Source organism: Dromaius novaehollandiae, chromosome 7 (genome assembly GCF_036370855.1).
Source record: "Dromaius novaehollandiae isolate bDroNov1 chromosome 7, bDroNov1.hap1, whole genome shotgun sequence".
In the NCBI taxonomy this organism is placed as follows: domain Eukaryota; kingdom Metazoa; phylum Chordata; class Aves; order Casuariiformes; family Dromaiidae; genus Dromaius; species Dromaius novaehollandiae.
Window position 1 is genome coordinate 27,683,160 of NC_088104.1, and position 72,089 is coordinate 27,755,248.

Genomic DNA, 72,089 nt, shown 5'->3' on the forward strand with positions numbered 1-72,089 from the left:
AAAAAAAGAAAAAAAAAAAAGGCTGCTGCCAGTCACCTAACTGCAAACACTCCAGAACTGGGGGAATTTTCTCCCTTCACTACCACTGGCCTCAATCACCTTTCCAGAGAAAATTTCAGCTTCTTTAATTATTTTCAGATACTTCTCCTCCGCGTGTCTCTAGCTTACCAAATGGGCCATTGGGACCCTTTCCACAACACACAAGACACATACCCCTGTGGGTGAGAACCTGCGGGTAGGGAGGGGAAGGAAGGAGAAAGGTAATTGCAAAAGCTGACCTTGGTGTAATGAAGCTCTTCCCTCAAGGGTCTCTTTGTAATCGAGAGGCTCTTTCAGGTGATGACACACAGTAGAGGTTTTCTTTGCCCACTACCCGCACCACAGCCAAGGTGGGTTAGGCTCACGGGGTCAACCTAGCCACTGCGAAACCCCTCTGCACTTACAAACGATGGACCAGAACTACCATTTAACCCACTTGAAAACATGGCTGCAGCAATGACCGCCAAAAAGGACAGCAGCAGCAGGTGCCCAGCTCTGAACCTGGGTGGTGAGGGATGACCAAAGAGGGGACAGGCCGATACGTCTCCCTCCTCACAGACTGATTTCATAGTCTGCCAGTGAGATATCCCAACTCCTGTGGTTCCCTACAGGCACAAGGCACACAGAGACCCAACTCTACGCTACGTATTTGCCCCTTTACTTTTTCTGCAGTTGCCAGTGCCAACACAGCTCCTGTGAGAGAGTGAGTGGGCATTCACAAGACCCCTCAACCCCCTCTTTACCTTGCTTCAGAAACCTATGAAGCTCCAGCAATGCTTCTTCCTAGCAAAGGAGGCAATTCCTTGCAAAATGAAGGCAACCAGAAAGAAATGTTTACAAACATAATACCGATCAACCTCAACAAACTTCCAGCTGCCCCATAACTCATTATTCCAACATAAGGAGGAGAACGTAAGAAACTCGCTACGTAGTTGTTCTTTATTGTGTGCCCACACACACACTCTTCAGCCAAATAAGCCATAAAAAAATGTTGTTGATGTATTATGCATGTGACACAGTCAATTTTTGGTGTATAATTTTGACTTCATACTTTTCTAAATGGCTAGCACACTGCACGTGATAGAGAGAGGGAGAACAAAACCCAGAAGCTCTAGAAATAGGCCACACAGATTACAGGAAGAACTACAACCAGAGTAGGAGAAAATGCCTAATAAGAGTAAGAACACTGACAAACACAAATACAGTCAATGTAGGAGAAGCAGCGACTGCAACCAACCAGATGAAGGGCCTTATTTCTCTCCCTTTTAAATTAATGGGAGTATTTCCAATTAGCTTAAGTATGACTCCAAGGCAAAAAGGGGCCTAGGAATTTTAGAAGGAGACCATTTCAATTAAGTAATTAAGCAGCAAATATAGGAGCCAACAAGCTAAAAACCAATTAGCATTTCACCTACAGATCTCTGCTAGTGGCTCCTCCAGTGAGAAAGGCTTTGGCCTCACTTGCCACTAGCCACTCCAAATTAAAGGCAAATTTTCTTGTTCCTTGGAGCTTTGCCTCCTCTTCCAATCTCTTGCTCTTTCCTCTACCCCCTTCTTTTCAGAAATGTTGTGGCTTATTTTTCCCTCATGGGAAGTTTTGGTCCTCACTTTATTTTACAAAATAAAGGAAAAAGTTAACATAAAATGGACACATTTTAAAAATACAGTCAAAATCTGGCATTTTCTTGATGGACTCATCTGTTTTACCAGTTAACAAACCGGTTTACCAACACACTATGGTTTTAATTTGCCTTTTTTAGCAGTTAAAAGAAAATGCCTGATGATAGTCATAAGGAGTAGACAAGAAAAGAAAATCCTTGATTCTAGTCATAGCCAAATTATAGACTTGCTTGAGGAAAATATGCAAGAGAAAACTAAATATAAAAAGCAGAACATCTCTGAAGTGACCTCAAGTCTTTCCAAAGTGATATTTTGCTTATGCCACTTTTAACCTAGTAATGAATGTTTTATGCATGATTTTAATTTAAAATACCCCTTTATTCTACATTTTGACTTCACCATTTCTTAAAAAAGTGTTTTGACTAATAAAAGTTTTGTTTAAATGTACTAACTTCACTAATTAAAAATATATAGAGGTACAAGTTTTCCTGTTCTCTGAAAGTTATCAGAGTAATTAGAGTCAATTATTTCTGCTGACATAATAATAGATTCTTGCTTTTTTAGATCCTCTAAAAAAATTAGCCTTATAGTTGGGCACATTTCCTCAACATTAAATTATCTTTCAAAGTAGCTTAAGAATGGTCAATGAAGTTGACTCAACCAAGAAGTCCTGGAAAAAGGCATGCAGCCTCTCTCATTGCATCTTAGGACTCGGATGTTACAATTGCATTTGAAAAGTAAATTTTAAGCATACAAGATCAGAAATGGGTGTCACAAGTTCCTTCCCAAACATCTTTTTGGTTCACACCAGTTCAGACCTAGCTGAGTCTTGAAGTTTTCTCCAGCAGTTCTCTACCTTGACATGTAAAGGTTGTTAGTATATGCAGCCCTGCAGAAAAGTAACTAGTGCCTGAACTTTGAACATCATGAGGGATTGTGGAAGCTAATATTTATCACAACTGGAAGTTCAATGACAGTTCTGTATTCAGTGAATTATTTGCATAAAATACATAGCAAAGAGCCAGGCTTGGGTGCTTAATATGACATTGCTATATACACCTCCATTCATAGCATGCCTTTAAGGCCAATGATGTAAGTTGTTGATTACAGGGCCAATGAAATAATATATTTTCTCAATAGCGTAATATTTTCACTCTTCTCCGTTTTAAGACCAAGTTCAGTAAGACTAAAGCAGCCTATTTTACGTAAGAGGCAGTCAAGCAGTTACCTGGACATGGCCCAGCTGTACCTACATTAGACGATTTCTGATAGTAGAGGTCTCTCTAAGCAAAGTCATAACCAGATCCAATTGCAGGAAGATAAGGACAGGCTAATTCAATCATACTTTCAAGTAACCAGAAATAACAATTAAGCCAAATAACTGAAGATAACTAAATAACTAAGATAACTTCTTGAAGTCTTTCAGTCAAAACTTGATAGCTTGCCAAAACGCATCCTAGAGCTTAAGTATAGAGTACAGACTAGACGCATGAACCACTTTATTACTGTGCATAGTGGTCTGCATTACATTATTTGGGCTGGATGACCAAAATGCTCCCTTAGGTACTTAACAGCTCATTTTGCCTTGTTAGCTACAATATGATGGATCAGTGAACTTCTGGAAGCCTGCTCATTCTTCAAATTACATATAAACAAATTAAAAGTTTATCTTATTAACCCAAATGACTGAAGCAAACAAACATCTAGAAACAGGCTCAGGTATTTTGGAATTGTGACTTTCACTTGTGAACATGACAGAACAGAGGATGCCTGCTTTTGAAAACAGCCCATTTTATTTCTGCTGCCTGGCTCTCCTGTGAGGGATTTTGTGGAAAGTACCAATAAGCGGCCACTTTTACTGGACAGGACTTTAAGTTTAGGTTTAGTTTTCTGTATTCATTTTAATTGGGACATGAAAGAACAGCCTGAAGTGTGCACAGTAACAGGTTCTCAGTTAGCCATTACCACTAGGGAAAGAAATCCCAGAATCTCTGTAGATCACTCAGCTCCATGGCAATTGAGAAGACAGGCTGGAGAGCCAAAGAGAAAAACCAACCAACCAACCAACCCACCCACAAGAACTCCACTGTATCACTATATAACTCCTGGAATACCCTTATTTTCAATACCACATGGTATTTTTTTTTCCCTTTTCTTTTCCTTTATAGAGGATATAATAGAACTAAAGTAAAAAGGGCAGGAGGAATAGCCAGGGCTATGGACCAATCCCACACAAGGAGAGATTAAACAGATTATTTTAAATTCTGGAAAAGATACAGCAGAAAATAGAGATTTAGGTCTATAAAATCACAAGTGAGATGGAGATGGCAAACAGGAAATAAATATATACTGCTCTTCACAAAACAAATGGGAAGGTATCAAATGAAAGTGGTCAAGCTATAAAAGAAACACTTTTACATATACTGTACAGTTAAAATAGTGGAACTGGTCACAAGATGCTGCAGAACCCCTCCTTCCCCCCCATCCCCCCCAAAGGGGGTTAAAGAATCAGACCATTTTATGGGTAACGTCTTCTTCAACAGAGGTGCAGATAGAGCCTCTGGCTCAGGAAGTTCCTAAAGCAACAGACTGCTACATACTGGGAACGTATACCGTATACTGCCCACTGCCAGAGAAAGGAAACTGCCTTGGACACACTTTCGGCCTGGCCTCGCACAGCCACTCTTCTGAGCATGCATCTGCTACAATTCACAGGTTGGAACATTAAACTCTGATAGCAGTAATGGTAAAAATAACAGCTATCTTTACAAGACGGTCACTCTATTAAATACCTATTAATATTTCTGGGGGGGGGAAAAAACCCCAAACAAATAGAAATTGCATATGCAGCTAAGGCCCCAGCTGAAGTCCTAATCTTTTTTCCTCAAACAGCCCAGCATTTTTGTAAACTAGTATGAAATCACACAAGTTCAGAGATGCCATGCTTTAAACTGGCTTTTTCTGATCAACACATCAGGGATCAGATGAGTTTTTTGTTTTTTTGTTTTAAATAAAAGATGTTTATGTTTTCACATTTATTGTTTTAATGCATTTCCATTTATTAAAGATGCAATAACAGGCTTTTTAAATTCATACAGAATATCTGAAGCTATGGGTTTATAAAATTAATGCTATTAAACCCATAGTAAGGGAAGTATCACTAGATAAATTAAGTATGTACACTTAAACCATCATGAAAGTAAAGATCATTTTGAAAAATATTAGTAGACAGCTATCAAAGAAAAATTACAATCAGAATTCTTCTTAGAAAGCATTCTTTCAAAATTAACTCTTCCTGGAATCATTCTTTCAAAATTAACTCTTCCTGGAATTAAAACAGATCTCAAAAATGCACAAATCATTTTAAAAATGAGAAGTGCATTGGACAATTAAAAAAAAGCATTCTTCAGCAGTTTAAATAAGATATACCTTGTGATGCAAATAAAGCATTTTTAGCTGCCCAGTACAGCATGATAGAAAACCTTGGCTTTTTTTTCTTGCAGCATGAATTTATTTTCCATGCAAATGCTTTTGTCTGAAAACGTTTTATTACATGAAAAATTGCAGAAATATGTTCTGTTAAATACAGAAAAAAATGGTAAAATTGTCATTTTTCTCAGAAAAAGGTTCTGTGACAAGAATTACTCAAAACTAGTTGTTTCCTTAGGAATTGTCCTACTTTCTGTTATAAAACAGCTCAAAAATATTTTCTATAATGATTCACACATGACAGAATATGATTTACACATTAAAAGTGTAAGTTTTCATATGCCCACCAATTGTGTTCATTTAGCAAAGTAAAAAAATGCAGTCTTACTGGATCAATGATAGCATAATATACAACTATCACCTCTTTATCCTTCCTACTGACCACATTCACACCATTTCCTACTTTCTGTCAAAAGACTTTCAGAATTTTTCTTACCTACTAATGCGATTTAGAATCTTGACCATAGATTTTGATGTGTTACTCAAATAATAATTACTCAGCTAATCACTTCAAATGAATCCAGATACAACAGTTTTATATTAAGTGCTGCAAATGAAAATTTTTTTTGGTAAACTTTGCTTCCAATAAACTCGAGCACTTCAAGCAATATAGTTCAAAGTGAACAGAAAATTTTTGAGCATCTTTTGTTTCTATTGCTTATTTTTTGTATACTGAAAAAGATGTTCCTTACACATTATCTTTATAGTGCTAAAATTTAAACCTATGTGACTTTAATTCATACTTCAAATTTTTTTCCTACATTTACAAGATCACAAAGATAACTAGTTCAGAATGCTGAGATATTTTTAAACAAATTGTAAAAGTAACACAGAACAAGTTGACACAGTTTCTAATGACGTTAAAAACTGCAATATTGCGGTTTTAATTTTTAACTCTTGAAGAGAAAAATCAATTGAAGTATTATTTTCTGAAAACTTTGGTCAGACTTGCTTCCATATTTATGAATATAAAGTAATATATAACTAGCTGTAGAACGCCTGAAGTGCTTGTGCTGATGTCTGTAAATGAAAGAAAAAAACTTCTCATGTAATGTTCATACTGTAAAGTGAAATTTTACACACTAGCCTCAGTATCTTTGATCTTCAACTGTTACGCAAAGTTTATACCAAACATTTTTTCAGACTGTAAAGTACCAATTACAAATAATTGCAACTAGGTAACACAAACACTCATTTCACTGAGATCTTAACTGCTTTATTCACAAATATAAGCAACTTTGTCTTCTCTCTCAATGAAAATTCTTTCCAAAGGAAGAATTTAACAGAAAGACTCAATGCAGCTGTTATAAAAAAGTAGTACTGAAAACTTGAAAAAATCTGATAAAATTTACAAATGCAAACTATCACTTTTGTACAAAATCTTTTTTAAAGAAAGTTCAGCAATAGATTTTAAAATATACAGTTTTAACACCTCAGAAATGCACATTTACTTCAAATTCTGGTTAAGCATTATTTTCGCCTGGGTGGGGAATTCTCCCTTCGTCTGTCCTCATTTTTTCTTGATTCTCTGTAGTGGTCAGAATAACGGCTGTATTTCTCTCGGAGTTTCTCTGAACCATTTCTGTACCGGTCTTCTTGTTCCTCCTCTCTGGGACTTGAATTATTATGGTGTCTTTCTCCAGATTTTGACCTTTCTCTTCTTCTGCTGCGATGTCCATTATCTTTACTCCAGTGTCTATAATTTTCATCATCAGACAAAGAAGCTCTTCTGTCTGCTTTCTTTGTTTTTGAATTACTGTGTTTATTTTCTAGATCCTTGCTTCTTTCATGGTTCCTTTCCTTTCCACTATGATAACTGTCTCTGCCATTGGTCTCATCCCTGTGATGATATTTAGATACATCATCCCTCCTTTGCATTTCTCTCAAATTTCGGTGATTCCTTTCCGACTTTCTCTCAGTATCACTTCTATCTTCCCGCCGTCTCCTTCCCATTTTCTTTTCAAGCGATTTCTTTTTACTTCCTTGCTTTTTCCTGGAAACTTTATCTAATTCTCTATTTTTCTTTTGCATCCTCCTCCTTTTGGCTTTAGCAGCATCTGAAATCACAGCAAATTGTGGGAATAAAGTTGCATTTTAATTTATTATGCTTAATATGTTAAAATACATAGAAGTTTCTAGAGAAATAATTTTGGCCAAACAATTATGTTTAGGTATATATCTGGTCACAGGTTTAAAAATAATGGGCTCTGATTTTATGCTTTTCCCACCTCAGCTGAGTGTCTCCCACATGCAATGGTGAGAAACTTCCCCATTCTTTTAACCAAACAGGTACTGATTGTTTTTCAGTGTCAATCAGACTAAGAGAAAATTCTCCACAAAAGGAAGACAAGTGTGAACTGACTACCAGTCCCAAGGTTTCTCCACATTTTTCCTCTAAACTTCAATATTGTGTTAATGATAGTTATTGACCAAGTCCACTGTTATTAATATAAGAACCTCATGTTAGTAACAAGTAAGGTTACATCACATTACATCCAAAGCATTAAGAGTACAGAAGAAAGAAATTAGGGAATAAAACCTTCCATATTTCTTCCCACTTTACAATGCCTGCAAAGGTATCAGCAACATGATACAGCAGTTCCCATCAACTGCAAAAGATACCAAGAGAAACTTCTTCCTCAACTTAAACAAACAAACAAAACAAAAAGCCTCCCACACTAAACAAACACCCACTTGACTGCAAAACATTACTACGCAAACATATGAATGTTAACATAGAGTAACTCCCTAAATGGGAATCTGACAGTCAGATCTGCCAACCTGTTGATCCAAGAATTTTTAGGTCATGTAAGACATCCTTTCAGATGTGAAAATATTTGATGGATAGAAATGCTACGTACTAGTGAAACTGTAACAATTTACCCCCTGCTCCCATCTAGTTAATTGGTTAAGAGGGGGAAAAAGACAGATTTGTACAGACGTGGCTGCCACTCGTGTAAGTATCTGCCAGCAGGGCTTTTATCCTTTAGCTCTCCGGAACTGATGCCTGACTTTTCAGAACCTCTGCCCACCTTCTCCCTCCTGTTGGCTTCAAACAGAAGGACCAAACACAGGAGCTGTAAAGTCATACATCAAAGTACTCTCACAAATAATTTTAGAAAGATCATCTTTCCCAGACCATCCATCTCTAAAAATTGTTTCCTCTCCCAGTTACTTTCTGGAAAAGCTTATCAGTCAAAGAGATTAAACACAGCAGATGGGGAAAAATCTCCAACATTATCCTCAGAGGAAACAAAGGCATGCTGAAATTGCACAAGCGCGCGCTATTGCAGCAGCACAGCAGCGGCTCTCTGGCTCATTTTCAGGAGGGACAGTGCCAGCTTGTCAGCAATTTACAATCAGCTCTAAGGCCCTAGGAAAGAAGGCTACAAGCTACTGCCACTAGGAACCACAGGATATTATTTTACATTAATACCCAGAGAGCTCGAAAAAGTCTCTCCTGTAAACTGGTAATATATATTAGTTGCAAGTGAAAGATGAAAATACCATGAATGCTGAAGAGTGTTGCAGAAATTGTAAAGTTCACAATAATTTAAAGTGTTAACAGGACACATTTTGGTAAAAACCTTAATATTCCTAAAAAATACTTAAGTTGCGAAACAATCACTGAATGAAAGCAATGGCAGTAGAGTTGCTTTAAACTAGCAAAGACTGTCTTTAATTGACTTGCTTTCCATTAGCAAAGGTTACCTTTCCCTCACCTATGTTCTTTTCAAGAGCCAAGTCTTATATTTACCTCAGAAACAGTCTAGATTATAAACTAACTAGACAGACAGTAGTGTTCATCTCCTTAGTGGAAGAGGTTTTACTCTTCTTGATTACTCTTTACAAGGAACCTTTAAATTTTACTCAACAGATGTGACAAGCTTTAGCAGTAATGGTAAACACACTGAAGTTATAGCCATTAAGAACAATACAGTTGTTTCACCTTATTGTATGGACTACAGTATCACATCACGCAACTGTTTCTGTTCACTTTTGGAAAATATCACGGCCATAAACTGATTTAATAGCACATTAAATACCTGAATTTTACAGCAGCTGGCTAATCTCCTGTCTCAAATAAGGCTTACTGGCACTCTAAGATGTGATGATGAATCACTTTAGCTAGATTTTAAAACACATTTTTTTTTTTTAAACTGTGTTCTCCACATTATTTTCTGGGGACTCTTTCCTCATTCTGTTGGATGTAAAATAAATACAAAGAAACAAGCTGCTTTGATTACAGACAGATCTGATCCTCTGGTGGCCCTTTCTTGTCTGGACTGACCTGTCCAGCTGAATTGGCTGAAGTTCCACACAGTAGCTGTCAGTAAAAATCTCTAATTTAGTTGTTTGCTCAGTCTCTCAATTTCTAATAAGCTATTTTTCTATTTTCTCTTATATATTGTATTGTTAAAACACTGAAATACTGTAGCCCACTCCTCTGAAAAATGCTTTTTGAGATTCTATTGAGTTATTTTAAGATTTAAAAAGCTGCAAACACAAGAAGACTTGGAGTTATAATCAGTAACGGACCTTCATTTTGTAGCAAGCCTGAATGACATTTACCATTAGGAAACACAGTTATCTCAAATTAGTGTCCTGACACTGTATTTAAGCACACGAGAGACATGAAAAATGAGTAAACGAAATCAGGCTAAGATACCAAAATGTAAGTTTTAATGGAACTGTTCCTGAAGAAAGGACAAACGGTGGAAGACAAGGTCCTAAAATTACAAAAAGGAAGTAGTTCATGCTAGCAGACTGCAGACTCAGTTGGTTTGTCACTAAGGACTTACCTCTCTGGTTCCTATCAAGCAGCTCAGCAGAGCTGCAGCTGTCTATGCAGAAGCCATCTGGCTCTTCGCTGAACTAACACCTCTCTGACCCTGTTTAACTGCGCCCTCCTCTAGTGCTTCGTTGTCATTAGCGCAATAGCTTCATAACGACACGCAAATCACTTTGCACAGTGCGATTGCAGCAGAGAACAGAAATGCATTTCCAAAGCATGAGTAATTCATACTGCTTTTCATCTATTAATCAACACTTTCGTTTCTAAGGCACATAATCAATCAAATTAACTTTGAATCAGCAAGCTTCTGAACTACAGAAAGTCATGCTGTGTTATCATCTGCTCACATATATATATATATATATATGTATGTATGTATGTATAGCGGACACTGCACACCAACTCCTACTAGCATGTACTTTATAGATGAAGCAATGTTTATGATACTTCATATCAAATAGCAGGTTCTATATCAGCAGGATGATGTAAGATGCTGAACACTAATTATAATGCATAAAACTATTATATAACAAGCTGTCAGTAAAAGCTAATTCTTCCTTGGAGATTTCTCAAGAGACAAGAAATTTCATTGTATCAACACACAAACTCTTTCTGAGGAACAAGATCAAAAATGGAAACTCAGAGAACAAACCTAAACACACTGCTGAAACTGAGCAATGTCTTGTCTGACCCATGAAGAGGCACATATTTACAAGCAAGGACGCAAGAAGCATCAAAGCCAGGGAAAAAAAAGTCATACATATCAGTCTTTACAGTTCATCAGTATGCTTGCCACAGTGATACTCCTAGGGAGTCATTCTCACCCCTTCATCCCCCAATGAACTGAAATGATGGCACTATGCAACAGGTATCAGCTGTGTAAGAAAACCATCAAGAAAATATGCTCCTCAAATATTTCAGTCTCTAAAAATGGAAATCAGTTTCTCTGATTCTGACTTCTCTGAACTTCTAAGAGTTTCCACAAGCAAAACAGAGTGCTTTAAAACTAAAAATGTGTTTAAAAATAGGAGTTTTTACAACACAAGATAAATATAGTCTACACTTATTTTTTCCTCAGAACAAGTATATATACATACAGAATGAAGAGAAGTCAATATTCATAGCTGGTGTTTAATACCTGAGTCACTGCTGTTGTCACTGCTAGATGAGGAGTCACTGCTACTGGATGTCTCTGAGCTACTACTGCTACTGTCAGAATCCGAATCTGAAGAAGAGTCTGTCTCAGAAGATGAAGAGGAATCCGATGACTCAACATCTTGTTTTTGCGTCATTATCATCTTTGGTGCATTTTTCAGATGCTCCCGTAATTCATCCCTAATTAACAAAAAAAATTTTCTACCTTTAAACTGGGGGGAAGGGGAAGGAAGGAGAGCAAATAAATATCAAATCAGAAGACCAAAAAATGTTCCTCACGTTAGTCCTCCAAGGCCAATAGAAGTGAAGAAATTGATGGCAAAGCGAGTGTTCCTTGGGTTATCCCGAGGCAATAAACCCTCAAAGAAAGGCTGCAATGTTCTGTTGAAAACAAACATCTAAGTTAAATATCATGCTGGCTTAGCACTAATTCTCATTTACATTAACAGACTGAAAAATAAACTATATAAATTTGCATCGGATAGCAAAAGTTTTTGTTCATGCATTTTTAAATACTTTCACCACTTTTACCTATGACTTATCCAAACAAAAGGCTTTCTGAGCATAGAAGAGCAAGTCTTAGTAATTTAAGCTTATTCACATGCAGAAAAATTACATACTTTGCTGTCAGATGATGACAACATAAACAGTTTGATTCCGTGCAGCCCTGAAGAGACTTGTCTGAACAGTAGCCTGTGATAGCGAAGCATTACACATGATGACTGTGAAGTTCCACCATGACCCACATACCTATACTGAAATTCCATCAAACTGGGCCGTATGTATGGTTTTATGTTCAAGTTTACATGGGCTAAAGTGCCTGCTAAAAACATCATGATACATAGAAGAAACTTGGACTCTCAAGTAACTGAGGGCGCTGCCTTAATGCAAGTCATCAAAATACACGCATGTTTAGAAGAATGCATTAGTAACACTATACTTAAGGATAAGAGACTAGTCCTAGAAAAATCTGAATTAAGTTTGGTGCTTTTTTCTAAACTCTATCAGGAAAAGCAGCCACAGTAATTTTTGTTACACAGCCACAGTAATTTTTGTTACACAGCCATACCACATTAAGGTGACAGAATATATAAAAATAAACAGACCTGCATTTGGAAAATTATTACACAAGTGGAACTACCATTGGAGAAAAACCTAACAAAATAGATCCTGCAAATACTCATGCACATACCTATACTCTACCCAAATCAATGGTAGTATTGAATTTAATGGGACTATCTGAAGCATGTAGAACTACAGATGAACTTATTCTTTAAGTATGGTGGCTACAGAATTGCAGTCTTAGTTAAATTTGAAAATACAGCTTTTGCATGTACTCTTTCAGATAAATAAATGTATTCAATGAACAATTTTGAAATGAAATTTCAACTTACTCATCTTTTAATCTTGCATTTAGATTAGGAAGTCCCATATATTCACTAAGCTCCTGAAAGAATATTTTGACAAAAATTCTACTGGAGGATGTGGTAGTTTCTTCACTCAGTATTATACATTCTAGAACCTGAGAAAAAAAATTTAAACGTACAGCCTTTTATTAATCCTTAAAAAATAAAAATAGGATATGTATCCCTTGACCTACAGGTACAAATGTGTTACCTAAAACCCCCATATTAATTGTAAATCTGATACTCTCATCAGCCAAAGAGCTGGTAGTTTCACACTTCAAAAGATAAAAATCATATTTTAAGATTTTAATCTTAGTATTTTATTTTGTCCTGCTGAAGTAACAATCAAGACGGATTTTGTGGGGGGGGCGGGAGGGAAAGGGTGCAAGGACATGAATGTTCTAATTCCTGGCCAAAACATTTCTTCCTCAAGATTATGTTCTGCCACCTGGCAGCAGACCACACTAATGCTAGCAATTCTTTAAGGATTTATTTTGTTCAAGAGAGAAACACCCGTGAGAGAAAATCAACTGTGTGAACTTTTGGGAAGTTAAAGATTTGAGAGTTAAGTTTTTAAAAGGTGAATATCTGGAACTGACTTGCATGTGCTTGGTAAGAAAAAAAACACGAGTTGAAGCTTGAAAAGCAGAAGTAACTTTTTCTATGTTAGTGCGTTTTATAGGAGTGGTTTGGATAAAGAATGCCAGTTAGCCTGGGCTGTGTAGCAAGAATAGAACAGTTTGAAAAGAGAAGTTATCTTGATATTCATTTCTTCCTTTTTAATAGAGTATGTCAATATGACAGAATCTGTCCTTATTCATTCAGCACTTAAATCACAAAATGGCAGTATGTTAAAATTTCCTGTGAATATAAAGGTTTCTTTTGATTTATTTTTCACAGACACTTCTGCTATTTACATTACTGATTAAAACTTCTGAATGCTAAAGTAGTACATTTTAATCAACCAATTCCAGCTGAGCTTTTTAAAATAACAGCTCAAATCAACTAATTAAAAACTGTGTGGGTAGGAGGCACACACGATTGTTCAACAGTGTGTATGAGGAGATATTTAAAATAATCCTGTTTGCTAAAAATACAAATAGTTCCAAAATGTAGAATAAATACTAAAACCATGATGTATTGCATATTATTTCTGAATACTGGAGATTAATTATTGAAAAAGAAATGAAACCTAGGACAATAGCCTTTTCTACTTACACTCCAGGGAATTGAATCTGTGTACAGTAGATGAGCAAACATCTTGGCAACATTTCTCAATTTGTTTGTTTCCAAACGATGAATGGTATCATATTGTTCTTTGAAAATAGCTTCAAAGGATTCCATGTATTCCTTTTTTAACATGCAGAAACGCTAAAACAACATTGTACAATTTAAACAACCAGATTAAACAAAACATTAAACATGCAAATAACTTACATGTAAATGACTTAAAAGGAAAATCTTGCAGTAAATATTTGCATCATTAACTGATACTTAGAGAAGAAAATACCTTTAAACGGATATATTTTACTGCTTTTAGCAGTTTTTTCAGAACAAGAAACTCATCTGCATTGCAAAGTAGTAATTATCAATTTTGACCTACAGCAAATTATACAGAAATTTTTTACTTTCACACAACTAGTATTCTCACCTGACATAACCTCACCAAATGCAACTTTTTCATGACACCATTGAAGGGCTATTTAAAATTAGGCAGGCAGCAGGGAACACAGAGGCAAGACATTTTGGTCATAAACATTCCAAGGAACACGGAAATTAACATTTGTATTCTAATGCTTTTGGATATATACATGTATATGGTCAGTGTTTCATCACACAATGTCAGTAGAAATATTTCCTCAAATACTGGATAAGAAAAAATTACAAATGAAAAAACACTCTCCCTTTTGGCATGCCTGCTTGTACCCTTGAGAAGACAAGTGTTTTTACTTAACTAGTCAGTTCTATCAATATTATAGACAGGGAAAACTTAGAACTAAGAATTAACTGCAACTAAAATAGCAATTAGTTACATAAAAATAAAACAAAGAGCCAGCTGTTTACAAGAAAAAAAAAGAATTAGTCAGCCAGCCTTGTCCTCTAGATAAAACTAACTGAACAGCTCTTAATGAAGTGGTGAAAGAGAGGAGTTTCTAAAGACAATCTCCAGCACGGTAAAAAAGATCTTTTCTAGTAACTCAGAACATTTTTATTTCCTTTTAGTACCATGCCTTGCCACTGATTTATTCTTCTACTGCAATGAGGAAAAAAGGGATGGGGCGGGAAGCAAGAATAAGCAGAAAGTGAGTTTACTCATTCTGCATTCACTATGCTTATTACAATTGAAACGTTAAATCAATCAACTAATATAACTATTTTCAGAATAAAACAATTAATCTTATTTGCCCATTAAAAGAAAAGTTTCTGACACACAAAAATTACAGTAAACCAATGAAGTTATTTGCTACAAAGTGAGTAAAATAGAACTTACCCCTGCCAGTAACCCAAAGAATTTCTCATACGTTCTTTGCTGAGCACAGCAGTCAAGTATCATATTGCAGAGTTCTTTCTGGTTTGAGGTAAAACAAAATTTTCTCTATGTAAGTTTGCTGTAGCAGTAAAAAAATCATTAGTATGCACCAAAATATTGACGAAACCTTCACATGGATGCCACCTTCGAAACAAGAATGTTTAAACAAAACTTAATCGGTGACATCAATAGTTTTCTAAATTCCTCATGTTTTGGAAGTTACTTGAGGCCTAAATATGGACTTTTGCCATTTAAATTTCCATCCTATAGAAGAAATAATGTCAAAACAAACTTAAAAACTGACTTTACTACAGTGCTAAAAAGGAGGTATAGCTTAAAAAGGGATGCTTCTTTAATAGCATCAGTCCCTGCATTTATAGAAAATGAGATAAGGAAATTCTTTGAAAAGTTTAATGCAGGAACCCCCAGAATAAATAGTACCTAAGGATGCTTAGCACATATTTGCATTTTGATTTCAGAACTTTAGGCTTTGATACTGTAAAGTATGTATATGCTTACATAAATGTGAGTAGGAACTGGTAGCTCATGCATGAAAAGTTAAACATGCACACATTTTTGCACAAGTCCTAAAGTAATTATTTCATTTTTAAACCAAATTTTATGCAAATGATGTGTATAATTGTTCATATTTTTCATCATAAAGTGGCTATGTAGTAGTTCAAGCACAAGAATTGGAGTTTTAAATCCTAACTATAATATTAAATAGCAAAAAGCAGAAAAAGAACCAAAAAGCAATCTTTTTTTTCAGCGGTTGGAGGAGATGGGTGGGAAGAGAAGACAAAGAAAATCTGTAAAACAGAGCCCAGTATCAAACAGAAGTTCCTTTATCATTCTGGAATTAAATACTCTTTTTTTTTTTTCTTTTTTTTTTTTTTAAATAAGCTTAAGGCTATTACAGAAAAACCAAAAGACATTATAGATGTTGCAAAATACAGGAAGTTCTTTAGAACTTCCAAATGTCAAAACAGCTTACAGACAAGTCATTTGGAAGCTAAAATACAATTTGTTTAGCCTACTTCCAAAAATCAGAAATATTTGTAGATTTTGCTACATACTATCATTAATGGCTCATTCACAATCTTTACCACAAGTACACAGACTGTATTGCTTCACTGCAATTGCTTCACCAGGGAGACCTGACTGAAGATGACATTCAAAATGACTAAATTTAGCCCTTTGAGGCTGATCTGCCTAGACTTCCGCTATAACCAAAGATTTGAGAGAAGCTTTTCTAAAGATGCTGCTTTAGGCTCCTGTTCTGAATCATACTCTCAAAGAGCATCTCTTCTTCTCAGCTGTTTACAAAGGAAGCCTAGGTAGATAGGTGTCACACAGCTTTTCTGACAATCTGCCTTGCATTTTCCCGCAGTCTCAGTGCATGTGGAGATAAGAATCAGGTATGGCAATCCCATGGAGGATGTCCTCCTCTGCCCACTGTTCATAGAAAGGTTGAGTTAAGAATGGAACTCTGGAGATCATCTAGTCCAACCCCCCCTGCTCATACATTCAAGTGCAACTTCCTATACTTAAGTTTGTGCCCACTGCCACTCATCCTGTCACAGGGCACCAGTGAGAAGAGTCTGGCTCCATCCTCTTTACATCCTTCCATTAAATATTTACAAACACTGATAAAATTCCTCCTGAGCTTTTTCTTCTCCAGGCTAAACAGTCCCAGCTCTCTCAGCCTCTCATATGAGAGGTGCTCCAGTCCCTTAATCATCTTCGTAGCCCTTTGCTGGACATGCTCCAGTAAGTCCATCTCTGTCTTGTACTGGAGAGCCCAGAACTGGACAGACCACTCCGGATTTGGCCTTGCATCAGTGCTGAGTAGAAGGGAAAGATCACCTCCCTCGACCTGCTGGCAATGCTCTTCCTAACACAACCCAGGATACTATTAGCCTTCTTGGTCGCAAGGGCACATTGCTGGCCCGTGGTCCACTTCTCATCCAACAGGACCCCCAACACCTTCTCTGCAAAACTGCCCTACAGCTGATCAGCCTCCAGTCTGTACTCATGCATGGGGTTATTCTTTCCCAAGTGCAGGACTTTGCATTTCCCTTTGTTGAACTCCATGAGGTTCCTCTCTGCCCATTTCTCCAGCCTGTCGGAGTCCTGAATGGCAGCACAACCAGCTGGTGTATTAGCTCTTCCTCTCAATGTCGTATTGTCTGTGAACTTGCTGAGGGTGCATTCAGTCATTAATGAGAATAGTAAACAGTACTGGCCTCAGTATTGATCCCTGGGGGACACCACCAGTGACCCACCTCCATCTAGACTTTGTGCTACTGACTGCAGCCCTCTGAGTGAAGCATTTTAGACAGTTCTCAATCTACCTCACTGACCGCTCACCTAGCCCATCCTACAGCAGCTTGTCTGTGAGGATGTTATGGGAGAGCGTCAAAAGCCTTACTATAGTTAAGGTATATAACATCCACTGCTCTCTCCTCATCCACCAAATCAGTCAGCTCATCATAGGAGGTTATCAGCTTGGTTAAGCATGATTTCCCCTTCGTAAATCCATGCTGACTACTCCCAATCACCTTCCTGTCCTTCACATTTCTGGAAGTAGTATCTAGGCAACTGCTGCTCTGTCACCTACCATCTAGAACAATTAGTCTTGAATCCTTTTGCGTGGCTACCTTTCTCCTCACATTCTCAATACCATCACCCCAAGATCATTGTCACTTCACCCTCTGGCTGCTACCTCCTATTCTTTCAAGTGCACCAGTATTGGCAGGGAATCCAGGCCAAAAACCATAGCGAAACGTGTTTGCATTCTGCTTGGTACCTCACTTCTAGAATCAGCGCACTTCATCAGCTGACAACCAGTGATCTACACAGTTAGCATACAGGAGTTAAAAAAAGAAAAGCTTATTCCCTTGACCAGCTATGTAAATTGAACAGATTGCAGTGCAGCTATGAATTGTTTTAGGGCACATTTTGAAATAATAAAGGCAACTGAAGCAAACGTTTTTATATAAACTAAGAGCTGTGAAATACATGGCATACAAGGCATTTAAACATGACCGCAGTTTTTCCTGTTAACTGTACTTTCTGTTTTCTCATAAGACTGACTTCATAGCATAAACCAACTTATGACATTAGTTCCCAAATGTGTTTTAAAACCCTGAATATTTTTGTAGGTGACTCTCTAAATACTACCATGAATAATCTACCTACCTGCTTTGATCACAAAGCAAAGGTATTTATTTAATACGCTGAGGTGTCAGGCATGTTAGAAAGCAGAACAGATTCCATGATAAAGGTTACAATTAGGCTGCCAGACATGTATCTTTTATGATTACATTAAATAAATTTCTTTAAAAAATTAGAACAGTCCTCATGAAAAATATCAGTAACTGAGAAATCATAAAATTAACTTCTGCTTGAGCTGTCATTGTAATCTTCAACAATTTATTCTCTTTATATCTTACACAAGTTTACTGTAACATTTACGAGATTTAATATTCTCCCACTTGTACCATTCTTTCAAACATTCATTCTGAAAAGAAAGTTTGCCCACCACACACTGAACTCAGAACAAATAAGACAGGCATGTTAAATACAAAGAAGGAAAAAACTCCCTCCAAATATTGAAGCAGTAATGTATCAGACCCAAACCTGCAGATGTGTTTAAAGGTATTCTTTTCAACACTGTCACATTGTGTTAGCTTGATGTATTAAAGTGTGTATTAGCTTTTTATATTCTCCTCCTGTTTTACAGTAACGCTGCAGTTAATCAGTTTTTAAACAATAAAACAGGGTAAAGTGCTGATGCCATTGCTAATAAAGTCAGCAAGACTTGAAAAACAAATTACTTTTTTCCCTTCATCTTAAATGCAATTACAGCATTGGTTTCCCCTGTGGTTTACAGTAATTAAATATTTTAACATTTTAATTAAATATTACAAAGATTTCTAGAAGAGTATCTTGAATAGTCATGCACATGAAAATAGATTTGCCCACAAAGACATTCTTGCTAGTATTATCAAAACAACCCGAGGTTAGGTCTAGAGTAAATGTCTTCCAGATTAAAAATTAACAAACTTTAAAATGATGTAATTATTTTTTGAGAGATGTGACAAGTTCACATAGCAATTCTAGCTTCATTTATAGCTTTAAAGGTTAGTTAACTCACTTCTTTGCTCCGAGTGATAACACATCTGATGTTGTTTATGGCACTAAGAGCCTGTGGTTTTACATCCATTATTTGCTTTAAAGAATGCAGTAAATTTGTTTCCTAATTTTACAGACAATTTATATACTGTATTGCTCAAAGGCTTTCATAGAATGCTGAACAAGTGACTATCCAGCTTACTTGCAAAAATAAATATAGCTATGCATGAAGCAAATAAATGCTTCAAAAGTATCTGAAGTCCCATACAGACAGGGTGAATAATCTTCTTTCATAAAAATATTCAATTCAATACTGTATCATGGAAAAATGGCATTTTCTGAAACTGCTGAGACAGCAGAGGATGGGAAGGAGCCCTCTAAACCTGTTTTATTGCTTGTGGTCCTTCCTAAACATTTATTATTGGCTTTTGTCAGAGCACGATAGTGGGCTGAACGGACCTTGGCTCAACCTAGTATGCCAAGTATCATAGCATATTTAAAGATGCTAAAGGGTAAACCAGGAAAAGACTCAAAGAAAACAGACTTGCTTTTTTTCCCCTCAGCTTTAGCTTTTGCAAAAAACAAGCACACCCTGCCAACTCTACATTCTCTCAGCTTCACATGAAGGCAATGCTAATTGCACATGGAAGACCTAAAGCTACTCAGCTGTCTCACCTCCTTCTGATCATGGGTTCCTTTTTACAGTTAGTACATTTTTTCCCCTTTTTACTAACATACTAACATTCAGCTAAGACTCATTTCCGAGCTGACCCCCAGGCTGCCTCCAAGAGGAGGTCTCACTCTCCTGTCCCTGTCTATAGGTGATATAATTTCCACCTCCTCTCCCTTGCTAGCCATGCCATTCTGCTCCTTCCCTTGTACATACAAGCTCCAGCAACCACGAGACCCACCCCCATATGCCAATTTAACTTTTTAAAAGAGTGGAAAACTATCCATGCCACCACTTGTGTTTCTACAATAATGCATGGAACTGAAGGAACTGACCTGATGAAAATAAACCATACATAAGTAAGACATAAGTTGCTTTAAATCAATGTCAAATTGAAATTACGTGAAACCAGTGCTTTGTATTTTACACATATTTGCACTGTTTTCATAAATCCTATGTTTTTTCTCTTCTTCACCCTTCTATTTCATCTGAAGAAAAGGTTTATTTTACTTGATCTTACCACCTTTAAACTTTCCCTACTGTTGCATATTTTGATTAATAACTGTCACAGGTGTCTAATTTTTTTTTTCCTCCAGCATCTCTCTTCTTTCTCTTCTTTGATTCTCAAAATTACTGTTTAGATTGAAAGCTTGCAAAGCCACGGAAAGTCTTTCAGTAGCAGATGGCTTATTGGAAAAAGTAGTATTGGCTACCACTGTACTGCCTCCAGGTCTATCTTGCGTTTGTTCACCTTTCTCAGCTTTTATTGTCCTTTTATTTACCCTTTTTTTTTTTTAACTCAGTTTAAGTTCCAGCACTGTATATGGTTATTGAAGTCTAATTTGAGCAAGATCTGTAACATATTATGCAGGAATCATTAACTGGATATAAGGATACATACACATTCAATAGTGCAGCTCAAAATACGCTGCTTGCTACAATTCTGCAACACACAGGGAGGAAGGTTGGTAAAATCATAAGCTAAAGCTACACAGTACCCACGTCCCTTCAACCTGAAAGGTAGGCACAAAGCTTAACTTTAATGCTATAGAGGTAATCTGAGCAATTCCATCTCTTTAGGTTAAATACACAGGTTTGGAATATAGAAGTCTAGTCAGGATTATAGCTATTGCTTGTTACCAGTAACCCACAAATATAGCATAATTCTGTAGATCTTCTACACCTTCATTCTTGTAGACATCAACATATACCACAACATACACAGAAAGTGTTAGGCAATGAGCTTCCCAATTATATCACAAAACTTTTGAGCACATTAGCATGTCTGTTAATGTCAAAGATATGCAATTATGGAAAGTTATTTTACATTTCTTGGAAGTATTTAAAACAGTATCACCTACCACATACAGAAAGAGTGTGCAACCTATTTTCCAGAAAATACAAATACAAGCTTAAACTTAAGCTTATGTGCTCAAGATAGTTGAAAAATAGTCTTAGCTTTTTTTAAAATGTGTTTTCAAGCAGAAAAGATCAGGAAGAGAGCTGAAAAACTTAAAAGTTATCAAAAATGACAGAGCATATTATGTTTAAAACAATCTGAGCCTCTAACAGATTTTATGTATTTTTAAAAAGTACTTTAAAACTTAAGTTAGGTTTCTGGGACTTCCTCCCATACAAATATGGTTTGAATGACCTTTCTTAATCCATTACTAATTATTTCAAGAGATACTTGGAATAATCTGTTCATGTGTTTAGATGATTTTTTCCTATCAAAGCTCAGGCTCTTATGCCTGATGAACAGCAACCAGACATTCCTCCTCCTAAGACTTTTTCTTAATTTGCACACGTTGCTCTGAATTCTAATTTTGTAAATTAATTTTGGACACTTTTAGTCTCTATCATCTTTGTGTCATCTGCAAGTATAACCACTATTCCATCATTCAGATTATTAAAGAAATCTTAGATCAGACAAACCAGCTAGTTCTTCCACACCTACCAAACCGTTTAGAAACTGTTTGTCCTCAATTTTAAGGATGTAAACTATGTGACTAACTGGAGTGAATGAAAGGGGGTAAATTAGTTTCCAGTAAAGGGTCTTAAGATTCAGATTCTGCACCTGTGTATTTTTGGTGCACTGTATCTTTAGGGATTATACTGATGTCAACACCACTGTAAGTTACATACATTAAAGCCACTGTAGAATCAAGATCTCGTCTATTAGCATTTTATATTATGACTGTTTAGAAGAGATTTTGCCATTGTAGTCTTCTGAGGCTCCTGCGTGTGTAAAAACAGGGTTAAAAATGCTACATAGTTCATAAGAATGTTGATTAGTGTAAAAGGGCCAGACAGTAAACTCATACAAACCAGCATACAAATCAACACTTTTTTTTTCCTGAAAAACTTGGCAAAGTCAACTTTCCAGTGGGAGTGTGGACCCACCCAAATCAAACTCAAGACTACTGATAACGCTTTCCTTTGGTACCTTTTGAAGACTCCTGAGGAACAGACCACAGACTGCTTTTCAACTTGTGATCTACAAATCTCTGGCATTGAAGATACTATTGCTATTTTAAATATGTAATTCACAAGGTATATGAACTAACATATGCACTTATGTACTGAATAAACATTATAATTTAATGACTATCAAACATTAATGGTATTTGTTAATGCCCCTCAGATGAGGAAATAATTGTAAGCACACCTAGTCCTTTTCAACACAAAAGAACATAGACTAGGGCCTCTGAGCCCTTAAAACTGTTGAATAACATTGCAAACATTCAGACTTTCAGGATTCAACTTCAAAGATGATGACTGAAACTATATAATTAAAATGAGTATTTATTGATTTTAGCTGTTCTTTATCATACTACAGCATCTGGAAACCAGGAGAACTAATTAATGCCTTGATTCGGGCTGATGTTCATATGATCAAACTGAGAATAAGATCATTCTTTTATCAAACTTGCAGATTTACGGCAACATATTTAAAAAGCAGTACAATTAAGTTTCATGAATAGGCTGAACTAGATGCTATGATAAGTGATGAAGTACTATCTGGTTCCCCAAAATCAGGCTTACTCATGTGATTAGACCTGTATTTCCAGACCTTAACAACAACAACAAAAAAGCAGTGAAATAAAGGAAACATTACATTGCCCTTGCGCATGAACGGAATCCCTATTAAACATACTTTTAACCTCAGTATCAGAGTCGCTGCTTAGGCAAGTACTACTTCTTAATAGAGAAATTCTGAAAATTTAGACTGAGTTAGCATCTAATGCCCACAAAAAATCCTGCTTCAAAATAGAAGAAATCTGCTTAAGAGAGATCACCTTTTACAGATGGCAGCAAGTCTTTGAGCTGGTCATGGTGCAGGTATAATTGCCAAACCTATCAGTTATAATACCCTCTAATAAAGAAGGAAATGGATAAATCTAAGAAGTTATCAGCTTGATGAGAACATAATTATCAGCTTGAGACTATCCCACTCCAAACCAGTTTTGTTTCCTGCACTACATTCTCACTGAATGTCAAGTCAAAATAAATACTGCCATCTTCAAAGTTACATGCAAAAATAGCACAAGAGAAATAGTCACAAGACCCTTCCCCCAAACGATGACTGTTATAAGTGCAACACCATCCTATAAAAATGAAGATGTGTCAAATGCATGCATAATTCCTTCAAGAAGGCTGTGTTGCGCCTACAACATCCCTTCTCTTTTCAAGTAAAAAAAATATTCCTGTGGCCCATTACTTTTGTACAGAATAACCACACTGGAGATCAAATATCATTCTTACAGAGGAGGCTGTAACTTCAATTAGCAAAGATCCAAGCATTGTTGTACGTAAATTTAGTTCCTATCACAATAAAACAAATAAAAAAGCCATTCTGTTTTAGGCAGATTTAAAAAAATTCTTTTTTTTCTTTGGGGGAGATTGGGAAACAAGGTAAAATATTTCCTGTTCTCCACTTGAATGATTGTAAAAGCTTTTTAAAATTAAATAGACATTAGCATCTTTCTGCAAATCTGTATTCCTCATACACATCTTCCTAAGGAAGGATCAATTCTTTAGCCAAGCAGTTGCAACTCCTATCTAGATTTTTACCCCGTGATGATCCTCAGTGGCATTTTTTTCAAGTAAGTATCAGAAACACAAATAACTCTTCCAAGAAGAGATACCAAAAATTTGTGACGTGAAAACATAAGATAAAAACACTGTTTCTGACATTTTAGTCAGGCTTGTTCATTTGCTTTCCTCATAGGTCAGAAATCAGAACAACTGGTAATACTGTATCCCTCTAATAGCTTTAATTTACTTAAATTTTTGTCTTTGCTAATGCATGGGATTAATGCAGTTTAAACACAGATGGTGATAATACTTAAATACTATTAAGCACTTAAGTAATACTAAAAAGGAAAAAAGGGGGAAAAAAAAGAAATAGGTACCCTCTACCAAGACTGAGCATATGCCCAAAGCTGCAACTGAATGGCTTGTATAGAACGGTTTGTCACAGACTACAGTGCAGACTACAACAGAACAAACAAACAAAAAAAACCCCACCCCACACTCCTTTCATTAAATTTACAGTAATGGGAAGAAGTTTTCAACTATTCGAATTTTTTTCCTACTTAGAAAGGTAGAAAACCAACAGAACTCTTGAACATCACTGCCTAATAAATAAAGTAGAACAAAGATATCAGAATGATTCAAATGACCAAGAAGCAAGAAAACCCTTTGTTAAAGTTTAAAGTCCAAACTGAAGGGTCTTAGGGCACAAGAGTGTGTCCTAATGCACAGAAGACACTATTTGTTGTCTTCATACGCGACTCAGTAACATCACTTGCAGGTTTGAGACTACAGAAGCAGAAGCACGCCAGGTTAGCAAGAGTCTATTTGGAACCAATTCTGTAATCGGGGATGGATGCCAGCAAGACTTGGAAGGTTTTTATACCTGGACAAGAATTCAGAAAAGAGGTCAAAAACAAGGGGCAAAAGATCTGAAGCAGGAAGACTACAATGACATTTTGCATGCTGAAAGGGTAAGGAACAGTAACAGGAAGAACAAAAATAACTTGGACAAGCTTTCGGTGATCGATGTAGGAAAAATTCTCATAATAGAGCTGCAAAAATTTGCAAGATTTTTTGAGAAAAAACGTGGTAGAAAAAGAGGATCTATAAAATATGATGCATAGGGAGATTCTGGAAATCTACAGCATCAAAAATAAAGCATGAAAAAGGATCAGGAAGAAAGTTTGTGATGAAGTTAACATAGATGCCCAGAAGCCATTTTTAAACAGGCCACAGAAAATCTGAGAACAGTTAAAGGAGTAAAACTCTTGCTTATTTAAAGGAAGTATGATATGCTAGAAAGCAGAGACAGACAGAAGAAACCTGAATGGCAACAAAAAAATAGGGTCAAACTACGAAAACATAGCGAAACAAGGCAGCATATTATTGACATCTTTTGAAGGTTAAAAAAAAGGGAGAAAATGATTAAATTTTAGAAGAATCAATATTTAATGAAGACTAAAGAAGGGACCTTTGACTCAGACAATATTATTGAACATGCTGAAGCCATAGGAAAAGGGGTAACAAGGGTGGAAAAACAGATTAAATGTAATCAAAAGGACAGTCTGAAGTCAAAGTCCAGGCACAAGCAGCAGATATTATAATTCCAGAATCCTGGAGCAAAAGTGAATGAGGGAAGAAAGAGCCAAAGGAAAGAGTGAGAATTGAATCTGTCAAAGAAAACTGAGGTTGTAAATCTACAATAGAAAACTGAGAGAAGAAAAGCTGATTTCTAGAGAGAGGATAATAGTACACCGTTACAAGCAATCTTTTCATTCCAAAAAAGGAGATCAGAACTATTTTGAGGAAGGAGAATGTACAGCTAGAGACTGAAAATCAACTGCATGGTAATTCAGATGGGAAATGGAGAACCGAGATTTCTGTTTAATAGTATCTTTTATTTCTGAAGAAGGAGCATTTCAGCTTATGGTCAAACAAAAAACGTATTCCATCTCAAGACAGAAAACAACAATACAGCATTAACTTTAGGCTACTAAATAATAAAAAAAGACTGTTGACATTCCCCTCAGCAACTAAAAAGCAAACCATAATGCGAAAAAGCAGAACTATGTTGTTCTAGTCCATAGATGATCCATTTGAACCTTAATCTTCTTTCCAGAGGTCAGATCTGTTGTGACAGATCCATTACCAGTATTAAGTATACCAATATTTTTGTTTCACAGCAGTTAACATGACGTGATAATCTGATAATTTAATCAAACTGCTAAATATATTTCTGAATTCAATCCTGTTAAATCATGCCAAAGTCTCTGTATGTAAAGAAAGATTTGAGACAACTGGTCTGCAAGAAAGTCGAGTAAGACTATATCACCCTCATAGCCGCCATTCGTGCCTGTCTTTAGGTTCTGAATAATCTACCAGTTCTTAGGTTGTATGCAGCAATTCACTACTCAAAACTGTGGAAACTGGTGTGTTCTTGACAGAATTAAAGAAAGTTGATTTTATTTTATTACGTAAAGCTGTCCAGAAGGCAGAAATGAAGTTACTGCACAGTTAGACTTAATTTGAAAATAAACGTTGCAATGAGAATTTCAAATTTGCCCTGTTAAGAAATAAAAACCTCATCAAATGACACTTTAGTCAAATGCTCTAGTACCTGCTTCTCATGATAACTGATATTCATTAGTAGAGCTAGCACGGAGAATGAACTTTTACTGAAAGGATTTTCTCTAGGTTAGAACTGTGGTCAATAGAAAGGATTTATGGAAAAAAAAAAAAAAAAAAAGCAATGATGATGAACAAACCATGATGCCTTAACTTTTCCTACAGTTGATCTCAATAGCAATTTTCTTACAAGAACAAATAATCTCTGAAGATCCTTGCAAGAATTTAGCAAATGTTTCAGAGGAATTTCTCAAGATTGGTTGAAGCTCAGAAGTACAAAATGAAAAGAAATTTTAGGTAAGATGCATCATCTTGAAATACAGGTTGCTGAAGCTTTCAGTAAGAGGAAAACAAAGACCGAAGTGCTTTATGGTTAAAATTTAAATCCTATATTTTGCTGCAATATTGATGGCAGTGGAATTTTTTTACTAAAGACTACTCAGAAGATGTTAACTTGAAAGAATAAAAAAGTGATTTTCTTCATTTAGAAACTGGCTGCTAATTCAAACAGAAATTTCCTGTCAAGAGCATTCAGATTTGCATCTCCGTGGACAGATCTGACACCAACAAACCCTTGTGTAACTTTAATGTCTGTATCTGGTCATCGGTTTTGCTCTCACACTGATGAGGAAACCTCAGTTTTTCTTTTTTACCATTATAAAACACTCTCAAGCAGCTGTAAGTCTATATAGTGAGTCAATGTTGTCACACCTTTGATGAAGGCAGGGTGAAAAGTAATAATTAATATCAGAAAAAAATTCAGTACAGAAAGGATGCCTCATCCAATAAAGAGATGAAGTTTTACACCAATTCTTTTGAACTCTGGGTTATAACGATTTCTACAACTAGCACTGAATCATCAATTGATACTAATTTATTTTTATCTCTTTAGATAGATACACAGCCACTCGGAATGCCAAAAATAGCACTTCTGCATTTATTTTAAAAGCATCTCATTCACAGTAATTATAGCATAATTAATGGACCAACATTAGATTTTCTTTTTTTGAACGTGGTGGTGTGCTAACCAAAAGTTATCTAAGCACCACAAATTTTAATATTCAAATATAGAAATTCTTATTCAAGTTTAATAGTTTTGCAAAGAATATTACAAATTTGAATATTCAAGCCTGATACTTAGAGATTTTTACACATGTTGGAATGAGATGTTACAATATCAAAACAATCATACCATCTAGAGACCTAACCAGACAGCTGGTAGGATATCTTATTTTGCCTTCTCCAGTCACATCTGTTCTCTAAAGAGAAACCAAAATAAGCCAAAACACTTCAGAGATTAATTTTGAGTAGAGCAGCCTTGTTAATAGTAATGCTATAATCAGCACTGTATTTTGATTGATTCCTAACAGTTCAACATACACTTAAAAATTTCTAGAAAATTCAATTTACCCATCCTTTCTTAAAGCTCAAAATACAACCCAGAAATTGCTTTGAGATCTTTCCTACAAAATTAGGAATGAACAACAATTTTTGGTTTTGCACTTTAACAGAAAGAAAAAAAACCCACGCGTTTGCATGTTTATTTTTGCATGCAGTTACATTCATGTATTTTTAATTTGTGATTGACAGCACAAAGTACAGTTTCTTAAGGCTGAGAAAAATAGAATATGTCATAGAATTATGTTATATAAACAAAATTATTCAGTAAATTAGTACCTCATAAAATGTACAAGTAGTAACATCTTAAATTGATTTGCATGTCTGATTATTTTTATTTTTAGCAATTGAAGCATTCACAAACAAGGAAAGAAAATATCCTGGCAGCAAATATTATGTCTAATCTCAACAAATACCTAGTTTTTCCAAATAAAACAGTGAAAAAAGGCTACCTTTTTAGGCACCTCAGATTTTGACTTTTTTTTTTTTTTTAAATATATCCAAGAGAATAGCTGGTATTTGAGAGAGACTGTGCTGGTATTAAACATCAACACTTGAGAAGTGGTTAGCCGAGTGATTCCCTAACAAGCACTGTTACACAAATTATACCTGTGTAGTATGACGTAGCTTGTGATTTCTGGATTGTTCTTGCTATTCTTTATAGCTGAATTGGTTTGCCAGAAGAGTTTTTTTTTTTTCTTTAGAATTCTTGAGGTTATACCTCACTGGAAACCATAACCCTCTGCATGCTTAACACTGCCTTTAAGCAGTGTTGAATTGTTTCATGCAAAGAATTAAGGAATCTGATAAGAAAATACATAGCATAATCATCTGAATTCTTAGTATATTTTATGTAAATTATTTAGTAACAGTATAGCACAAGAAATGAAAAAACAGGCAAACCAACTTCTGATTATTAAATTTAATCAGTTTTTCCAAAGAACATTTAACTGTAGCATAGATTTCCATTTCTTATTAGTTATCATACTAATAAGGATGCATCTACAAACAGACATTCAAATGGAACAGAACAGTAGTAATTAAAGCTATAAGAAAATTAACAGCTCTTAAGTGCAACTCTCACGATGATATCTTACAGCTGATTGAAAAGCAGTTTATATAATTAGATGGGTATTTAGATTCTACCAGGATCTAGTATAAGTGCTAGCTAAAGGACAATTTCCTTTACTTGAAATCATACCAATTGTATCGATCTTAAACATGGTGTCTGCAACCAGTTTTTTTCTGATGATCTCCAAGATTAACCCAGAGCATCCTTACTTATAACTGCTTTAATTCAATACACAATATTATTCAAACAAGACCGAAAGCAACAGAATAACTATTTCTTTGGCACTATGCAGAATTTCAAGCCCAACAGACAAAGTCTAGAGCTGCCTGCAAACCTGATGTCCAGCTCTCAGATTTTTCTTTCAGAGCTCTAAGACTGTCTGCTATATTACAGTACTACTTTGATAGGATAAATGTTTCAACAGTCCAACCAACAAACCTTCTCAAACAGACCATGAGCATACATTTAACCTGTTTGCTAGAAAGGAGAAATTGCATCTATTTATCTTACGAAATGCATGCCAGCCTATTTGCTTGAAGGTTATAAGACTCATTTTGAGAAGTAACAGCTATAAGGAGTCACTGTCATTCATCTGCTGTACAAACTAAGTCTCACTACCAGAGCAACCATTCTAATACTACAGCAATAGAATTTCATAAAAATGGTAAGAATAAAAAGCAAGGCTTACAGTTTGACTTTCAGGGAAGTCCATCTTCAGCAATTTGTGAGCACACTCTTCAAAGTCTAAACTGAAATAAAGAAAAAAACATTTCTCATTGGCTGTGCAACATACACTATGCTAAAAACATATCAGAATTACAGCTGAGATTGGCATTGGTGGAACGAATACTAGTCCTACTAAAATTGTGTTAGGTAACTGAACTTGTAAAAACTGATGTGTCGCAAGACTAGGCTCAATACCTTTCGAAATATAAAGCAATGATTATGTAACATAAGGTAAGCATTAGACAATGAAGGAGGGACAAGAAGATCAGCTGCAGCTTAAAGAAGCTTTAATGAATCCCCCTGCGCCAATCAATACATACCTAACCCTCAATAAACACTGCTGAAACTTTTTTTTTTTTGAAAAAAGGTATCTCATTAACCTCCAGAGAAAGAAATTCTAGTGTCTCATATTTCAAGAGTTTATGCCTGAAAATTAATCCAAAGCCATTACATTTGCAGACAATCTGAAAAGACGACGACTCAGGTCATTATCACTGTTACATCGCATTACAAAATGTAGCAACAAAATAGAACATGTAAGTTCATTTTGCACATCCTGAAAAATACTGAAATGCAGACACTGTATGTAAGCTCTAAAAGCAGTAAGAACCTGTACGTGCCATGCTCTCTTCTTTGCAAATCCTTTCTTTATACATAAAAAGCCTCCACCTATCAGTAAGTTCTCCCTCTAAGCATAGGATGGACTATGTACTATGAAGTATGGCAAGAATGTATCCAACACTAACTTTGAGAAATGTCAGTCTTCTATACATCTCAGTATGGTATTAATTCAGATGTCTAATTATCAATGCTACAACTATAGTACTTCACTCCTCATGCAGGAAAAAAAAAGCAATAGGATTTCAGATATGCAGAATACTGTGGGTTATTCCTACCTTCAGCAACAGAATTCAGTGGTATTCGACAGACATGAACTTTTATTACTCCTTTTACCGAAGCGATCATGTGGGAGCTACATCATTATATTGGCATTATTTGTACCATGTACTGCAAGTGGGCCTTCATTCTCAAGATGAACGCAGACACAGTATGGTGTATGTATGCTCATTTCACCAATAATGCAGATGGCAACAGGCCTAGATAGCATCACACTGTAGAACTCTATTCTCAGAAATCAAGAAACTCTACAGCATGTCCATTTTAAGTGCGTTGCATATACTTTTCAGAAATCCTTAAAACGTTGCATAGTCTGATGATCACTGACTTCTGTTCAAACACACAGCAATCCCCATAGAAAAGTCCCAGTGCATCGCTTCCATAAACATTTTAAAACAAACAGGATTTGTCTTAGAATGGGAATTTGAGTATTCCTTTGTCAAAACAACAGTCACTTTATATAATTGATCAGGCCCATTAAGGAATGCTTTCCTGATTTTTTTCCCTTAGATTGCATGCTAAAAAAGGAATTAAAGAAAAATAATTCTAGTTCAGCAGTTTCAAAAGGACTACACTTGTAGCTGTATAAGTTATATTCTATTTACCTCGACTGAATAGCAAGATAAATTGTACGACGAAAGGACACCAGGTTAATTTCTGTTTTGTCATGGATAGTAACTTTCTGTCCTACAAAAGAGAAATACAGTTTTGTAAAAAACAGAACATTAATGTACAGATATGTAATCTCTAGAATGCATATGTTTTTAAGTCTGTAACACTATGATATATTTTTTGTACAAATACTTAGGACTATTGAGCTGTTTTGTGTATTTTTACTGAAAAATGCCATCAGCATCTGCCTTATCTGTGACTAAGGGGCAAATGTTTAGAGATACAATTGTAAGAGAATAACTCTTTTTATAAAGTCCTTTCACCTAATTTAGCTGTCATGAACTGAGTTTAACATTACTTGTCTATATTATCAGCAAGGCATTTTCTACATACTTTAACAATACAATGCTTTATTTTGTTCCCACTGATTTTAACAGGAAATTCTTTATTTCTGCTATGGGTAGGATCCATATTACAGCATTCTACAGAGTTCTGTTTTGTCCTGCAGCAAGAGTAGAAAATCCACAGCAAACCACACCCATACTGTGAACACCTTATTCCATAAGGTGTTCATTATTTCTTCATTGTTTTGAAGTTTAGCAATAGCATGACTGATAAAGAGTTCTCTGAATTCTCATACTTTTCATCAGCCTGGAAACTCCATTTTTTTGTGAAATACTCTGGTAAACTGATACAGAAAACCATTCCTGATATTCTGCAAATACAAGACTTGGTTGGCTTTCAAATAACTCGCACGGTTTGCACAAACAGCTCAGTTATGCTTATCTTTTTTTTTCCCCCCCCCGTGAGTTAAAACCAACATTCTTTGAAAATGTGTAAACACTGTGATAGGGTGCTTCCAGTAAAGATCAAGAAAGGAGGCTGAACAGACCTAATAACTGAGATATAAAGACAAGAGTGATTTCAACTGTAAGAAAATCCAGTTTGAATTTTGAAAGGGGACTTAATAGAGCAAAAACAGTACACCTAGAAAGGGCTTTTCTGCTAGTTTTTAAGCAAGTGTTTTCAAGTTGGTTATTTTTAACATCTCATGTTTACAAGCTGTTCTTGCTTGCTTCTTCTTCATGCAACTGATACTGTCAAGAGCACTGAGGCAAAGATGCTTCTCATTTTCTGTCTGTGCTCCTGACTGTTTCCATTTACTTCTTAAATTTTGTATTACCTGCTAGCATTAGGCATGTAGATCTGGGGAGGATTTAAGAAGAAAACACTCCTTAACATTCCAACATTCTTAGTTTGCTAAAACGTACAAGTTAAGTTTCTTTTTCCTGTTTCATCTACAACAGTTCTACCACCAGTAAGTTGCTAGAGTCACACTCTTACCATCTTCATCCTCCTCTTCATCTTCCTCTTCTTCTTCCTCGCTACTTCCAGCCTCATGATCTGTTTCAGACTCACTGTCACCTTCGTCAAGAATTTCTGAAGGAGTAATATCCCAGATAAAATGAATATACATCACAGCGGTTTAATTAAAAGAAAAACTTTATCCAACACCTCAGAGTGAAAGAGTATCCCCGGTGGAGAATCTGGCAGAGTCAAAAATATAGATTTCATAACTGAAATGAAAACATGCTTTTAGAAATGTCACTAAAAAAACAAGCAGGAATACACTGAAAATGTTTCTGATGAATTGAAAGACATTTATTTGGGACACTGTTAAATAATAAAGTTTGGTAACAATAACTGGGTAAGTAAATGCCTTTTTTGGCTGATGCAATTTGTATTCATCCATACATCCTCCATCTGTGTTATTTTACTAAAAAAAGCAGTTAAATTTGAAACAACCAAATGGTACATTTATCGTAGAAGTATTTATCAGTCTTGCTTATCGGAATCTGAAAATACAACATTAACTGTAGTTCTTAACAGAATCCTTTAACAATTTCATGTCTCAGTGAAATGCTTGGATAAATAGTTATTTTATACACATACATATATGTGTACAATACACATACATACATTTATGTACATGCACAGACACAAACACACACCCTACCTTTCTTAAGTGTTTTGTATTTCTCTTCATTTTCCATGAAGTTAGGATCCAACTTGAAAACATCTTTAAAATAAAAGAGAATTTTTATTTAAAAATACAAAACAAATAAAAAGCTGCAAATTTAATCCTAATTTTTTTCATAGAGAATGAAGCCATAGAATTATTTTCTGTTTCTAACTTACTAAGAACATCCTCTGGGTTATAATCATCTTCTAATGGCAACATATGAGTAAACTGATCCTCCTCTTCCACTAGATCTAATCCCTCTGGAATGATTGGATGATCTTTGAAGCCATCCTTCCGTACAGCAAACATAACTTCTATCATGTATTGAACACGCATGTCGATTTTAGATTCATGCAGAATGTGGCGAAGACGGTCAAAGATTGCTTTGGATGAAAAGAGAAATGTGAATGTGAAAAAGACTTATTAAAAACACTGAACAGGCAAACGTTCTGGCTAATTATACTTACCATTAATGCCTCTAGGAGACACCTCTGTTAATTTGAGCCCACTCTCTTTAAGAAATCCAATTGCTACTTCAATACTGTCATCAGTAGGTCTTTCAAGAAGCAAGGTGAGCATTTCCAAACATAAAACCTCATGAGCCTTTGGAAAGAATGTTAAAGAATTACAGTTTACAGTATTCCCCTATTATTGCAGTGACCTTGTTGATTGAGACCTACAATTTTTGAGGCTGCCATGTCACACTTGTTTAAACATGTGCACATGGCATTAGTGGGACAAAGTTAATTAATATGAAGTCAAAATTTCAAACAATTCTGCTTCCCATACTTGCACCAACTTTGTAGTGAACATGACTGTACTACTGAAAAGTGGCTACTCTCCAGCAAACAAGCAAGCAAAGAAAAAAAAACTGCCATTAGGAAAAAGACAGAATGCATTTCCAAGGAGCAAATAAAATAACACTCACATTACAAAAAAAGTGCTAGACTTACATAATTTTGATTTTATTTTTAAGTGGATCAGGTTTTCCAGGAACAGGTATATAGGCAAATGGAATATATCAGATCAGTTTCTTCTTGTCTGCCTGTGCAGATGCTTATGTTTGTATGATATGTCAACGCTGCAAGAAAACTCTATTTAAGATCTTGGATCCACCAACCTAAACTTAACTGCATGACAGAGCCTCAGACTAAGCTCGCTTTACATCCAAAACTATCTGAATACTAGCTCAAATATATCTAGAAACTTTGGGCAAGCTCTGGAGCATAGGTGAAAAGCATCCTTCTACCTGTAGAGGCACAGAAGTGCCTATTCAGTCTACGTCTGATCCCACATATCCCAATCCTGTCATAACTGCACAGCCAAATTACCAGATGCAATGTCTTTCCCAGAAAGGGCCTAACAACTTACAGCAAGCACCAAGAGTTCATAGAAAATCTGAACTCAGGTTTCTTTTAGAACAGGCAGAAATCTTCACTTGGGCTACTGCTGTCTTCAAGCTAAAGCAACAGCCATATAGAATTTGGACTGAGGAGGAAAAAGTAACTTACCACATTCTGATTCATCAGATGCGCAACAAACTTTGAAGATGTTAGACAAAGTTGCTGAAAAAGAAAGATGTGCCACAATTTCCTATTATTATATACAGAATAAAAATTTTCAGCTCAGATATTCTTAATACAGATTTGTGCACATCACAATCTGAAATTAAGTCATAAAAACAGCTATTGAGGGATATTGGCAATTATTCTTCAATTAGGACTGCATACTTTCAAACAAAGAGTACCACAGCACCAACTTAATATAGGTTAGCAAGCTTTCACAATACTCTAATACTACTGTATTTGGTATAAGGTAGGTCCATGTATAATGATAGGTCCTAACCCACAGGTGTTGGCTATGTTCCTTTGAAGCATATGATTTGAACACACTTGTTAAGAGGTTAGCACAGCAGAACTACAAGTTTCAGCATGTTGCTTCTTTATATCTTACGTACCTTATCGTTTCTGCGATATCCTTTGCGAAAATTTAGTATCAACCTCTTGAGGATCAATTCACCAATATTTGGAAATTTTGAATTGATAATTGCCACAAGAGCTGCATAAACATGGGTAAAAATTGGAGAAGCACTCTGAGCTTGCAAAATGGATCTAGATAGCAATCCCCTGTAAAAGTATGAGTTTAAGAATCAGAAGATTATTCTGGTAATGCAAACATTAAATACTTTCATTCAGTATGTATCATATAAAATAGCTGGAATACAGTTGGAATAGTTATAAAAATATCAAATAACTGTCATTTTCACAAAGTTTATTGCACAACATATGGAGTTTTGCAAGATGTTGCCCAAATGTGTCTGGGCTCAGAAATTCTTAAACTGGTATCTTATCCTTCAAATATTGCTCCTGTTAGAATTACATTTTAAAGTGATAAACATTTTGAAAGCCCTTATCTTGCAGAAATAATCCTGCAATTATCCCATTTTTAACTACAACACAAGCTCTTTGAAGCTTCGGAATTTATGCAATCTTGCTGTTTCTTTCTCAGTTAAAACAACAACATTCTGTTCATGACAAAAAAAATCATCTGCTCTGCTATTAATTAAGAAAAACAAAGAATCGCACTCCAGTGTAATAAATAACCTAAAGGAGTAAAACGAACTTCTAAGAAATAGAAATTGTGTGTCATACAATACCCCTAACAACAAAGACCTACCTAAGAGTAATGAATGTTCAGTAAAATCAGAATAGTCAAAGTAGTAAGGCTTTTTAATGCTTTACTTAGATCAACCTGCCCATTTTCAACATCATAATTATGTTCTGGAACTGAGAGCTGAATTTAAAAGACTACTTCTAAAAGGCTAAATGAATAGAAACAGAGGGCTCAAGAGCTGATGGTTATTTTATCGTACTAATGTCTCTTCTACATTTATATTAACTTTAAAATTGAAAACAAAACCTCTGAGAATTTGTCTTACATTTGCATTCTCTAATCGCTTTAAGACAGAATTTGACTTTGGTTCCATTGGAGTAATGGAAAAATTGGAAAAAGGACAAATGGAAAAAGAAAGCCCTCCAAACTTGGATCTTCACAGTGGTTACTGGCATTCAAGTTTATCTTCTCTGTTGTCTATTGAAATCTGTCTATCTTCCAAAAAAGTCTTACATAGATCTAATAAAACTGCAAACTGCATAATGAGCTTATTCCTACTTATTTTGGAGTTGATAACTGGGATAGAACACATTTCATATTACAAAAAAGAAACAGAATAATTTATTTCAAAACTACTAATTACTTCTGGATTACAAACTGAAAGTGTTCTAGTTCTGACCATATTTACTCTCTTACTTGGAAAACTCAGAACAGTATATAACAGCTAGGTAAATATTAGGTTTCTTATTTTTACAGTTGTCTCTAAATCTTATGTACTTTTGCATAAATTTGGAAGCCAAAACTTACAGTAAGAAGGGAAATGATGCCACTCTCCATCTACGATTTTTTGAATAGCTCCATATAGGGATTTAACAGTTTGTAAAGTAAAGTAGCCACAAGGAACTTCCACAAACAAATGAATTCTAGTAACACCTACCATACTTACTTTTTAAACTAAAATAAGTATCGCTGCTTGCACAAAAAATACATTTGGGGACATGAAATGCACACAAATAAATAGCCCATTTTAGAACTGTTTAAGACTTCATTATTAGCTCTAGCAGAAATAATTTTGGTAACTATTTAATTCTCTTTTGTTATTTTTATGTGATTTGCAAGATTCTCATCTTTCCATTAGGTACCAAAACTTGAAATAATGCAATCCTTGGGGATAAAGAAGGAACAGAATAGGAGACGCTCCTCCTCAAGTGACAGTGCATTATCAAATCACAACAGAATAAAAGTGTTGCAATCTGGAACATAGACATTTTAGAACTATTCAGTAATTTATTAATTCTAGATGTAAAATAACTATTTGTTCTTAAAAGTAAAATCTGTTACTTTTTTGTTTCATAACAATCGTAAGAAAACCAAGCATACTATTATTTCAAATAAAAAAAGGGTACTTTTCTATTTGCATGTATTAATGGTTCTGATATAGGCAAGGTATCTCTAACAGATTTTTGAGAATAGCACTTTGGTAACTACTTATGGGCTGTATCCATCTTCAAAAACTAGTTTACAAAGATCACTACATAGTTATGAATTACAGTCTTCTGTAATACTTCATTTCTATTTTATTGTCATGCTTTAAATTTTATTTCAAATTAGATGCAGAAGAGGATTAAAATTGATTTTATACCTACTGAAAAGGAACTTTAAGTTATGAAAAAGAGAAGTTAAATGTATTTGCTAAAATCAGTGATAATTCTAACTGAAAACAAAATGGCCTTTTTTGAAAGACTATGTTCTCTCTCTTTTCAAAAGGCAGCATAAGGAAGAAGGAAAGTCCAGAGAGACCTCAAGAAGAAAAGGATGATCAGAAGCATCTAATATTTGCTGTTTGATCAAAGATGTTCACTTCTCATGGTAGGCTACAGAAACAAAAACAAGTGGAAGAAAGGAACGTCCAAGTGACTTGTACAGGACTTAGGCCCAAATCCTGTTCTGAAAAAAGTTACCCACACTGCACTGAGCAAATTTTGAGTTGGCAAGATACTATTCAAGCCACTCATTCTGAACTTCTAAATTATTTTCCCGGAGGCACCCACCTCATTAACTAGCCAAAAAAAAAAAAAACCCAAAAAGATGCTTAAGTTTTGACTTCTGAATTGTATTCAGATTATATATGTGAAGGCATATGGATAGGATGGATATATCCACACCTTCTGCAGTTATGTCTACCCAATATGAGAACGTACTATCCACCTACCTAAATGAGTACTGAATGAGCTAACCTTACTACTAAGATAGCCAAGGGAACACAGCGCACCACCTGTTAAAATATGATATGCTATTTCGAGGAATAAATAAATAAATGAATAAAGCTTTGTGAAGTAGATTCTGTAAAGCCAGCTTTTTCCTTTTCTTACCAATGTCAATTAATCTGCTTGGAGATACACCATGATGGTGTACCACTATGTGATTTAGCTGAAGTTCTGGTACATACCCTAGCGCACTTGAAATTCTCTCAGTTATCTTGCATAGCATTATGTAGCTGTATTCTTCAGATCCTCATTATCAATTTGTAAATTAAAAAAACAAAAACAACCCCCTCACTATTCTCCCAGCACACAGGATTATTGCAAAAGTTAATGTATTTAAGAGAAGATCTCTGACACTAAGTTCACAGAGGATGTACAAATGTTTTAAGTATAAATGCAATACATTCTCCACAGAAGTAACACATTTGCTTCCTGCTTATACAGCAGCATCTTTTTTATGTTACTTTTTGCACAGAATGGAAGCCTTCTGTGCTCCATCATTTGCTTTAGTAAAACCAGACTTTACAAAACAAGAACAAATTATATTATCATTCAATAAACTTTAGACAGGATGTTCATCCATACTCTGGAAAAAGCAAAAATTTCAACTTTCAAGACAGATCTGGAGTCTGTGTTACTTTGGAACTGCAGTAAAAAGACATAAATTAAACACCAGGAATATTACAGGCTTCTGCTGGTTGACATAGTTTTGTCAGCCAGGGGTATAAAAAGATTACAGCTTTGGTCAGCCCAGTCCTCTAAATTACACTGAAGCTTTTTTTTTTTTTTTTTTTTAATGGAAATAACCTTTTTTATTTACAGGTTTTTTTTTTTTTTTTTTTTAACAGAAGCAAAAAAAAGAGCCCTCTTAACTACAGAAGCCTCTAGATTAGGCATGGTTCACTAATATGAAATTCCAATATGATAACATCAGCAAAACATTCAGTACTAGTAAGGCCACAGGAATCCTTCAGATGTGCTACTTTCAACCTATTTTTCCACTATGCACAGGAAATGTGCCAGGAGATCTATTCCGGTATTTTTAACTTAAAATAGTTTTTACCCAGTAATGTCTTCCATCCTGTCATCTAAATTCTCCAGAAGCAGCAAAATAGGCAACATAACAGCTATAAGACAGATCTATGATGTTTTTCCCATCTAAACTGACTTTACTGCAGAAGTGCACATAATCAAAACCGGTCACACATTATTGGAGATCATCTTCTTTTACTTGGCAAAATTTGCTACGCAGATAATATACCGCTGTTGAATCAACAGGGACTGCGCCTGGAAGCACATGTTTGTTGGCTTTAGGTAACTTACATTAAGACTTCTACCATCCCTTAACCTGAAGTATCTCCTATTCTGTTATGAACCACTCACTTCTTGTGATTCCATAAGCACCTCTATTCTAAGGATTAAACATGGTTTGGACAGGTTCTGTAAAGTGTTTTAAAAAACATTTAAACTAAATGAACAGGTCAGTGATACAGGAATTACAGATCGATTCTTGGGAATTTCTTTCAAGATTTTAACTTTTTGTTTTTTAAAACAAGTTATTTAGACTTTGCAGTTTTGTTCAGCTGGGATCTTTTTTTTTTTTTTTTTTTTTCCTTCAAGAGAGATAGCCAATCTAAGAAACCCATCTTGTTTTAAACAAGCAATTTTAACACCTAGAGACAAAAATTAAAGCAAGGAAAGCCATCACACCATACTTCGGTACTTATCTGGAATAGCACAATAGTTTTTTCTCCAATTACAATGGTAAAGATGAAGACAGTAAACAATCCAGTCAGATAGCTGCAGTAAAAAATGTTTTTTGCTAAATATTGACAAAAATATTATTTGCTCCACAGATAAAAAGACATGAATCCAAAAGTAATTAGACACAGACACCTGTGAATTGCAAGTCATTCAAGTAAAATGAGTAGGTAAAATCATTATGAAAAGGAAACAAATACCATCTATTGTACTCTTTTATTCTTCCAAGCATACAATACCTTTTTCCCTGCCTTTTCCCAAGTAAGAGAGTCCTCTGCGGAGGACAAGACAAAGGTCAATTTTAAAATTTGACTAGTATCAGTACACTATACATAGCATACATATTAATGTACACATGAACAGCATACAAATTAATAGAAAAGCAAAGTTTTAAAACATTTTGACGCTTACCTTCCCCGAACAATATTTTCCTGAAGAAGTTCATGAATGATATTTTCTATATTAGATACGTTCACTTTATTGACAAGACCGTTGATTGACTTCTTCAAGGCTTCCCAACTCATCCTCTGATAAGCCAAGCTATCACAAAGATATCACATATTACTAATGGAAGTAAATCTGAGATAGCATCAAGTAAGTTTTTATATATATGCAAATGTGAATGTAAGCTGCAATAAATAAAGAAGGTAAAAATATACACTGCATAAACATGAAGACTGGTTCACAATTGTACATAAAGCTACCAGTAAACATCAAACCAACGTGATGTACTAAAATGTAATTCCCCACAGACATTTTATAGCCTGATATGTTCAGTTTTCTAAGATATTCCACCTTCCCCCCCTCAAAAAGGCTTATGCTCTGTATCCCACTTTTCCAATAACATTTCAAATCAGAAGCAGGTCCAGTCTAACCTGGATTTTTACAGGGTTGAGGGAGAAGAAAGAAGGTTTTCAGGCAAACATCTCTCTTACCTTTCTCCTGATAAACCTACACCTTCAAAGATGGATCATAACCCTTAAAACGCATCCCATTTTCACCAGCATTCCCTATAACCTTTAGGTTTTTACTTTTCAGTAGATATTCTAGTCCGTTACCTTCAACTCACCTATTTTTATCAGTGATTTGCTCTTGCATCATCCTGAGCTTGGCAGGTGGAATATACGCTCCACCTGTGCGCGTAAGGATTGGATCCACCTCTTCTCTCTTCTTCTTCGAAGGGGGCTCATCATGAGGAAGTGAGCTCTGGGGCATTGACCTCTCTGGACTTCTACGATCCGGGGACGAAAATTTTCTCTGCTTCCTTCGATCAGATTCTCTTTCCCCCCATTTCTCATGGTATTTATCTCGCTCTCTTTCCATCCTTCTTAAAGGAAACAACCCAGATGTTGGTGAAATGTTTTCACCTTTTATTCTTTAAAATGAAAGCAAAAAAACCTTAATATTGATGAAAAAAGGGCTTGATACTTACCTTCCTTCTGAATTTCTGTCATCATAGTAGTCCCTTCTTGAATATTCCTCATACCTGCTGTCATCAGAGTATCTTCTCTCTCTGGGAGATGGAGACCTGTCATGTCCTACATCCCTATCCCCACCCCAAAACACAAATTCTTAAAAAAAGGCTTAGTAAAGCTATACTATTTGCCATAGCATGTTACATATATACAAGCAGTTGTGCTTCTGCACCCTATATTGAGTCTCAATATACAACACATCATTCATTCAACAGAAGATGCACACTTTCTAACAATACATTGCCAGCAAAAGAAAAATTATCAAGATCAGAAGACTGTAGAAGAAAGCTCCTTCTAGAACTTAGAATTAAATGCTAAATGGTAATAACATCAACTACCAAAGGCAAATTCAGCACTGTGCATTCTTTGGAACATATTTATCCATTTGTTTCATCTACTTTTGCTTATGTAGCTTTAAACAGAATAGGCACTATTAGAAAAAAATGACACTTAGTACAAGTAGTTTCATTCCAAGCAAAACGTGAAATTAAAAGAAAATTGCCAACAGTTCATCTCATGCCCTGATAGACTGCACTTCAAATGACATTTCTGCGTCTCCTGCTGGCATCCATAATCTTGCTCTAAAGTGAGAATTGTGGTATCAGCAGTACAGGGGTCCAAGCAAGAAGCTGGAATTTAATTTCCATTTTTAAGTCCCTCAGCATTCTAATTAAATGCTAAAGAATTTTTAAATGTTTAGTTTGCAAAACAAGTCTATTTAATTACTGCTCTCCCAACATGCAAATAAACCTACTCCATTAAACCTATAATTATTTTTTCAATGATCAGTTATGATAATACATAAAAAGATTTCAAAGCAGATTGTTTTTTGCATTTTAACTCACTATGGGAGGTATGTATACAAAATTGTTATAGAGCATAAAAGTTAACCATTTGTACCTGTCTTCTGGAGACAAACTTCTCTGGCGTGAACTGTAGCTTTCTTTCCTCTCATAACTGGAACCATGCTTTAAAAAAAATAAAGAAATTCAAGCCAAACATTATATAATAAATATTTAGAGCAGACATTTCTTTGAGACAGAAGTTGAGTATGTCTTTGGTTCCCCATCCCTTGAAGTAAGGGTCATCAAATAAAGTTAATAGTAGTCAGGCTTATAACAAGGAGAGTTGGTTCTTCAAATAACATGCAGTTATGCAGTTGAACTCCCTGTTACAGGATGCTGTAGATGATAAAAGCTTACATGGGTTCAAGGAAAAAAAGGACAAACACAAAAGAGGAAATTAACATGAGTTACCAAATATACAGAAATCTGGCTCAGGAAGGTGCAAATGGAGCTGAAATAAATCAAGGTAAAAAACAAACAAAAAAAAGGACACTTTAAGGTTTTTCTCCCCAAAATAATACAAGGCATGATACTATCCCAAGTTTCCAAGAAATCAGTAAAAAATGCTCTGAAAGACATAGCATACATACCGCATCTAAATACAAAAATAAAATTAAAAAAATCATGGTGTTAACTATATCACTATTAAACAGATGGGAAGAGTTGGGTCTTTTCAAGATGATTTGTTCCCATCAGTTCTGCATCTGCTTTCCTCCAAACAGACACATTAGGACAAGTGTTCACATGAGTAAAATGATGTAATGGATGACTGTATTTGGGAGCTTGTTGTCATGCCTCCTCGCAAAAGTGGCTATGTTTGTTGAAGAGCTTGGCACCCTTGGCTCTTTGTGACAAGTCATCCTGCCACAGGCTGTATTCACCTTCCTAGTCCATTTCAATGGACAACGATAAACTGAAAGTGTTCAAACAGTACGCTTTCACTAACTGATTTATTTTGACAAATGGATTAGGAAGGACTACCATAAGCACCTGATTGGGAAGATAGGAGGAGACATCAGCCTATCCCTCAAGCATCCCTGTCAAAAAACACTTCGGTCAGAACAGCTGGAACCAAAAGAATGAAGAAACCTATGCAGGGGTCACACTCCAGAAACATAAAGACAGCAATACTGTTCTGCTATCCTGTCTCAAATCTTGTGTACTTGACATATGCAGCATTTCTAAACCATTAATCTAGAAGAATAACTTTGAATTAAGATTTTTCTTGTTGCATTCCTAAAAATCATCACTCCCATCAATTCAGAAATGTATTACACAGCTTTTAAAAGGAAAATACCTTTCACAGTAAGAAATACAACTGCCACATTTAGAGCAATGCTAGTAACTCCTATTTCTTGCCACTTCCTGTCTCTGTATCTTTTCATTTTGACATCACTGTTGATATTTCAACATTCCTTTTCCCCACTCCTCCATTTGTTCATGTTCTGTTTTCACATTCGTTCACTTTTCACCATCTATTTTGTTTTGTCATTAAATGCTAATAAAGTTCAGGACATCTATTGTTAAGACAAAGAGCGTTAGCTAACAACTGTAATTCACTGACTTTAGTAGTAACTTTTCTCCTGCAACCAACTGCTCTCAGTTATGGATATTGTTCATTTTACGTCCAGGCTGTTTTATTCGAAACAGTATCAATTAGAAATCCTATCACTAATAATACAGGAATAATTAAAGAGTAAGAGGCAACAAAGGAAGACTATTCTCTGTGTAAGCCTTCCCCACAAATCATGCTGGTTTGGTATCAACTTAAAGACGATGCTTCAAGTGTTAAGAATGAGGTGGGTCAAACACAAGAGCACAGGGAGAAATGAACAATTCAGATCAGAAAGGATCAGTCACACCTGATAGCATTTGGGAGGGAGGAAGAAAATGTTAAAGCAAATGAATAAAGTATGCAAAGTTTTTTTTAAAACAAAGGACTACATTATAAGTGAACAAGTACAGCATAAGTGAGCAAGTACCTCTTTGAAAAGGATGCCATTGCTACTCATATGAGGTACCTAGCAATAACATGCTCACAAGTATTGGGTAAAACAGATGAATGTTAAGTGGTTTCCAAGTGTGACAACAGGACTTTCCAAAATACACTGCCAATCAATAAAACAACAGCAAGGGGAAAACTGATCTTTGATAAACAAGCAGTATTAAGAAAATTTAATTTCCAATGGAATGAAAAGGGAAAGTGATGAATCAAAAGCTAAGGGATAAATACAAGACTCTCAACAAAACAAATTTCCATACTCAAACCCTCCACAAAAAATCCAAACTACAGTATCCCAGAATTTAAGAATACTTACATTTATTTGCGCCACCCTGCTCTTCATTTTGTCCTCTACTTTTTAAATGAAGTTCTGAATATGCAGAAGCAAGGAAATTCAAAGTGTAGTTCAGTGTATCCAGAACATTTCACCTACAAAACACAGAATGCAATCAAACCTTTCTATTGCTGCACTACACAAGGCACAAATTTAAAAAAGTAAACCAAACAGGGAGAACACGCTACAATTTCTACCATGATTTTTCCAGGAAATGCACTTCTTGAATAATTTTTTTCCCAACACGGAACAGTTATTTTTAAGAAGAACAATAACTTAAAATTTGATTTTATGTATTTTCTTTTAAATCTATTTGAATCTTTAAAACAAGCAGAATCTAGGATTCTTTCCACTCTTTTGCACAGAAATGTTATTCTATCAGAAGATGATTGCAGTTCATGTAAATTTAACCTAAGCATCAATATCTTTTGAGAGGCATGAGCTGCAGTCAGGCATAATTGCCAGAATTAAAATTGAATTTTGGTGTAATCAAGGTTCCTACAAACATCTCGGCCCAACAAATGAATTAATTTGTTCTTTGCAATAGTTATTGCTTAAGGAAAAACCTGGACATATGCCCACACAAGTCTTATTTAGCATATGAAGAGATACTGAGGTTTAACACACTACCTTGGCCCAGCAATTTGCAGCTTAACCTGCAGCTGAGCCAGCAGGAAGAGCAGAGGCCTCTCTCTCAGCCACACAAATTACCCTCTCCATTGGAAATTTAAAATAATATGCCAGACTGTCAACTGCGAGGCTGAAGATATTTGTTTTCATCTTATTTCTGTTAGAGGTGTTAATGTGCTAAAAATATGTAAACTCAACTGGAAAAGCTCAAAGATAAGAATCTTGTTGGCACAAAACTATGACCGTACTACTGTTTACCACTGCCTATAGTCTCCAGCAAGATATTCCCTCAGTATCTCATCAGTTCAAGGGGGGGGGGGGGGGTTCTTCTTTTTAATTCATATTGCTATCATGGTATAAAAATCTGTAGTAGGAGCAAAAAGAGAAGGCAGAAGGCTGAACACAGCTCCTTTAGCTTACAAATATATTTTGATTTTCAGATCACACTTGACAGAAATTAACAAGAGCAACACATTACTTTCCAGATTTCTGAAGGTGAACACAGGTATTTATAAGAACTTTCTTATTCTCGTTTCTATTTATTCCTAATTTTAAGGGCTATTACTCCCAATAACAACACATTAAGAAAAACCTTTAGCAGTTACAAGCAAGCAGTATTTGGGGTTAAACCTAGGTAAGAATCACCAAGAGAAGTGTTAAGAAAGCTCTCCAACGGCGATGCACTGGGAATGCGCGGAGAGCCGCAGAAACCTTTAACGCTCAGCACCTTTTAGCGCAGGCCAGGCAAGCGCACACCTGGGAGCAGCGGCAGGGCCAGGCCCCTCGGCAGACGGCCCCGCGCCCACCTCCCCGTCACGGCGCCGCCACAGCGCGCAGCCACCGCCTCTCGCACCGGCGCCGCTGCGAACCGCGGCAGGCACCGCGCTTTAAATTGCTCGTTACAGGCATGCTCCAACACTTCCGTAAAGCAAAACGTCCCCCCCCCCCCCACACACACACCCCTAAATCGAACTCAAGGCTGTATAACACACGTCGGAAGAGATGAAGATTTTAAAATGGCAGTTGAGAGTCCACCAGCACCACCGGGGGGGCACAGCCAGCAAGGCCCGGCGGCCAGGCCCCGCCAGCGACGGGGAGGCCCCGGCCCGCCGGCAAGGCCCGGGCCGCCCCGAGCTCTCCGCGGGGCCGCGCCACCGCCCGCCCCGCCAGGCCGCGACCGCCCAGCCCTGGTTCCCCCCTCCCGCCTCCCCGTCAGCCACCCGCGGGGGGCACCACCACCCCCCAGCGCGCACCCCGCACCTACCGCGCTCCCCCGCACTACTGGAAAAAGCGTCACTTCCGGGAGGAACACGGAGCACAATGAAGCGTAATGGCCGCGGCGCGCGCGGGCAGCGGTGCACGCTGGGAACTGTAGTTCCGCGGCGCGGCCATGTTGGTGGCACGGCCGCGGCGGTGCCTGGAGGGTGCCACGGACCGTGCTGGAGGAGCACATTGTAGGAGGGTTTGCAGTGCCTTTTTTGTGCCCTTTCAGTCTTTTATTTAAATTGAAAATATTTGTAGAGGTTGTTGCAGAAAATAAGACAGGAAATTAGCTGATGCAGTGAGTCTAAGTGAATACCTGTGTGGTAGGTGTATTGGTTATTTCAGCCTAACTTGGATTTCTCTGTAATGCTGATGTTAAGAAGGAGCCTCAAAAAAACCTCCATTGCTACCAAATGTACAAGGTTGCCATCCATATAAGTTAAAAAAAAAAAACATTTTAAGAGAATCTTTCCAAAATCTTCCAGCATCTCTCTAAAATCTGAATGAATTTAGTACATCTGTCTCCCAAATAAAACCTGGGCTTGTAGCTCACGTTACTGTTGCTTAAGTATGAGCTACTAGTTGCCACATTACCAGAACTGTGTCCAGGACGTTGACTGCTACAATGGTAAATACAATACAATATACCATATTGAGTGCTATACTGTTGTTAGGAGAGCTGCTAACCATTTTCAAAGGTTTTTTTGGCCTCTGAAAGTTTTTTAATAGAGCATCACTGATTCACACTGCTGGGAAGTTGGTTTGCTATATCTACAAGTTTGTTGGGATTGTGAAAAGTAATTAAATGCATATTCTGAACCACATAGGCCAAAAAAAAAAAGGAAGAGAAAAATGCTATGTAAGGTCTTAAAGCGCTTACATTTCATTTTTAGCTTTTGTGAGATAATGAAAATAAACTCATAGAGGACACAGTATGGATCAGGGTTAGAAAAGTATTAATTCAGCAAAGAGCCAGATGGTTTCTGCAGGGACATCTGTAACTCTGAGCGGTGTGGTGGGAGCTGGGGAGGCTGGAGCTGTACGACAGGACGGCTGACTCCGCAGCCTGCTCACGCCGGAGAGCGCAGTCCTCACACGCACACGCCTACCGAAACGGGATTTCTGTTGAGCGGGAGAAGGTGGCAAAGAGGTGGGAGTAATGTTGGAAAAACGCTGCTAGCGATTATCCTTTTCGAAGAGAAGGAAGTAACACATCAACAGCAGAGTAATTTTGATGACCCGTAGTGTATTTATGCCATATGCTTACTCACAGCCAAAAATACTGTGATGGTGTTACCTGCTAATGCATTCCCTGCATTCCTCCCACAGCTGAAATTTACTTTGACTGTGTGATATTCATAGCCCAATCTCTCTAGGAGCTGTAGGTATGCAGTATCCCTGAAACTGTGGGGGTGGGGGGGGGGAAAGAGTGTCATTTTAGTTGTCTTATTCCAGTTTCCCATTTGCTTGCTGTTAGAATTGCACTTGCAGTTGCACTCTTCTGTCATGGCTGTGGGAAAGCGGTTCATTCACTTTCTATTAATGGGGTAGTTGTCCAGAAGGAGGCCTCATCCATATTACTGCAGTCTTAGCACCCAGGGGCTGCCTTAGTGGCCAGTTCAGTGCTGGCTCTGGGCCCCGAAGCTGGAGCACTCCTGGTTGTTCCTGGGATCACGTAGCCTTCTTTGCCATGCATTTCGTAGCCCTGAAGCGTTGCCTGGGTTCTCCAGGTAGGCAAGCCACTCTGAAGAAGTTTTTAGAGATTGTGATCCTCAAACCTGCACATCTCCCTTCGTCCTCCCCAGAATCTTGTAAAGGAAGAAGGGACCAGATAGCTGGACTGGTAATTTCACATGCAGGATGACTAAGAGGGAAAAAGGGGCTTAATCTCCACTTCGTTTTGTGATGCTGGCAAGTCTCACACTCCGGTCAACAACAGTATGGGGAAACAGTATGTATGGGGAAAAAATGTCGTGATGCATTATTGCCTGAAACAGTAGGGGAATGTTATTGAAATAGTGCAGAAAGCCAGCTAATTCAATACACCATAAAATATTGAATGGACAGTGAAATCAAAATGGTATACCAAAGAAAGCAAAATGGAGATGTTTTATTTAGAAAACACCACTGAATGATGAAATTTATGCAACAGAAAATGCTGCAAGAAAAATACATTTTAGAAAGCAGAAGTCTCAGTCAGTCCTTTTTGAGGAAAATCCCTTCAATAGCAATTTATTAGAAATTTCCTTCTGACTCATTCTGTAACATTTATGGTTCAGGCAACAAATTTGAAGCTCCATGCTTTTTTTGTAAAGTATACTTTTCAGTGTCTTCTTGCTACTTTCTATAAATTATTTACTCTCAGGAATCTCTAGACTGATTTCTTGTTAACAACAGATCACACATGTATGCAATTGCTGGAATAGCTAGCTTTTTGAATGACCTTTCAGTACGTTCATTTGCTACCTTCATTATTCAGCAGTCATGTTCTTCCATTGGGGCTTGATGTACACCTGTGTAAGTCAGTACTCATTGTGGGAATGATGCAAGCCTTCTGTTTTTGGAGGACTGAGATGTTGATTAAAAGAAGATGGTTACTGAAAGGATGGGAATATTTGTTACTCTTAAAAATGAAGAATCTTTCATTTGTACATGGTCCGTAACATTTGTCATGGCTTAAATGCATGCATACAGAGCACTAGATAAGAGCATTAAATATTAAATTGTGTTTACATGTTTAACATTTGACATTTTATTCATTCTTATCATTATGGAAATGCACTGTTTATTTTGTGAGAATTTTCTTGGGACAAGACTATTTGTACTAAAACAAAATGCTTTTAAATTCTACTGGTAAAAACTCATTCTCCTCATTATGCCCCATGAATTGCTCTGCAAGATCAGCACTATAACATGCTCGTTATCTAATGGGGATGTTGTCTTGCTTAAAGTGGGTTATGGATATGAGAGTTTGTAGAGTTGGGCCCTAACAATTGTAAGCCTGATACTCTAAAGCAAATAGCATGGACTTCGAATGATGACTCTGACAGGGTCCTTACTGCTTCATTGTGTATAGAGTTTTTTGGATGTTTGACTTGCACGTTTTCCAAGGGTAAAGGATATGCTTAATTATATAGCTTGCAAATATTACCATAATTATGTTTCACTTTAAGCAGGGCTTGGTGCTACCACCAGGAGTTCTGTCATGTCAGATGATCTCTAGTGACATGACGATGTCATATCATATATATAACCAGATGCTCTGAAATGTTATCATTTGGAAGAATCAGTCCTCCCCAGCATTTATGCTCACAGAGTATATATTAGTAAATAAGAAGTTAATGTTTTCTGATTCAAAAATAGGAAAATGTTTTAATCTCATTAACTTTCATATAATCATATCCGAAGATTGAAACTCCATTCCACTGAAAAATTTGGGAAGCACTTGACTAGTGTAGATATCATTTATTCATGTTAAAACTGTGCCCTAGTAGCTACCCTAACCCATTTCCAAGTTAAAATTCAGATCCAGCATTTCATTCTGAAAAAATAGATGGATGCCTTTAAGACCCTGTTATCCCTAGTGGGGCTTTGTGAGGAAGTACTGGTTTTCATGCACATACCTAGCTGGCTTGATATTCTTGGCTGAAAAAATATATAAAGGGAATAATACATACAGTGTATAATCAAATAATGGTTTACACATACATTATGAATCCACAATATTTGTTTTCATTCTGCTGTCATGCCTAAAAGTTTATTTACTTTATCTTTAGAGCCTACAGTCTAAATTCCTGATCATTTCTATAGATATTACTTCTTGATTTGCAAAGCACAATAGGAATATGTAAACACAAGCACTGATCATTTCAGAAGTAGATCAGCCACTCTATACAATAGGAATCTAGACTAGTCTGAATGTGTAATTCATTCTGTTCCTCAAAATGTCTACTTCTTGTGGGTTTTATTGACCCCCGTATTTACTTTTTATGCTGCCCGTCTCTCCCTGTCTTCCCTTTCTAAACAAAACACAGGCCAGATTGCTTCCTTTACATTAAGGCAAGTAGAGAGTGTGATGGGGAATAAGATGGCTTTACACCATCCTGAGGGTTTTCTTACTCTAAGTGGTGGGGACCATGTGCTCAGCGGGCAATAGCCATAGTACAGTATTGCTCTGGGTATGACATTTTCTCCCAGCTATATATGCCTGAGTTGTATGTTGTACTGGGGACAAAAAAGAAGGCCAGGCATAAAGTTTTTCACTGTGGGGAACTCTTAATAGGTGTTCTCCCTGAATAGCTCTATCTTTACAGCCCTTTAATGTTGCTAGAGCATAATGTAAAATCTGAACAGAGAAAGATGCTTTGACTTTCCAATTTACCTTTGAATAGCATTATTTCTCACACTTTTGAAAAGTGAAAAAATGTTGCCCTTCTTTAGCAGACTTTTAGTTAACTTGTGCAGGGTATTCAACAATAATAAGGAACTTCCAAACTGCCGAAACTTGAAACAACAGCAGGGAGCTAAAAGATTCTGCCTCTCATTAGAATCCCTCTCCCAGCCATGTTTTAGAAAAGTTACCCTTTATATATTCCTCTGTAGCTGAAGACAGAAGGAGATTGTGGCTTCCTAGAAGTCATATTACAATTGAAATAAAAATAACAAACATTTATGATAATTTTCTTCAGCTATAATTCATTCAACCGCTATAATATGCCAAATATATTACATTCAGAGTGCCATCTCTTTTCCAGGTTTTGCTGAGGCCATGTATTTCAACAGGAATCAATTTTCTTTATTGATACAACTGGGAAAATGTAGCTTTGTTAAGATACACTAAATTATATGAATTCATTTTTTCAGGAATGGATTCCATTGTGAGATGGGAGGCAGATGGTAGGAATGAAGGTGACTTTTTCATGTGTTTGACTTTTAGGGAATGTGAACTTCGATTTTAAATGTAATGGAATACAACTTCATTATCCTGAAACCAGCCCAGCAGCATACCCTATCTCACAGTATTGCTGAGGGAACTCTATTTTGCCAGGAGAACCCCACAAAACTGACTTAGGTCCTTATTCAAGTCCAATTTTACATAACCTCTGCTGACATATTAGCTGACACATCTGCAATTATAGCTGGAAGCAGGAAAGTTGCATTGACACCCAAGGGACTCAGCCTAAGCACTGGCCTCAATTCCAAGACAGATTGCAGGACATTTTGATGAAAGCATGAAACTGTAGCAAATGCTGTACCAAGCCATATATGCAGCGCTGATAACACCTGTTTCTTAATTGCCAAGATTATGAAAAACTCAGGAAATAAAATTGCAAAATTTAAGCTATGGGAAAATGAATTATTACATATTGTTTCAGAGTCAAGAAACCCACCTGCAGTATAGCAGTGATGTACATTAGGCCAGATTTTTAAATCTTTTAACCAGAGTTGAGGAGCTTTTCAAAAATCTGATTCATAACTCATTTTCAATTCAGCATATGGAGGGAGCAAAAGAAAATCAACGTTAATGAGATGCCTCTGCCTTTATAGGTCTTGTAGGGAGAATGGAGAGGACATAACTTTCCACCACAAGAATAAGGAGCTGTCTGCAACCGTAAGTATAACTGACAGAGAAAAAAACCACATGTTAACCACACAGTCTCAAGGGTTTACTGTCAGTGTTAGTTTTCCCCTTTTTTCTTACACTAACCAGCATTTTCTAATAAACCTGAGCTGGATCAACATGAAACTAGAATCAACAAAATGCAGGAATATGTCTTTTTAATTCTTTAAAGTCAAAGAAAAAAAGCATTTCAATTAGTTTGTGATCACACATGGTTATGTGCACTCAAAATGATTCAAGATGATTTAAAATACAGAAATAAAATGCATTCCATATTCAAGTTAAGTGTAATGTATTTTAGGGACAAGGTGTACACTGTGGCAGAAGTAATTATTACAGCTGGTGAATAATGGAAGAAAATCCACAAATGTTTTTTCCAACTTTTAAGTACACAAACATTTTGTCTGATTTCTTTCTGCATTCAGTCTAACTTACTAAAACAAATACTGTGGGAATATTGGTAGGATTTCGTAAATGATATAATTCGTGACAGATTTAAACCACTTACTGGTTACATGTATACATTGTCTGTAACCTTTTTTTTTTTTTTTTTTTTTTAATAGCGTGGGTGACATCCTGACAAAAAGATGGCCCCCCTTTGCTGTTACATAGGTTACATTGGATGATCATAGTATTATTTAACTAGCTAGAGCAATTAGTCATGTGGAAGAGTAAAAGTGTATACTTTTCAGCAACCTTAATATGGTATTCTTCTTTTCAAAAGTCTGATCCACTAACCTTGTTCTTCATTCCCCCTCTCCATCTGTTATTCTGCATATATTTTTCTGCTCCGTAAGTGCCCTTCTTTTCTTCCCTCCTTACCTGTCACTTGCTTTCCTGCTGCATGGCTCTTGTCATACTGCCTGCTTGACTTTGCTTTTTCTCTTTCTAAGCAGGTCTAGTCTCTCCTCTCTGTGAAGGTGTGATTCCTGGGATCACAGACCATTTGGCACCACTTACACTGCTTTCTGAGGAATACTGGTTATTGCCTGACATGAGAGATTACAGCCTGTGGATCTGATAGAAGGAATCTCTAGATCCTTAATCTGCCTTTACAACATGGAATAAAATGTATGTCCCAACTCTCTAGATCTTTCCAAATCACGCAAAAAGAAAAAAAAATACAACTTACCACTCATAAAAGAACTTTACTCTCACATTGTATTTACCAGGTTATCTGAAGTTCTTTCTCTTATCAGGTAAGATATTAAGTAGCTAAAAGATTAGGTAAAATACTAATTTTATGTCATGTATAGTCACATCATGCTTCAACAATGGATGCAGCTGATGAAGCAATAATACTTTTGTAAGATTATACTTAACAGTTGGGATCCTTTGTGGCTACTTCAACTTCTTGGCTAACTTGAAAGGTCAATCATTTGGTTTCTACCCCTACCCCAAGAGTCCCTAACCACTTGTAGCTCCATTTCTCTACTCTTATTGTTGGAACAACCAAAAGCTCTGAGCACTCCTTTCTCTTCAGGTATGGCTTGCAGTTTTTGTAGCTACTCTTTTCTTTAACTGCTTTTTATAGGCAGAAATAAAGGAAGCAAGACAAAGAATTCTATATGCTTCTCTGATTTTGTTCAGACAGGAATATAGCTTCCTACTTTAGGAACGCTTGTTCTCTAAATGACTTGCCTTTTTTCCCCTCTTCCATGTTCTTCAGTTACATATGCCTGTGTTCCTTAATGATATCACAGTCCTGGCTGTAGGAACGGAATAGCTTTTTTTCCCCAGACCATATAATTTCTGTTCAGAACTCTCATGTTCTTTTTCCAATTTTTCAAATGTCTTGCTGTGATACATTGGGCTAATTCTTAATCTCCATCTATTCAAATAACCCTTCTCTGGAATGATGCACTATTAGAAAATACAACATCCTAGTGCATGTTGCAATCTAGTTTATATTTGATTACAGTATTTTTCTTTCATGGATACAATGATTGAATGCAATGCGATTAATATTTTGTTTTTAGCTTTTAAAAATATTTTCTTGTACATTATGACAGTTTTAAAACTGTCAAATGAATTTATTACAACTTTCTCAAAGTTAGAAGATTCTACAATGTAAAGTATTTCTTTTTTCCTTCAGGTTCTTAAATGAGCTTATTTATTCTCTACTCAGCATTATAATACCTCTGTTTTGTCGCATCATGTAGCACTGCTTCATCACTGCTGACATCACGTTACATGGCTTTCCCATGTAGCAGATAACACAGGTTTGACTCTGCATTGTTCAACGCATAGACTCACGAGGTAGCGAGTAGAGGACATTTGTGATTTGTGATGAGACTTTGACGGACTAACTGGTGAATCTTATTGCAGCAGTTTTAGTCTAAACTGCTAAGACTAAAACCATCTGCCATGCTCTTCTTTCAAAGATTATGTTCCCATAGAAAAATCACAGAAATGGAGTATGAGCCCATGCCTGAGGCAATTCAGCGTGCTGTACAGCTTTTTATCTCAAAAGCATCTTGGTTAAAACTAGGATACCAGTCTTTGCTCTCAAGCACTTGGAAGTGTTTACAAAGGGAACCCGAGAACAGCAACCTGTTCTCAAACTTTTCCGAAGGCCAGTAGTGCTATCTTTAGATAGTGCACCACAGCAGAAGTAAATGTTCTGCATCCTGGGGGATCTTTATGGGGGGGTACACTTTACTTAAAGTCATAAAACTGTACTTTCTCACCGAGTTTGCAATACTAAGAAGAATAATCAATAAAGCAAGAAAAGTCTAATCAGAACAACACAGGGATTGGATAAGTTTAATAATAATAACAGGAAAAAAATACATAAATGCTTTTCTGCTTATAGCTAAGTTTTAACTACAGAATTCAGATTCTTTGGCTTTCAAAGTGGTTTTCAAATGTGGTACTTACACCAGACAGAAAACAGCATGTTACCCGGATGATTATACACATTCTCACGATTCAAGTTGTTAAATGCTTTTAGTAGATATTCCATGAACCCACTGCAAATACAATGATCACCTGCTGACAGAGACTAGTACCTGTGAACTCTCTATGGTTTCCCATTCTGCTGCAAAAGTAATCTTTTTCCTGACTCATACTGTGCAAACAGGTGTCATCAAATAAAAAGGCATATGGCATCAACGTGGCAGCACTATCTCACAAGAAGGACTACCCATGGCTGAATGGCACATATAACATCATGCACGCTGTCCGTCTAAACGTGTTGTGAGAGAGCAGATGCAGAGAACTGGGTATCCTTGTCAGAGATAGTCTGAGAAGAAAGGGAAATAAGTGTTTTGCATTGCTTCTAGATTCTCCCATAAATTACCGTATTCAGTTTTTCTGTTTAAATGTGGAAAGAGGAACAGGGACAGGCAAGGTGGAATGCATTGAACAAAAAATTGAAATGACTCTTTAATACTAAACCAGAAACGATGAAAATAGGTTTTACCTTTTTCCTTTCCTAAATTTATGCTTTTACTATTAGATTACAGTGAAGCCCCGTTCTGCTCATTCCTTTTTGGCTTGCTCATCCTGCATTTCTTTTCTGCACTATATCATCCTTGCATTTTATTCTTCATCAGGAAGACAGGAGAGTACCTTCAGTTTTTTAGTGGGCCTACTCCTGTGGTCAGGGGACATGCTTTAAGAGATGTAGGTTTCAGTTCTGTGAGAATGAAAACACATGCCCAAGGTTTCCACTTCCCAAGTGAGTGCTTTAAGCACTAAATAGCAGCGCAGTGTTGAATACCACAACTAGCATTTTCTAAAAAGGTTGAGTCCTGCTCAGTTACAAATCTAAACTCAGGCTCCCAAATGTCCAGAGTCTGAGATACAGCCAGGACTCCAGTTTCTGACTTCTAGAAAGGAGTAGGAGTTCAGGCACATCCTCTTGCTTGATGTTTCTTACGCAGCTTCTTGCTTAGTGTGGGGGCCTTCTAAATGGCCTGGAAAGCACTCGGTTCTCTGTTAGGCAGTGGTGGAGAAAGCTATGTACCTGGCTGTGGCAATCCTAATCGCCCTGCTGGAGCCATGCAGCTGCATGTGTGAGTTTGTGCATGTAAGGGATGGTTAGGATCTCTTGTCTCTATCTCAATCTAAAGTAAGTTCTTGTATTTGGAATGGAGCATGATTATGCAGTCCGGAAAAAAAACCTGTGGAAGTTTATACTCAATCCTACACAGTATGCACGTGTACTGATGTGTGCACAAATAACCTCAGTGACTTCATGGAACCACCCGCATGCGAGAGTAGCCGACCTGGGTAAACAGTTCCTTCACCCAGTGGAACCAGTCATGGCATCTGCACGTGGAGTGGCAGCGTGCTTAACCAGCTTTTCTTGCTAGAGGCAAAGGAAAACCCAGGCTGTCACATAACAGGAACTTTTGGCCTGGTCTTCCTTGGTAAAGAATTTATGCCACAGCTTTCCATTCTCCTTATTTATATACACATGTACGAGACCAGAAAGGTGTCTGCCTGAAACATAACTTGATGACAACATATACCTTTTATCCGGTCAGCTCAATTAATGATTTTTTTTCTAAAGTGCAGCTCTGGAACACTGTATCTTGACCTCCCAGTTCCAGTAAAATGCATAAAAGCAAGAGTAACTCACAAACATTATTAAACAAACACACACCGGAAGAAACTGCATGGGAGCGCTAACTAAAACTCTTTGGAGATAACTCAGAAATATATATAAACCCTTGCAAAAGTAATCTGAGCATGTGTCTACTACATAATGTAAGTCTAGTAGAAATATTCAAGCTAAAATTAACTCTAAATGAGCTAGTTGTGGTACCAGAAGCCATATAGCCACGCTGAGTAGAAATCTGCTCAGATTGCTTAATCAGAATAAGTTAGCATAGTGCTATGGATGGATGGGCTGACATGATCATATTGCTTCTGGTATCTCACATCAAGTAGCTTTAAGTGTATTTGAGACAACAATATCAACACAGAATGCTTCCTTTTTTAAGAACAAGCACAATAATTGATCAGACCTAGAATACAATAACTCCTAGTACATATTAAATCAACACAAGAGGTTGTGCAGTCGGATAAAGCAAATCTAAAATGTAATTTTCTACATACTGAAAATGCTGAAACCAGTGACAATTCAGCTGAGACTAACAGCAATTAACCCAAATATAATTATATCTTTGAAACTTGCACAAAGGGAAAAGGGATAATGTGGCTAACAAATTCAAATTCAGCAGCTTAATGCTGTGCACAAATATTCCATTAGGAAGCCACAGGAAACATAGCTTTAGTGGTCATATTGTTTTCCCATGGCAGCTTTTGTCATTGTACTTGAAATGATACAAGTAAAAAACCATCTACATACTGCACTCCCTGGGCTGGTTCCTCAGCTGGGGTAAGCAGCCATAGCTCCACCAGCTCCATCCTTTACCAATAAGCAGTAAGGGCTTGCATCTGGAAGCTCCCTGGAAGTAACTAATACCACTGGAAAAGCAGCTCTAATCATTACTCTGGTAGCTAATTCTTAGTACAAACACCACTTACAGTTAATACTGCTTCATTAACCAATCACAAAATGATTGATTAAGACTGTTTTCCCTACCTGCCTCATAAGGAATGAGGCATTTATACCCAACTAATTCCCATTAAAGTTAATCATTGTGACCTTTAGCCATAGAATTACAAATTTTATGCAAGGCTCAAACTGTATTTCCAGATAATTGTTACTATGCCCCAGCTGTAGGATATTACCCCCACACCTCAGCTGACACAGGAAATCACGTCCTTAGCAGCTTCAGGACAAGCTCAGATAGTTTAGTAGAGTCCAGCCAGTGAGTGTGGTTTGACCACACCAAGCAGAATTTGTTCTGAAGCAGACCTGGATGTGCCTTGCAATCCCTCCTGCCCGCTTTTTTGCGGCAGCAGTAATCGCTACTACAGGGTGTTAAGAAGCAACGTGTGGGGAGAGAAAGAAAGAAGGAAGCTCTTACATCACTTACATACAGCTGCTTCATGGAGGTCTGATATCTAGGCTCTGCAGTCCACCACTGTTATTTCTTCATACATGTTAGAAGATCACAGACCTACAAAATTTACTCATTTTAGTACTGCAAATGGTTGACATTTGCAAGACTCCATCACAAATTTTATTTCTCTCAAGAAAGCCCACAGCCTCCTCGCACATTTTGAAGCCCTATTAAAGCAAAGCTGTCCCCTGGAGCTCGGTGGGGAGGGATGACCATATTTAGAACTTCCACACAATTCCAGTGTGTGTAAACACATCACATATGTTTCCTATTATTTTTAATGACAGCCTCTCAGCTGCTTCTGGTAGTAGTCAAAATCTGTGCAGCTCCTATTTAAAGCAGGTTCCTATTCCATATGCTGACATTTTTTTTCTTTTAATTTTGTGACATTGCCATTCTCCTACTAGTTTCTGGGTCTCTAAACAATTCCTGTCCTTTCAAGCATCTTCTGCCTTTAAAGTAATATCTTAAACAAGTTGTTTGGAAAAGAAAGACACAGGAAATGCATATTTGCATAACATATATTCTCCTTTTTCTTACTCTCAGTTCTTGCTTATTCATGTTGTTATTGATCGTGTTGGGTTTTTTTTTCTTAAGAAATTCCTACCCAGTGATGTGGACTGAAACCAGAAGTAGTGCGCTAGGTAAAGGGCACTCAGTTTTGTGTGAAATAGTGTTTTCATTTCCTTAATTTCACTTCCTACTTACACATTTCAGAAAAACGCTAGCTCTTTTCTGCAGTAATGAGGGTTCAGCAAACCAAGGTATCACTCTGCGACCAAACTCCCTGAAGATAAAATCAATCTGTATGATTTTTTGAGCTCTACCATGAATTGAGCTGTGCAATCATTTGGCAATTTTAGCTTATTTAGCAATTCTTCTCTTTTCAGTTATGTTTTCTTTTCCCCCTTGTCCTGATTTTTTTAAAACCTCGTAAAGTGTTTTTGTATCTCCTGGCCTTAAGGAAACATCTGAGCTGCTTTCCAGAGCTGAGACAGTAGAGTCCCCTAGTGGGGACATGGCGTTTAGTGACGGAAAGCGGTTTTGCGCCCAGAAAAATACGCAACAGGGTGCGTCGAGTGCCCTTTTTTTTGGCCCGCCTTAAACAGACGAGCGTGTTACGTAACTGTGCTGGCTACTGACTTGGATTTTTATGTCCGCATTCTTCGATGACGTAGCAATGCTGACACAACTTCCGTGGTGTAATCGTTCTCCTACTCAACTCTCGATGTATAATCTAACTCAGCTTTTACTCTTTAAATAGAAAGGGAACATGACTTTTAAGATATCAGAAATAAAAATATTCAATTCATACTGGAAATTCCACCTAAATTTTGTCCTATATTAAGGACCAATGAATCAATAAGTACATGCTTCTAAAAATTTGGCTACATAACTAGACCCTTCTTCGACTTTGATTTTTTATGGTAGAAATGGAAAATAAATCTTTCCCATATTTTATCTTTCACAACAGTTATCCTAACAGAACAGTGCCCCTTCCCGTCTATCACTTCCCTGCTGTATCTTATCTGACTATTTTATCAAGCAGAAACAGCTTGATCTCAAATCTTTTAGCCACGCCAGTCTCAACTAAAAGATGAGTTAGCACAACTATTTCTCAGCTACTGAACTGGCGTTTGAATGTTGTGTTCATCTTTCATCTCTTCAGCAATGGAGACGGAAAGATACTGTCTCACTAGAGCTAGTGGCTGCTTGAAAAGAATTTTGTGTGAGATTAAAGCATAAATACTTCGGTGTAGATAGTATCATTATAATGTACTGGGAAGGATCTAACAATATATAGTTTACATTATGTTTAATGGAGCTGAAATGTGAAAAATCTGTATACAAATTACCTCTTCTGAATTGCCTGAGTTTCTTGATAAATCTTACGGTCCTAATGTCAGGACCATATCCTAATAGCAAAATATTTCTTGGCCACCCTTTGGAGCTCACAGATCCTGCAGCATATCCAGTTATGGTAGTTTTTACACATTATATATCTCTCCTTGATTTATACATTTAACTGTATTCTGCAACTTGATTCCAACTGACATCCATACAACTTTCCTTTGTCCTCTGCTCCCTTTTTAGGAAGCTGGTTGTTAATCTTTTGAGGTGACACAGAGATTTAAAGATTTAGAAGGTTGTTTTCAAACATATTTTCTTTGGAGTTTAAACACAGTAGCAATGCTGGGAAGATCCCCTGCAGTATTTCACAAAGAACCATACTATATACACAACAGTAGAGTAATTGAAAGAAAGCCAGGAGAGTACAGTAACAAGAAAAGTAACAATGAAGTTTTAACATTAGGCATATTTGTATTAAAATACTTGATTCGTCTACAACAGCCAAGTAGTATTCCAGTATGAGGTTTTGTACCAAATGTGATGTCGGTGTTCTTTGCTTGGAAATGATACAGTTTATTTATATTAAAGAGCAACCCTCCAGTATGTGAAGTCAACATTTGTGTTCAGGGTGGAAGTGATCCAAGGGAGATAAGGGGAACGGAGGCTGGCAGAAAAATCCGAACACACCAGAACACATTGCAGCAAAAGGGAGACCTTGAATGGAAACAGAAAGAAAGGCTTTATAATAAAGCAGCAGGCATAGAGAGAAAGTACTGCAATGGAAAGTGTAACAGCTTTATAGACAACGCATTCATGGGCATCCCTAATATCAGAACAGTTGGCCCATTTCAAAACCTACCTAAAAGTTAACATTTATTATAAGAACAGTCTGTTTACCATCATAAAGCAGTCCCCAGTGTACATGAAAGAACATTTTCCAGCTAGGTGCTATAAGTTTTTAACTAAGCTAAAATCTTTAGATTCTTTTACATGTAGGCATATTATTACCCTTGAATATCACCTAAGAATCTAGTATGGTTGAATTTTGAGCTGCTTGGTTTTAGTTTGTATATATGTTTCAACCTAGAATATCATTTGTGCTATTTTAGAAAGTTATAACCTAAACTGCATGAGTTCCAACTAAGATTCAGTATTATTGATAGTTCCTACAAGCTGTAAAAGATCAGCAAAGAGAAAAAAATGTATTATCAAGCATTCTAATCCGGTTTGAAACATTTTGGTTTGTTTAGTCAGGAATTTTTTTCACAGGGTTTGGAAAGCATTCATTTGAAATATCTTAAGTTTAGAGCACAGCCTGTTAGAGAGGTAACTAATTATCTTTTTTACTGCAGCTGGCCTCTTAAGTTCTGTAATACTTAATGCTGTAAGTGCATGGATTTAAAAGTTGCTGGCATTTTGTAGTATAGAACCATCACTCTTCAAATCTCATTTTGATGGTCATCAACTTTGTCATCAACTCTGATGCTTATTAATTGACATACAAAGTTCATGCCTGTAGTGAGACAAACTGATTCAGAAGCTACTCTTAGAGCTGTCAGTCAAGCAACAGTAGTTTCAGAAGGCCTTTATTTCAGACTATGATATTAAGGGATGCAAACAAGTCTCTCCTGAGCCCTGATTTTCATTTTGCAGGGTCAAAATAGCCCACCGTCCTTCAGGACAAACTATTTAATGTAGGGCCAGCTAATTTAATATTAGTATTGGATATATTATGCTAAGGATAGGTCCCATTTCTAATTCACAGCATTCATGCTTTCATCATATATGCGAAGGAGTAGCAGAAACAGTTACCAAGTGAACCATTGTAGCTCTTCCAAAGTCCATTAGGTTCATACTACCAAGGCCTAAAGCTGCAAGTAGTGCTTAAGGTAGCGTGGAATCGTGCGATGTTACCACAGTATGTGTGAGCCAAACCCTACTGTTACGGTTCTGTTCTTCTGAAAAACAAAGAGATACCAGTGATCAAGTAGCAAAGGCTTATTTCATTGCAGCCAAAGCATTTGAGAGAAAAAAACATACTGAAAACAGAAAAGCATCTGGAATATAACCATCTTCTCTGTCTTGTCATTCTAGTTTGTCTAAATCCTTGTAGAGCCTTCAGGCTGTTTTGGGGGAGAACCTTGAAATACAGGTAATGTAATCCATAGGCATTTTGGCAAATCTTCTCCAAATATACAACTTCTAAAATGAGAGTTAGTGGTCATTTCTAGTCAATTAGTTTTATAGTGGAAAGGTGGTCTCCAACAGAATTTTCCATTTCCCAGTACCAATACCCTCTGCTGCGAAGGTATTCACAAAAAAAATTCAGAGTGAAGTGTTATTTCAGAAACTTTTGAATCTTTTTTCAATTTTTCATTTTAATCATTATTTTAGTCTTAGTTCATGACATGTCACAAAAGTTGTCACGTTGTATTACCCGAAAAACTGTCTTTTCTAGATCAAAGCATCTTCTGTTTAATGAAAGAGTTCAGCACTTTAATCTAGAAAGGAAGATATTTCAATCAATAATAAGTAGAGCTGCCCTAAATAAATAAATGCACTGACATGTTTCTAACAGTAGATGGTATTTTGGAATGACAGTGGCAGTACATATGCAATTCAGTATGATTTTAACCAAACTTTAGAGTTTCTGGCATGTTTCAAAACTATGTTTTTTAAAAAATAATTTCACAGAAAATGGCAAAAATTATTTGTTTTCATTCAAAATAAAGAAAACAAGTACCAAAATGTTGATGCTCCTTTGATAGTCTCATTGACATTTGCAATGTGTTTTTGCACATTGTATACTCAATAGCAAGAGCTCTTCGCCTTCTTCTGCCTTACCTAGAGACAGATGTAGTATCTGTTAGCATTTTTTTCCCTTTAAATCACTATGGTATATTGTGTAACATTGTACTGAGAACAGCGTTATCCAGAAGTCACCATAACAAGCCCCTTTGGAAATACGCTCATCCTGTCATGTAATGTTACATTTGTTAATTATCTTTTCTTAGCAGTATAGCAGACCTTAAAATTAACAGCTATTGCAAACTATAGGCAAACAGTAGGTGCCTGACTTAATTAACTCTAACTCTGTGTGATGTGATTTGTTTCGTAGTGTTTCTTGTGCTAAAAATGGGCACTGGCTTTCCTATGGCATATGACTCCCCAGAAGGCTGCGATACAGCAACTTTAACATCTGGAATACTTTATTGCTACTGGATGAGTTAGTTTCATTATAGCCTGCAAATTAGAAGATTCCCAAGAACCAGGGCACAACTAGCGGAGTAATGCAAAACTAATTGCATTATTATTTTGATGAAGACCTACTATAAATAACAGATAAAAACCTATTTTTAAATAGGAATGGCAGAACAGATATGATGTATGGTCTGCAATAAACCAATATTGCTAAAATAGATTAATACTGAATAGTCTCAGGAGAGACATGAAAGGGAAAATACTTATGGGATTATATGATAGCCTGGGTAGGATCTTCTGGAGTAGGGAACGCCAGCGTGCTCAAGAGAGCGGTTTCTATTTTTTTCCCTGCAAGATTAAATTCTAACCCCAAGCATTGCCTCTTTCCTGTCTCCTTCACAGCACAACTGCAGTTGCATACAGTTCCTGTCAGCTAAATGTGGTAGGAAACTCAGCTGCTCAGCTCTTGGCATGATTACGCTCCTTTGCTGACGCACTACTGGCAAAGTATCTACTTCATGAAATACGGGGGACTCCATGCTTGCAGTAACACTAGCAAAAAAAGTCTGCTTTACTGGATTCCACCTGTGAGGCCTTCCAGACAGAGACATTTCATCCCTGCTGTGGGCAATACCACGGAAAAGGAGGACACTGTTGTCTTCTGAAAACCCAAGGCAGTCAGGAAGAGTACTCACAAAAACAACTGTCTGGATAAATGTGGAACTACTAACCAGTCAGTTCTACACCTCATTTAACAGAGGGCTTTCCAGCATACAGCTATACTTGAATTCTGTACAAGCTTGTAGAAATTGAAGGTTTTTTCAAAATATGCAATAGTGAATGTCCCATCCTTTTTGATCATGGTGAAAACATTTCTACATTTTCAGGCATAAAGTCCAGCACTAAAGCATATACAAAAATGGTAATTTTCTTTAAAATGTTTTTATACAATGTATAGTAAATTCTGTACCATAAAATGTTATATAGAATAGCTAATAAGCAATTAAGCAATGATTACTTCAATACTTAAAGAGTCACACCAAGTTTTAATATCTGATGAATTAATATTTTCTTGTTTTTTATCATCTTTTTCCTAAAATACTAAATTTGAAGGTAGGCAGTATACTCATCTTACAGTTATTAACTGTTCTTTCTATTTTGAGTTGATTTCTTACAGTCTTTGCAAAGTACAACTGTCATATTCCCTATGAGAAAGGTTTCCAGATAAGCCCTTGGCAATATTTCTGAACAAAGTGGGACCACTGTAGAAATAAACTGGCTTTGTGTCTCAAATCTCCATGGGGCTTGTGAAACAAAATGACTTCAGCAGAGAAAGTAGGTTAAAGCAAGGACAGACAGTATCCTCCATTAATAGAACTAAAAATAAACACAAATACTTGCTCCATTCAATGCAGCTAAGATTTGATAGTTCTGAGAAAAAAATTAGGTGAAAAAGAATAAAGTAATTAATTTTTACAAAACCACGTTCCTTAATTCTTACTTGGATGAGATGTCCACTGTAGCCCTAGTAGGACTCAGCTTTAAACCAGGTTTACTTTATTGATGTTATTTTAAAAATCTCATTTGATAAAATCTTAAAAGTTGAAGCTAGTCTATTTTCAAACATTAAAATTTCCAAACACTCTGATTTTCTTTTCTTCTCAGTCTGTATTCCTGATAGTTTGCATTAGTATGTTTTGGACATTTGGGGTTTTTTTTAAAGCATTCGATCATAGGTTATTTGCTTGTCTAAGAATTAATAGGAGAAACAGGTCCTTTTTAATCAATTCTTTTCAGAGCTTTTTTCAGGCATAGATACCTTGTGAATTGAAATGTGTTCTTATTTTTTTTCCTACTGTTTCCTAATCAAATAGCTGTTGTTACTTTCTATCGCACCAATTGTTAGCAACAATATGTTTTTTTCCCTACTTCCCAGCTATAGCTATAAATAGCTGTTACTTCTGGGAGTACGTTCATGAGTTCCCTAATATATTGTTACACTGCTTCGCAGCTCCAGTCACAAATTACCCAGAATTTAGGTAATGTATTCATTTTTGACACTGAGGAGTTTTCATAGCTACAAAACTCAGTGACAGTGTTTCCATCACTTAATGTGCTGTTCTCTGCAGTATCGCTGTGTTTCGCTTTTGGAGATTTAATTCTGAGAAGAGAAGCATCTTGTTTCTCTCTCTGCCTCTCTCTCTCTCTCTCTCTCTCTCTCTCTCCCCCTCCTCCCCCCCCCTTTTTTTGATGAAACAGTGCCCCCCCGTGTTTTTCTTTAGAAAGGGGCAATTTAAGGAAAATAAATAATCTCTTTGCTAGTGTGTTAGTCTCTAAGCCTAGCAATTCTGCAAGGCATTGCTGCTGGAGGTGTTGGTTTGAAGTTTTCCTGATTTTTTTGTGTCCCACAATAGAAAGTTGCCTAAATCGCGAACTCGATGACTGAATTCTACGAGTGTCTTGGGAACGGAGACCTCTGCTTGGAGGGGAAGGGGAGATGGCCTGTCTGCGGCAGCATGGTTCCTCCAGGGGGGTCTTTGCAGCTGGGCTGGTTTTGCCTTTGCCAGTTGGCATCAGGAGAGCTGGCAGCAGGCCAGGGAAGTATTTCATCAGGAGACGGCAGGAAGCAGTGTTCGTTTGCTTGGCTGTGGTAAGCAGAGAAGAAGGATGGCGTGAAGTGAGGAAGAACAAAGAGCAAGCAAGCAAGGAACAGCTTTAGCTACAACGTAGGCATAAAAATACAAATACAGCCAATTAACCGTTTTTCCTAAAATACGTGAAATACATGTGAAAATAATCATAAATAATCATAGTAATCATAAATAGCCTCTAAATCTCAAAAAACCACAGATTTTTTTTTTAAATAACCTGAAGTGACAGAATTTTCTAGCTTTTTTAAATATTGGGAATCTTTCCTAAGTAATAGGCAAAAATTGCTTGACAGCATCATGACTGTTGAAAACTGAGGAATCATGATCATCGCATTTAGTAGTTTCATCATCCTCAAGGGAGAAATTTTTAAAGCCAAATTTTGAAACTAAAAAGTGACAGTTTATCTGTCGATGAGACTTTACATTCGAACAGGGCATGAGGGAGAGAGGCAGGTTAAGAGAGAAAGTGAGGGCTTGGAAACAGGGAAGGATGCCACTTGGAAGAAGGAAAAAGCCCCTTCCATTAATCCTCGCCTTCAGTATAGAATTGAATTAAATTTGTTATTAGCACCACAAGGCAGAGTCATAAACAAAAAGGACAGAAAATAAAAGGAAGGAAAAATCAGAACGGCTAGCTACATGTAAAGATGCAAGAGTCAGCAAAGCCAAACAAACATGGAAGCTGCTATGCGTAAGGACCAGGCATCTGGGGCTGCAGTATGGGAACCTCCATAGCTCTGCCTAACGGAGAACACCATCAGCATTTCTGAGCATTTCCTTTCCTTCTCTGGGGGTCAGAGTTTCCTCATCAGTGACCATGCAAAAGTCTCGATGAAGACAGAAGTAATTGCATGCATTTGTCCGAAGAGATAATTTTACTTTTGTTTTACAAACAGGGCTCTGTACTTAGCATTAGTTGTAGCTTTTTGTGGGAAATCAATCACTGGCTTCAGCTTGAAAATTAGTTATATAAGGGTATTTAATAATAATCAAAAACTATCTGCAAATTGTTTACCATATATAGACAGGATGATTTGAACTGCAGATCTTCCTGGAAAATGATCCACAGTCTGAGCTGACTGCTTGATGGTATATTAGTGTTGTAGTTGTCTAAGGAAAAATACCATTTTTTATGGTCCATAAAAAGGAGCTACGTTAAAATGATGCTACAAGTTGGGGGGGGGTTGTTTTTTGGTTTTTTTTGGCACTAAATAGTTAGCTGTGATTTGCTCACTGCTGACAGTGGTGGGGGACCAGGGGGGAGGAAGGGACTGTGGTTATGGCTGATGGACTGCAGGTCTGGTGTGTGAGAGAAACGGACAGCAAAAGCTGGCATGGCTCTCATTTCCCCATAATGGCAGGTCTTCTCCTGGGGGTACATCTTAATGGAAAGGAAAACATTGTTTTCTGAGCAAGGAAACTTCCTGCTGTTTGCTTTATTGTGCTCAGGAAAATAGGGTTTTCTAAATAAATAGAACTCTGCCAAAGAAATACATCACTGATATCATCACCTACGTTTTTGTCATTAAGGGAAACAAACCTCCAAATCCACAAATATTGGCTAATTGTCCTCCCAAGATCCGTTCAAGCACATGTAAATACACAAATAAAAGCAAAAAAAGATTATTTCAAGATAACTTAAAATTAAAGGTAACAGTATCTGCCTTACACAGCAATAACAAATTAAAATTCATAAAACGGAAAGGACAAACTCCCTGTCCCTGAAGACAGTCTCTCAGTAAGTCCTGTGTACCACCGTCCCTAACAGATGAGCTTTGCAGCGTGCTGCGATGGTGAGCAGTACGAGCCATTTCAGACCCCCTGCTGAGGAGATGGGGCTGCGTGTGTGCAAGGCTATCAAGTCTGGCACGTTTTTGCACCTCCACTGATTTTCCACTGCCCAGCTGATGCACCTTCTGGCTGCAGCAGGGTCCCGTGCCGCCTGCTGAGCTGGAGAACCTCCTGGCTTTGCTCGCTCTCCCGTACAGCTGATCCAAGACCGTCACCTTCTCCATAAACAGAAGTTGCTCAGCTCCAATGTTGCCTAAAGCACCCTGGCACCCTGTCTCACGTTGTCTAACCCTGAGAAACATACCTACCGCAAACAGGATTTTGGGTAGCTCTATGTGTTTCTGTCCATCCCATTGCATGGATTAGCCATAGGTTGAAATTTATAATTGGAATTAAAAACCATAGATATGCAAACAATTGCTTTGAATAATTTTCAATAAGCTGCCACACAAAACAGCTCAGCGGTTTATCTGTCTCAGAGGTAGGAAATTTAAATACCAGGCATGGTTCCCCAAATTGCCTGCTAACAGCTCTCTCTAGCAGAATGATCTAGTTTTCTCAGGTGTATCTTGCTTTAGAAAACAGACAGTCTCTAGCTCAGTGGTCCTAGGCCACTGAGCACTTTAGAGGTCAAAGCCAACCTTCTGAACTCTAGCTGGAGCACTTCAGACTGAGAAATACGGGGAAAAGGCTTGTGATGTGATAAGACCTGTGGCAGAGCATTAATGGAGTAAACTAGATGTTGTTTAGACCAAGTGTGCAGTCAGCCAGATGTACTTACTTCTGAGTTATACAGATCTGTGCAAATACAGATATGTATGGGAAAGAGAAAGTAATCTAAAATACACATACAAGAAATAAAGCATAGTATTGCCAGATACTCCCAATTTCCAAAGAATAAAACTATGCTTTCTACTCCTGGGAGCACCACAGAAGTTAAGCTTATCTCTGTTTGTGACATACAGCTTCAATCTGTGCTTAGGAGATTTCCAGATCGTATAGCTTCCACCAGCTTCATTACACTTTTTTTTTTTTTACATGGAAATTATAAACTCTAGGATTGGGCTGTAGAACATGTCCATTCTTCATCTCATTGAGTGCAAAGATGTAATTAATCCTTGATGAATTACAACTAATTAGATTCTCTAGTAATAAAAGAAATTGCTCTGTAGTTTATCTGTTAAATGCATCTACGGTAAACAATCTTTTAAGAGCTGTACTGGCTTGTCACATAAATGTAAATAAAGGAGTTGCCCTGTTAATTCCTGTTTTATGGATCTTTGACAACCACACATCTAGCCTTTTGAGTCTGTCTACATTACACCACATACCTTGGAGGTGGAAGAACAAACTCCACTCTCAGAAAGCTATACAAATGCTCTCTTTCTATTTTTAGATGCCGTGTAATACTTATGGTCACTTCGGGGTGAGTAGTTTGTGTTTTGTGCTTGATACAAACACAGGAAAGTTGTGTTACTGCTAATAGGCACAGCTTTCCACTAGGTATCCAGGGCACAATGGAAATCTTTATTTGCAATTCAATGGATATATTTTGTCCAGGTTAATAATCTGACAATATTTTGAATTTTAGGAAATATTTCACTATCTAACATTCATAGTTATAAAAATTACTTAATGAATTTATGTTCTGGCATTGAAAATTCAACATTGCAGAAAAAGAGAAGCAAGAAATACCATGTCTACTTTGTAAGAAATAATACTGGAAAATGGACAAGATTTTCAATTAAGAAAGGAAAGCTTTTTGCCTTTATCCATGCTATAACTTTGTTCTTTTTAGCATTAACCCAATCAGATAAAAAGACTTGAAGAGGGGTATTAATGAGTATGGTATTTGGTTTCATGGTAGAGCAAATGGTTCTGCTGCTCTTGCAACGTCTTGCCCTTGGCAACTGTGGTCACCATTTGCCAGCTTGAGCTGGTGATGCCAAAACGTGATCCCTCACATGGAGCAAAGATCTGCAAGCATTAGGCAATATTACCCCTACTCTAAAATAATCCAGGTTGGCATTTCCATATGTTATTTATTTGTGGGGACTGGGGTGGGAGAGGATGTCTGCTTTTTTTTTTTTTTTTTTTTTTTGGATGAATTATTTTAACTCCTTTCCCCATCTCTAGAATTAGTTTCTGCTGGTCAACTGCAGAAGCAGGCACTAATTTTTCTCTCTCTTGATTTGATTTCTGTGTGACAGTAAAACTGCCAAATACAAAATGGGTTGAAAAAAAAGAGATAATGGATGGTTTTACAACTGGGGTGGAGTGAATTTTACAAAATATGGGAGAAAGGTGACCTCCGTGCAGCAGACTCCCTGCTCATTAACAGATGGCTGTAGTTTAATGATTCCACCATGCTGGGGAGAAGGCATCAAATTAGATATTGTGTGAAGCTGTCATTACTCTGTGTTTCTCTGTATAGTTCCAGCTTAAAGCATTGTCGTTCCTTTCATAGCAGGATTTTCAGATTACTGTATCTTGTCCTTTCCACATCAAAGTGCTCTCAGCGCTTTTATAATATAAAAAGGATGCAGAGATAATGTTACAGTACATTCTCTTCAAACAGCATTGACTTGTAGTACATTTGCAACGTTTCTTTTTCTTCTGAGATTTGCAAAAGGAGATGCACCACCAAAATGAGTAGCATCTTAAAAACAAACAAAAGCAGGAACAGAAATATCCATTTAAAACTAGACCAAAGCAGCTCTGTAGAAGATGGTGGAGATTTTAGAAAGTAAATTCTTCTTAAGTGTTATCTTAATTATAGTCAGCAAATATGACCATTTTGAATATGGAAGACATCAATTTTTATAAAGCATGGATGGCCTCTTTTTATTTATTAGCTGGAAAAATACGGTACCTTAAAAAATCTTCAGCGTAATATATAGTAAGTCCGATTTCACTCCTTCTAACATCCAAGCTAGTAACTAGTAACTACTCAGCTAGTAACCAGTGCATATAGATTGGGCTTGTTCTGTTGACCTTGCTGCTTTATGACAAAGTACAAACAAAATCAACAAATATGGGAAGGAAAAGAATTAAAGGCAATTGGAAGAAAAAAGTGTACTTTGTAGGACTTGCTTTCACTTTGTAGAACTTGCTTTAAATCCACTCTGTTAAGAAATGTCCTTTCTTCCTACATATTCATTATGCAGCTGTGGATATATAATCTCTAAAAGTTTCCCACTGTATTTACCAGCCACGTTTGTCATTCACCGCAGCCTACGTAACAGGTTGTCACACAACTGACTGATGATGGGCTAGGGAACAAAAACGTGGAGGCTAGTGGGTGAATTTCAAAAGGGAAGGTGCCTGTGTTTGGTAAGCAGGCAGAAAAGTTTCAGCTGTGTTCCCCTGCCCATCTCCCACGTCAGGTGTTCTCAGAGGCTGCGATGGGAATTCTGGGTCGTGGTCGTCTGCTTCCTTCCCCGGTGGAAGGTTAAGGGTTCTGGATTTTAGTATCTTGTTGGAGCTGAACCGTGCTTACTACAGTCTGTCCTTTCAAAATGAATAAAATGCATAGGTTTTGCTGTATTTTTTCTGCCATTTTTTTACATAGGCAAGTAAGGATTTAACATTTTCTGGAGTTTCAGGTAGACGCGTTGTACCATTCTCAGGAACTGCCTGGGACGCTCTGCCACGTGGTAAGAGTTGAATACAACGTGACACCGAGGGAGAACGCTGCATACTACAGACCCAGCTACTGCCACAAAAAGTACGGGGTTTGAGCAGTGGGTGGAAACTGCTTTTTTTTTTTTCAGAGATATTCTATAATTTTATTTTTATCTCACATTTCAAGGATGTAAGAGATTTTTACAACATGAAATGGAACTACCAATCAGTAAAAAACAGAAATGTTGCATTTCTATTTGAAAGCTATAATATTTCAAAGCAGTTGTTTCAAAATAAAAAGGCAAAGCGTTACCTTGACATGAGGTGATTATATGAAATGTTTTGAATCTATCTTAAATTCCATTTCAGCCTTTTTCAAAATAATGCAGCATGTTTGCGTGGCAACATAATTAAAGTGCAGTAAGAGAAAGAGAAAAATGAACATTTGAATAACTCATTTTTCTGAGCTCAATAATAAAAACTCCTTGAGATCACCGGAATAAAAGCTTAGATCTATATATAACATGTATGTCAGATCCATCTCTATCTAAATACTGTTCACCTTGTCTCAGAATTATAAAAGATCTGTGCTCAAAGCTGTTTTTTCCTTCCTCAATCTTCTTTTGCTCCCTTAGCTTATTGAGGTATGACTGTCAGTATGTTTATTTGCTTCTTTATGAACACAAAAGGAAGAACACTTAAATAATAGTGTTTCATCTTACAGAGAGGTCACGGACTGATCTCAGTTACATCGGTGCAAAGCTGGAGAAACTCAGCTAAAATCGACGGGCTTACGCAGGCCTGAAATCAGTCATTCCTGCGGTGTAGCGGAGGTGAGCGGGAGCCTCCCTCGGAGGCCCCGTTTGGCCGCTGCCCTGCGGACGGGAAGCGCGGGCAGGGAAGCTCTGCGCGGGGCCGGGCGCCCGGAGGAGGCGCAGCAGGGGCTGCCAG

General features: G+C 36.8%; 1 protein-coding gene across 4 annotated transcripts; it reads right to left on the bottom strand.

Annotated features, from left to right (window-relative positions):
* Positions 1–6,348: 6,348 nt before the first annotated feature.
* On the bottom strand, positions 6,349–46,505 carry CWC22 (CWC22 spliceosome associated protein homolog). 4 transcript variants are annotated; one of them, XM_064515032.1, is made up of 20 exons: positions 46,421–46,505; positions 44,509–44,621; positions 42,246–42,313; positions 41,303–41,383; positions 40,940–41,194; positions 40,282–40,410; positions 35,190–35,358; positions 34,744–34,797; positions 33,700–33,835; positions 33,409–33,615; positions 33,227–33,289; positions 32,554–32,649; positions 31,203–31,284; positions 29,663–29,723; positions 14,996–15,073; positions 13,723–13,875; positions 12,493–12,620; positions 11,378–11,479; positions 11,082–11,278; positions 6,349–7,205 (listed from the first exon to the last, which is right to left on the bottom strand). In XM_064515032.1, the coding sequence occupies exons 2-20, from the start codon at positions 44,533–44,535 to the stop codon at positions 6,619–6,621; spliced, it is 2,673 nt and encodes an 890-aa protein (XP_064371102.1). In that variant the 5' UTR covers positions 44,536–44,621; positions 46,421–46,505; the 3' UTR covers positions 6,349–6,618. The 4 variants fall into 4 exon arrangements, with proteins under 4 accessions (XP_064371102.1, XP_064371101.1, XP_064371100.1 ...); XM_064515031.1 differs by having other exon boundaries at positions 40,940–41,197; XM_064515030.1 differs by having other exon boundaries at positions 41,303–41,416.
* Between the last annotated feature and the right edge of the window lie 25,584 nt (positions 46,506–72,089).

Coding starts and splice junctions, on each gene's coding strand:
- CWC22 (XM_064515028.1), bottom strand. CDS start 44,535: ATGAAGAGCAGGGTGGCGCAAATAAAT. Junction 32,650..33,226: donor ATACAAAACACTTAAGAAAG/GTAGGGTGTGTG, acceptor TTACTCCTTCAG/AAATTCTTGACGAAGGTGAC. Junction 29,724..31,202: donor TATCTTGCTATTCAGTCGAG/GTAAATAGAATA, acceptor TCTTTATTTCAG/TTTAGACTTTGAAGAGTGTG.